The 60,948-nt window shown below is 44.2% G+C and overlaps 1 protein-coding gene, 1 long non-coding RNA gene, 1 other non-coding gene and 1 pseudogene across 5 annotated transcripts; 3 read left to right on the top strand and 1 right to left on the bottom strand.

Annotated features, from left to right (window-relative positions):
- Window positions 1–7,455: 7,455 nt before the first annotated feature.
- Window positions 7,456–48,633, bottom strand: IFFO2 (intermediate filament family orphan 2). Of its 3 annotated transcripts, none has more exons than XM_028741576.2 (9): window positions 47,891–48,633; window positions 23,585–23,645; window positions 22,404–22,499; window positions 19,969–20,109; window positions 18,476–18,618; window positions 14,755–14,875; window positions 12,319–12,411; window positions 11,486–11,616; window positions 7,456–10,982 (listed from the first exon to the last, which is right to left on the bottom strand). In XM_028741576.2, exons 1-9 carry the CDS (start codon window positions 48,631–48,633, stop codon window positions 10,877–10,879), a joined length of 1,635 nt encoding a protein of 544 aa, XP_028597409.2. In that variant the 3' UTR covers window positions 7,456–10,876. The 3 variants fall into 3 exon arrangements, with proteins under 3 accessions (XP_028597409.2, XP_028597408.2, XP_077787216.1); XM_028741575.2 differs by having other exon boundaries at window positions 7,456–10,985; XM_077931090.1 differs by lacking the exon at window positions 19,969–20,109 and having other exon boundaries at window positions 7,456–10,985.
- Window positions 27,911–28,638, top strand: LOC114601858 (ras-related protein Rab-34 pseudogene; annotated as a pseudogene).
- Window positions 48,533–60,055, top strand: LOC114602862 (uncharacterized). The gene is made up of 2 exons (XR_003708005.2): window positions 48,533–48,670; window positions 58,754–60,055. It is a non-coding gene; the product is annotated as an uncharacterized LOC114602862 (long non-coding RNA).
- TRNAA-UGC (transfer RNA alanine (anticodon UGC)) lies at window positions 55,510–55,578 on the top strand. Its single transcript has one exon. It is a non-coding gene; the product is annotated as a tRNA-Ala (tRNA).
- Window positions 60,056–60,948: the final 893 nt, after the last annotated feature.

Below are 60,948 nucleotides of genomic sequence, written 5' to 3' on the forward strand. Positions count from 1 at the left end.
CTGGTGGGTGTTATTCCTGCAGGCAGGCAACAAAACTCAGCTTTTTCCTTTATAGCAACAGTCACCTGCAGCCAATTAATCCCAGAAACTTCTTAAAGGTATACACACATGTTTCTGTGCCGAATGTCCTCTAACACCTCTGCCCTCAGAAGCTATGGGGGGGTGGCCAGCCCAGGAGAGGGCATTCTCAGTGGCACCTTCTGAACTGTGGAACTCCCACCCCACAGAGGTCCATCAGATTCTTTCATTATGCAGCTTTTGTTGTATTCTAAAGAGACACTTCTTTGCCCTGGCCTTTTGACGATGTGAGATGTGTTTTCAGAATGCAGCCCGTTGTTGGCTAAAAGATTAAAAAAAGTACTAGTGGAAGAGATACATCAAGCAGGCTTTCTCCCGGGCAGACACCTGTCTGATAATACGAGAAATATAATTAACATTTTAGAAAAATTACAAGTGAATATTAATACCAAGGCAGTTTTGATATTTGTGGACGCGGAGAAAGCTTTTGACAATATTTCCTGGAGTTTTATGAAGAAGAACCTACAGGGGATGGGGGTTGGTCAAGATTTTGGAAATGGTTTAAGTGCAATATATTCTGAACAAAAGGCCAAACTAATTGTTAATAATGTGGTGACGGAGGAATTTAAGATAGAGAAAGGGACACGACAAGGTTGCCCAATTTCCCCATTGCTTTTTATATCGGTCCTGGAGGTCCTTTTAAATATGATTAGAAGGGACCAATTGGTTAAGGGTATACAAGTCGGAGCCAAACAGTACAAATTGAAAGCATTTGCAGATGACTTAGTATTGACATTACAGGAGCCAGAATCTAGTACTAAAAGAGTATTGGAACTGATTCAAGAATTTGGTCAGGTCGCAGGATTTAAGCTGAATAAGTTAAAAACCAAGGTTTTAGAGAAAAATTTAACAGTGATTGAGAGAGAGAGAAGTTTCAGAAGGAGACAGGTTTAACATTGGTTAAGAAAGTGAACTACCTGGGCAGCTAATATGACAGCTAAGAATGTGAATTTATTTAAAGATAACTATGAAAAATGCTGGACGGAAGTGAAAAAAGATTTAGAAATATGGTCAAATTTGAAGCTTCCATTGCTAGGCCGTATCGCTGTGATAAAGATGAATGTATTGCCAAGAATGTTGTTTTTGTTTCAAACACTGCAAATTCTGGATAAAATGGATTGTTTCAAGAAGTGGCAGAGAGATATTTCTAGATTTGTCTGGCAGAGCATGAAGCCCAGAATGAAATTTAAAATATTAACGGATGCAAAAGAAAGAGGTGGATTTGCCCTGCCAGACCTTAAACTTTATTATGAATCAGCCGCATTTTGCTGGCTGAGAGAATGGCTGCTTCTTGAAAACACAGACATTTTGGATCTAGAAGGTTTCAATAATGTATTTGGGTGGCATGCATATTTGTGGTATGATAAGGTCAAAGCACATAAAGCATTTAAAAACCATATTGTCAGGAAAGCATTGTTTAATGTCTGGATAAGATATAAGGACCTACTTGAAAATAAAACCCTAAGGTGGTTGTCACCGATGGAAGCGAAGGCTCAGAAAAAGCTCAATATGGAGGCCATATGGTCGAAATATTGGGAAATTCTGGAACAAGAGGGAGATAAATTGAAGTTGCAGAGCTTTGAGAAACTAAAAAACAAAGTGCGAGATTGGCTTCATTATTATCAAATAATGGAGGCATACAATTCGGATAAGAAATTTGGCTTCCAGGTGGAAAAATCAAAATTGGAAACAGAACTGTTAGATCCCAAAACTAAGACTTTGTCAAAGATGTATAACTTGCTGTTGAAATGGAATACTCAGGATGAAACGGTGAAATCTGCTATGATTAAATGGGCACAAGATGTTGGACATAACATTATGATGGCTGACTGGGAACAGTTATGGACCACAGGTATGAAGTTCACGTCATGTAATGCCTTAAGAGAGAATATTATGAAAATGATATACAGGTGGTACATGACACCAGTCAAGCTTGCAAAAATCTATCATTTGCCCAATAATAAATGTTGGAAATGTAAAGAAACTGAAGGTACATTCTTTCACCTTTGGTGGACGTGCCCAAGGATTAAGGCTTTCTGGGAGATGATCTATAATCAAATGAAAAAGGTATTTAAATATACCTTCCTGAAGAAACCAGAAATTGGTGCCAAAGAAGGATAGAACTTTCTTTATGTATGCTACAACAGCAGCAAGAATACTTATTGCAAAGTATTGGAAGACACAAGATCTACCCACACTGGAAGAATGGCAGATGAAGGTGATGGACTATATGGAACTGGCGGAAATGACTGGCAGAATCCGAGACCAGGGAGAAGAGTCGGTGGAAGAAGATTGGAAGAAATTTAAAGACTATCTACAGAAATATTGTAAAATTAATGAATGTTAGAATGATGCTGGAATGAAGTTAAGTGGTTTTAGCAGCAATGTTATAAAGGAGTATGTAAAAATGGATTGTTAACAGGTGAGAATCTAAAGTTATATTAAGATATTGGATTAAGATAAAAACAAAGAGGGTAAGGATTTGCTGAAATAACTAACTGAATCGGAATACAAAAAAGGGAGGTGTGAGGAGGTCAGGGAAACAAGCAAATGAAAGACAAGACATGAAAAGATTGATTTGTTTTTAATTGTTTTTATTTTTTCTGTATTTTGTATTTTCTCTTTTCTTTTCTCTTTTTCTTATTTTTGTAACCTTTTTTGAAACGTTAATAAATATCATTATAAAAAAAAATCAGTATGCAGCCCGTTGTTTTAACCATTGTTAATGCTGAATTTTAAGGTTGCGCTAGCCCACCCTGGGGACCTGTTGGCGAAGGGCAGGCAATAAATTAAATAATATTTTCAAGAAATGCGTGGGGCTTTTTTTTTGTTAAAAAAGTAATTGTTTTAAATGAGGTAGTAGAGGCTGAGCAACAAGGAAACGTGCTCTCGGCACACAGATCTATCCACAGACCATTGTCAGCATTACCTTGAAGTGAGCTATTATTAGCATTCTAAGGCTATAAGTAGAAAACAGGGGTAACAGAACACCGCATGATCAATGGGCCTGCTGGAAGTACCAGGAGAAAGTTATATGCAAGTTTCACCTATAGAAAAGAAAAAAGCCTGTTGCCACAGTGAGGGACTGAGTACAAGAGGCTTGGCGTGGGTGGCACTGTGGCCTCTTGGGATTGCTGATCGGAAGGTCACAGTTCAAATCTGTGCAACAGGGTGAGCTCCCATTCCTCAGTCCCAGCTTCTGCCAATCTAGCAGTTTGAAAGCACACTAGTGCAAGTAGATAAATAGGTACCGCTGCAGCGGGAAGGTAAATGGCGTTTCGATGTGCTCTGGCTTCCATCATGGTGTTTCGTGACCCGGAAAGCTCTCTGTGGACAAACGCCAGCTCCCTCGGCCTGAAAGTGAGATGAGCGCCACAATCCCTTAGTTTCCTTTGAGTGGACTTAACCATCCAGGGGTCCTTTACCTTTTTACCTTACCAAAGGCTTGAGGGAGAATTGTCCAGTTTTGCAGGATCCTGCGCTCATAAGGGGCAGGTCTTCACAGGCTTCACCTAAGTTGGAAAGAGTTGGTCACTACCAACCTGGTGCCCTCCAGGTGCTTTGAACTGTAATTCCCATCAGCACTGGCTGAGGCTGATGGGAGATTTAGTCCAAAACACTTACAAGGCACCAGGTTGTGCGACACAGAGGATTAACTACAGCCTTGTTCTGTAGCAGAAACATGGGCTTGCTACTACTTGCAGCGTGGAACACTCCATTCCAGGTTCTTGCTAGCCTTACACTCTTCCAGGACGCTCCATTCCATCCCCCAACTTTCTGCCCCCTACTCCCCAGACAGGCACTCAGTTCTGTTATCACTGAGCATGCTGGACTAAATTAAGGGTGGGGAACCTCAGGTCCAGGAGCTGAATAAGATCCAAGCCTCAAGCCAAACCATCCCCCAACTCCAACCCTTCTCTATAGCCACTTCGAGAGCTTTTGGACGCAGGTGGCACTGTGGGTTAAACCAGAGCCTAGGACCTGCTGATCAGAAGGTCGGCGGTTCGAATCCCTGTGACGGGGTGAGCTCCTGTTGCTCAGTCCCTGCTCCTGCCAACCTAGCAGTTCAAAAGCACGTCAAAGTGCAAGTAGATAAATAGGTACCGCTCCGGCAGGAAGGTAAACGATGTTTCCGTGCGCTGCTCTGGTTTGCCAGAAGCAGTTTGGTCATGCTGGCCATTTGACCCAGAAGCTGTACGCCGGCTCCCTCGGCCAATAAAGCAAGATGAGTGCCACAACCCGAGAGTCGGCCACGACTGGACCAAATGGTTAGGGGTCCCTTTACCTTTACCTGAGAGCTTTTGCCTGGAAAAAGGAGGGTGTGTGTATGAGAGGGACACGCAAACCTGATTTCTGCCTGGATGAAATGTAACAAAAGGGGGCAGTCACATCCACTGCCCCACCCATTCTGCTACTGGCCCAGCCCACCATTGCCGTGCTGCCCAGCCCCGCAGAAAAAGATAGACACACACGAAACTTGCAATAACCAGGAAGTTTGGCGTTTATTGTAAGGGTTTTTTTTCCTTTTAAACAAAGAATTACCAGAACCCGTTTTCCCCACCAACAAGCTTCAGGTACATCCCTGATTCACAGAGAAGCCCGTTTGGTATGTGAAAGAAAGGGAAGGGAAGGGAGGGGAAGGGAAGGGGAGGGGAGGGGAGGGGAGGGGAGGGGAGGGGAGGGGAGGAGAGAGATTATTCAAAACCAAAACATTTGCTATAAAGAACTTGAGAACTGAAGGATGAACCATGTTTCAGAGCTCCTCTCCTAGAAGCAGGACCAGCAGCACAGGGCAGTTCAAGCAGAGATGGACGGGATTCGTGGGTGTGCTTCCTTTTCCAAAAGAGGAAAAGTCCCCACAGTGCTTTGGGACATCAGATTGGATGTGTAAGGTGGGAGCTTTACTCATGAATGCATGGCAGCAATCCATTTGGAGCATGGAAGTGCCAGGATTGCTCACACAATTTCTGGGTGCCCTATCCAAAATGAAAGTTTCTGAACCATCAATAAAACACAGGCTCATGTGAGGCTGTGCTACAGATGAGGAACAGGGAAATCCCACTTTGATGGGGGGTGGGAGGCATGTGCTTCTGGAGTAAGCTTAAGAAATGGTTAACCCTTGGACCTTTCTCCCAATTAGAGCACAAATACATTACACCTGGTTATCCCCACTCCCTTAAAATGCTAATATACAGAATATAAAGCACAATATGTACAACAACACAGTAAACAGTTTCTTTCCCCATCCCACACTCGTTAAGTAGTCAGGTTTTTTGCGGTTGGAAAGGAAATACTTCAGCAACTTCAGTCATAAAGAGAAAGGCGGCAGCGGCGGGGTTAATCCAGATTCGTCCTTTTTGGCCCCAAAATTGAGCCACCTTAAAAAAATAAAAAACCACAGGATACCAGCATTTGGAGGACGTTATAAATTTCTTATAGCTTATACATTCCTTATAGCGGAAGTCATCAAACAATCTATGCCCACATTACTACTCACAAACTTCTCTGCTGCATTATTTTTTTTTAGGCAACAGTGCAAATTCAGAATTTGCACGGGGACAGAGGGGCGGGCCTTGTGGTCCCTTTGCTGGAGGAACATCAGCCATCAGTTGCAAACAAAAAACCAACAAGCAAACAGACAACACCCAAGCCCTTGTACCTAAGTTTCTGCAAGACAGCCAGCCGAGCAGCTATTTTGCACCATGCAATTCCTATGACACCACCTGCCAAGATCAACAGGGCCTCCATTTTAGAACTTACCTTGCCTAATAAAGTGCAGTTTGTGGATTTCTAAAAGCAGCTCTGCAAGATACATTCACAAAAAAGTTACCAGCTCACAGAAGTTTTTAGTAGTCCGCCTGCCTTCTCACAACACATCCCCTATGTGGGGCCTAAGGTGGAAAAAAAATAAGGCCTCTGCTTTGGTATAGCTTTTTATCTGCAACTAATTATACACACGACAGGTTACCTACAAGCCTGTTGGAGCTATGAAGGGTGTGAAATGCTAATAAGCTCTTTGAAAATAGCAAAAACACCAACCCAAACTTTTGTGTCTCCGCTTCTTCAGAACAGGAGAGGCTATATAAAAAAGGATGGCTGAAATCTCCAAACCAGACACAAATGCTGAGAATCGCCATTTTCAAAGCAGGCTGCTTAAAAAGTGGTCTTGCTTTGGCTCTCCTGCCAAGATGGATCAAGGCCCTTCCTTTTCTACATCTCTCACAAAGAGTCAGAGTCAGCAAAGGATGGAGGCACAGAGCTTGGCAGACAGAAGCTTTCAAGTTCACCTCTATGAATTATCTGGAAAACTGGTCTGAAAACCTACCAGGAGGGAAAAGTTGAGTTTGTGCTATTGACCATCTGGAGCAGCAAGTTTTATAGAGGCAGGCAAACAGTCTGCAGCAGCATGACTGTGTTTTGAAACCTGGGCCAACTCAAAAATGAAGTGGTGAGAGGATAAGGCGGCCACCCACCCACCGCACAGGTTCCCATCATTCAGATTCTAATTTGCTACAACCATCCTTCCCCCTCTGATACATTTTGAGTATGTGAGCTAGCCAGGAATGGTGTTGAGGACAGGAATCCTTTGGGTTGGAGCCAAATCAGTTTTACTCAGAGTAGACCCACTGAAATAATCAGTTCATGTCCATTATCTTCATGCAGAACTAGCATTAGATAAACCCTCTTGAGATTTGAGCGTTACTTCGTGTTATACAGAAAACTGATTTTGACCCATTTCTTTGTGTATGTGTGTGTTTGTGTACACACATACACACAAATAATTCAGATTGAATAATAATAATAATAATAATAATAATAATAATAATAATAATAATAATGCCACATCCTTACCTCCATTTCAGTTCCCACATGGGGAAATCTAGAAGGGTTTGTTTCTTGAATAATGCATGTGGAGCGACTGACAGGACAGGAGGTTTGCTCTCTGTTTTCCCTCTAGTGAGAGGCAAAAACCTTGGAGAGTCCTGACTGAAGGATGGTGAGCATGTTTTTCAGCTATTGCAGTTTGTTACACGGCTTCCCCCAAATGCTGCCAAACAACGGTTATGATGTCTGAACTTAACACCTTTAAAAATACAGCATCCCCTTTGAAGAGTACACATTTAAGCTAAGTGAATTTCATTAGGGGGTGGTTTTCCTTTTTGTCCTTGGCATTCATCTTCAAAGCAGCTTTGCGTACTTGTTCACTGCCGGAGCCAAGATGTAGTAATAAAACACTGGGAATAATTCAACATTATTGTTCTTTGGACAATTTTTTCTAAAACAACAACAACAACAACAACATGCATCCATAAAGCAGGCACAAGGCCCGTCTATTGAATTCGCCTATTCTTTCTTTCTTTTTTTTAAACAAACCCAGTTTGCTTAGGAATCTTGACAGATCTTCATCCTCTCACTAACAAGTAAAGGAAATTAGCCAGCTTAAAAAATCCCTTAAAAACCCACAAGAAAATAAGATTCCCACCCCCACTCCCACCAAATTGTAATTCATTTTTTTAAAAAGTGTCAATATGACACTGCCTCAAGAATAGAAAATAAAGTATTTACAGCTTTACAGAAGGGGGGGGGGGACGAAGTCATCACAATTCACGTCCAGCATTTTCACATTTTTTTTCCTGACAAGCTTTAAATCTGGTTGCTACGGACGGACAGGACTAAATGCAAATCTAGAGGTGCCACTGTCTACTAAAGCCAGCAGCATTGACTGAAAGAAATGCAATACGAAGGAAACTGTACTGTTAAGGGACTGATCCATTCACGAACTCACCCTGATGCTCCCTCAGATATAATAAAACCTCATATTCAAAATGTGAAGAGAAATTTTTAAATTCAGGTTGCATATGATAAAAAAGATACCAACCACCACCTTAACCCCTACTATTCTGTTCTACCATTATTCTTACACAGGTAATCCCCACCTACCTCTAACACATACAAATAATAATAATTGCTTACTTGAGTACCCACCTAGTCATTACAAAATGAACCATTTTGTTGATGCCCTCTGTGTTGACCAGTGAAACCTCATCCCCCTACCCACTTATACAACCATACAAGAACCAGTTCCCCCTGCCCATGCCTACCCACTACACTCTACCTTGAGCATGCCAGCCATTAAAAGCAAACACATTGACACATGCTCTTAAAGTTTAAAACACACCCCTCCCCCCAAAGAAGATTAGCAGCAATGAAGTTGGATGGCCTTAAGTAAAAACCGCTCAAATTCTCAATTTCAGAAATAGTAAATCCTATAATTTCTGGGCAACTGAAGTTTAGCAGGTACACATACAACCTGCACTCAGGAGCTGCCAGATTGGGTAGACGGGTCTCCCAGTGTCTGGAGAAACTGCAGAGCGAAAGAGCCAACATTCAATGCTGGCTTCGGGACCCTGAGATGCTATTTATGAAAGTGCCAATGCCCAACCCTTTGGAAAGGACAGGGCTGCTGGTCTCCCCTCCACCCCCCCAAAAAGCTGCAAAACTCACAGTCAGAAAAGGGTACAGCTTTGGATAGAAATGGGGTGAAAAGAATAAGGGCTTAGGAATGAGATTCCTTTTCCAAAGCAGAGAGAGAAAGCGATGAAGCGCTTGACCAAAAGTTGCAAAAACAAGCTTTTTAAGGGTCGCTAAGCAATGGGGCATAAAGCTACTAACCAGAAGCAGCAAACTTGAGTTTCAAGCAGCAAATCAGGACGAACACAAAGTGTCCCTTTTTATATTGCATCTCCCATTTCCCCCCCCTTTTTTGCATGGATGGGAATATAGTAAAGCTCCCCTTCTGAAGGCAAACACTTCCCCACCCAGGAGTGTCTCCTTCACAGGACAGACGTGTTCATCTGCCTAGGCACCAGCCATCACCTTCAGCAACCCAAAGCAGCAGCCAATGGGACAAGAAAGCACTCTGGAGACAGTGGGGGAAGGAGCCCATCAGCCACACAACAGCTTTTGCTAGGGGTTGATCTGTAGGCATAAGGGGACAGGTTTCTTCTTCTCGGCATTTCGTGTCATTAAGAAGCGTTTTGCAGGAGAGATAAATATCTAACACCCACCCCCACACACCAGCTTTGCCAGAAGGGTGATTGTGCCTCCAAATCTGGGCAGCATAAAATGATACCATATTGGCAAAGAGCTACTCTTTTGTTCTGGATAACAGCAAGTGATCTGGACCAAGAAGATGCTGGTTCATGGCACCAACCCCAGTTGACTATCTGGCAAATAAATGTCAGAGGCTTGTGTTTAAGCCACCAAAGGATGGAGTGGGGGGCCAGTCTCACTTGCTTTTCAGAAAAGCAAAGCACGTGACAGTTATACCTTAGTGTCAGGCAATACAATACTGTACTCTCGATTTTAAAAAAATAATAATAATCCACATCTTGTAATACTTATTTTCAGTGTACCTGAAATACAGTGGTACCTCGGGTTACATACGCTTCAGGTTACATACGCTTCAGGTTACAGACTCTGCTAACCCAGAAATAGTACCTCGGGTTAAGAACTTTGCTTCAGGACGAGAACAGAAATCGTGCTGCAGTGGCAGCAGGAGGCCCCATTAGCTAAAGTGGTGCTTCAGGTTAAGAACAGTTTCAGATTAAGAACGGACCTCCAGAACGAATTAAGTACTTAACCCGAGGTACCACTGTACAGGTGGGGGACCTGACATGCTTCAAGACATCTAAAGCTGTGTTCCTTGCTGAGGGGTCTTGGGAAAGGTAATGCCACTCACCCTATAGTTTAGTTAACACTGATTCTGAGGATGGTGTGGAAAGCTATCACTCTCCAAGCTTCCAAGAGCAGCACAAAAATGCAGTCCTTCCTCAACAGTAACTTTTTGAGAGGAAATCATTTGATGGCTAAAGTACAAATGAAGGGGGGAGGGTGAAGAAAAGAGGAAGGGAAGGGAGAAAGTTTGGAACCAAAGGATCACTGGGAGCAGATGCAGCAGTAGGAAGCTCCCTTGGCCAAAACAAGCTCCACAAACAAGTAAAGGTGTGCAAAGTGAATGCTCAGCTTCCTTCCCAACAGGAGACAGAGAAGCCCAGCAGTGACCTATAACATTCCATACAAATAAGGCGAACGCTTTGCTTGCTTGTTTTTGCATAGTAATTAAAAAACAGTGTTATTCCCACCCCATCAGACTTTTGCTATTCTTGCCTTGCCACCAAGCTTCTAATAGAGTTCTGGACCTCAGCAGAAAAGGTGTTGTGCAGGTCTCTGAAAGGATTCTCTCAAGCCACAATTCACATCCCTTCTAACTGCATGAGCCAAGAGCAGGTGTCATTAAAGGGCTAAGATTGGGAGGGGAGGACACTTTCAATCCTGTTCACGCAAGACACTTGTCCTCATTGCTGCCCAATGGTGTGATATTTGCTACTTAGTTGCCACGGGGCCTGCTCTGCCAATTTGCCCAGCACTTCAGTCCAGTGCTAAACTTCCATAGCAATTCATTCTTCTGCTACCAGAAGCTTATTTAGAATCATCATTTTTATATAAAAAGCACTATGATATTCCAGTGGAGCTCAAAGTGGCTCAGCTTGGGGCAAAGGCACAATCAAAATACCATATACACATACTTTTTCTTACAGAACTCTACATCTGTCATTTGTAGAACAGTATAAATGTTTTTTACAGCACCAAATCCTTGGATGGGGTGGGAAAAAATACTAGATCAAGTCCTTGGCACCCCCAAGGCTAGGGGCTTTGAAGTCTCTGATCTCTCTGCATTTGTGAAATCTCTTCTTCTTTTTCTTCTCTCCTTGCGCCAGAACGTTCTGGTTATTTATCAGCTGACCATGGGCTCAACGTCTGCTTCTCTGTCAAACTCATCCTGAATTTCATCCGTGTTTCCTGAGTCGCTGCTGGCTACCGAACTGGGAGACGGGGAATTTCTGCTGACAAAGAAAAGGGGAGAGAGAGGAAGAGTGTGGTTAGGTCCATCCTCTTAAATAAGACGTCTTTCCATGTTAAACAGCGGCAAAAGCATGTTCAAGTTGCATGGATGTAAAGTAGGGAAGTACTGGCTCCCCAGAATGCAAAGGGCAATATGTTTGCTGCATTTCAGGCATCAACAGTTTTATAGCGACTTGTAAAACCTTTCGCAGACATTGCAAAAAGTGAGATGACAATTGGAGAAGACAGCACCCTAGTGCTCTGGACCACTGGGTGCCATAAAGTATTTGCCGCTCTTAAACAGTATTGCTGTTAAACTGGATTTTCAAGGTAAACAGTTACATCTTGGGGCCTGCTGTGTTTGGTACTTCCAGCGAAACCAGACACCTCAGAACAGCTAGTCTTCAGATTATTGAGTCCCTCCCAATACCTCTGAACTAAAGCTCTCCATCACCATCCCACTTGGGCAAATAAAAGTTCTCAGGTGTGGATTCTGTGTTACCTTTCAGCAGAGCCTTTAATGAGCCGCCGGCAAGTCTCCATTTGCACATCCAGGCCCCGTTTCATGCTGCACATTTCCATGTACTCGTGGAGGTGGCGATTCATGTCACTCTTGGCCGTGGCAAGCTCAAGCTGCACAGAAGGAGAGGGCAAAGTCAAGCAAAGCATGAGAACCACCTTGTGCCCTCCCTGCCCTCCTGCACATTTTGATGGAATGTCTATTACCACCTGCTGGCCTAAAGGCTGCTAACAGAAGGGAGCATCGCTATTTATATTTATAAGCTACCTCCTCATTTTTCTTGACAAAGGTCTGAGCTTATGATATACATAAATTCCAAAAGATTCAAGGCAAAGAAGTATCCCTTCACCAATAACATACACAAGCCCTCTCAAGTTGCACCCAACTCTTCCCTGATTTGCCTATCTGAAGTTTGCACACGAAAGCTCATACCAATAACAAACTTAGTTGGTCTCTAAGGTGCTACTGGAAGGAATTTTTTTATTTTGTTTTGACTACGGCAGACCAACACGGCTACCTAACTGTAACCAGAACCTTTATTTCCTATTACCTTCTGTCATTCTGCCCACCCCAGAAAACTTTGCCCACCTTGTTTCTCTTCTCATGTCCAATTCAACCACATATAGCCCTCATTAGCAAAAAGAGATGGAGAAGGTAACTGCCTTGAAAATTACCCCTCAGCAATAAGGCAAAAGCCTGACCATTTTGATCCATGACCAGCCTGTGGCTGCTCATCAGATTTAATCATTTGCTGCCCTTAATTAAACACAACCAGGCCACGCAGACAAACAATTCTTAGGCTCCTCGTTCCTTACCTCAATCTGTCCTATCGTTTCTTGGTATTCTTTGTCCCTCGTTTTGAAGAAAGATTCTGTTTCATGGATCAAGTTGCCCAAGTTCTCCTCTTGCTATAAAATAAAGAAAATCAGGAAAAGGTGAGCAAGGAATTCTGTCACCCAGAACCAGCCAAAGAGCCAGGCAATACTGTGGATCCTATCCAGCTCAGTATTGTCTACAATGACTTGCAGTGGCTCTCCAAGATTTCAGGCCAGGATCTCTCCCAGGCCCTACCTGGAGATGCTCCAGATTGAACCTAGGACCTTCTCCATGCATTTAGTGTATTATGGTAACATTCAAGATCATCTGTTCTAAGATAATGTCCACTTGACAGAATTCAGCCTAGCAGAGCTTTACAGACAGAAGCCTGCAGTGCAGAAAAATGGTTCAGTTCTGGCTCCGTCTGGGGAGCTAGAGGCCTGGAGAGAGGGAGTTGCAGCACTCTGTGCTCAGCTCCCTGAGTCAATTAGCCTTTCATTCCCGATCTCGATCTACAAGGCAAATCTACCCTTTCGTTGTGTAATTTTCAGTTAGAAGGGATTTAAGCCTCTTAAAACCTTTAGAGCTGCAGCATGCTAGGCCTGAACTCTGTAATACTCCACTGATAGCTATACTTCTAACGCACAGGCACATGGTTATATGCAAATAATCTGTCACTTAATTCCAGCCCATCACTAAAACTGCTTTATCGCCCTGGCAGTTGCAGCTCACTAGAAAGGCGCCTTCACAAACGTATGCCACATTTTGCAACTGTAGCACTTTGGTGTAATCTCTCACCGTTTTGCAGTGCACACCACCACAGTTCACAAAATGGAAAGGAACAACTTAACATGAGCTCCTGGCAGTCAGTATAAAGTGGATTGCTGAGGAGATGTGGCTGCTGCAGTGGCTTTCAAGCCAAGGAGACAAAGCTTCCTACCTCCCACCATCACCACCCTCTATCATGTTACTGAGAAAGGGAGGAATGGAGGTACACTGAGAATTTGACCATGAAAGGTCAGAGCTCTCCCAGTGTCAAGGCACTCAAGGCTCAAATGCATCATCAGAAAGGTTTCCGAGCAGTACGTCTCCCAGTACGTTTCCGAGCACAATTCAAAGTCTTGGTGCTGACCTTTAAAGCCCTAAACAGCCTCGGTCCAGTATATCTGAAGGAGCGTCTCCACCCCCATCGTTCTACCCGGACACTGAGGTCCAGCACCGAGGGCCTTCTGGCGGTTCCCTCACTGCAAGAAGCTAAGTTACAGGGAACCAGGCAGAGGGCCTTCTCGGTATTGGCGCCATCCCTGTGGAATGCCCTCCCACCAGATGTCAAAGAGAACAACTACTACCAGACTTTTAGAAGACATCTGAAGGCAGCCCTGCTTAGGGAAGCTTTTAATGTTTGATATATTACAGTATTTTAATATTTTTTTGGAAGCCGCCCAGAGTGGCTGGGGAAGCCCAGCCAGATGGGCGGGGTATAAATAAATAAATTATTATTTATTATTATTATTATTATTATTATTACACACCCATTAGACACAGAAACTTTTCCCTACAGACTTTATTGGGCAACAGGGACAGGATTCTGTTGCTCTACCCAAACAGTTCAGCAAGCACCAATGTAATAAGCAGCTCAAGGCTCTTCTGAACCAGGCATCCTAAAAAGAGAATTTGCAAACCAGTTGACTGGATGCCCTTGGAGAAAGATGTCTAGGCCACTCCATCATTTCCAAACTGTGTGTTGTGACAAGTTAGTGTGTCTGTTGCAATGTGTAGGTGTGTCGGCGAATGCTCCCCACGCTCCTGGGGAGGTCTCCCCGACCTGGTCTTTGAGGCTGGCGGTGGGGGAAAGCAGCGCTTCCCCCCACCAGCCCCAAAGAGCAGGTCAAAAGGAACCTGAAGCCTCCGGAGCCCAGAGGGAACTCCCGCCGCGCTCCAGAGGCTCCGGGTTGCCAAGGTAGCCGCCTGAAGCCTCCAGAGCACAGCGGGAACTCCTACTGCGCTCCGGAGGCTTTGGGTGAATGCACCTTGAACACACCTTGTTTTAGAGGGGAAGAACAAGAACCCCCCCCCCCTGTTTTCTCCCTCCTATGCGTCCTATAGAGCGAAAAATATGGTAATACAGTACATGTGTGTTGAGACGGTGGGGAGAGAAAATATAAAAATGTAGCCAACACTATGACAAAGCTTTAAACTCCATGTTGGTTTTTTCCTGCACAACCAAAGGAGCCTCAACAACACAAGCCATTTTTATTCTCCAGCAGAGAGGATGTGCCAAATTCTAACACAATGGAGGCTTTTGAAAATTTGGATTTATGTTGTTGATAATAAAAAAATCGTTACTTTTTAAAACCCTTCCAGAAATCAGTCACAACTTTACTTCTGAAGAAGCTAGAGAGCCATCCCACGAAGAGCCCAGATCCAAAACTCACCTCTCCCTGGAGCTCAATTGATGGGTTACAGTTGGTGAAGTCTTCCCAGAGGAGCAAAGTATCCTCATTCTCCTCCCACGTCAAACTGTCACAGTCATCATCAAAATCGAAGGTTTCACGCCTGACAGGGAAATATATATACATATATTTTCATTAAAAATCCTTGTAATCCTTCTTCAAAACAAGCTTAGGAGATGGTAGTAGCGCTAGAACACACACATAAAGGCATAGGATCTTGATGTGGCTATCTCGCCCTCTGCTGAAAAGAGGCTCCACATCTGCCTTTTATTCTGCTGCAGGATAGACAGACTTGAAATTCCAAGCTAATCTTAGTGTGACAGTTCAGCTGTTCCCCTCCAGGTGGTGCTGCACATCAAAACAACAGTCCAGAGCTTTACACAAAGGTTCTAGTGTCCGAATTAAAAATATTTCTGCCCATCACTAACAAAAGATACAAAATGCCCAAGACGTTCACATGTAATTAAAAAGTCATGCTTTAAAGCAGTGAAAAGATGGGCAGTTTCACTAGCCACCTATAATCATTGCTCTGTGCTGCTTTAGTTTCATATGCCGTACAACAGGAGCCGGCAAAAATTTTTAGCCGCAGGCCGGTCCACTGTCCCTCAGACCTTGTGGAGGACTGGAGAAGTGGCACTGGGGGGGGGGCAAGTAGTCCTCCTCCACCTCCACCCACAGCCGCTGCGCTTACCTTCCCTGGCCGCTGCTGCTTCTCGTGGGTAGGCAGAGTGAGCTCGTCTGCTCCGCTCTCTGGCCCACAGCAGCACCAGGGCAGTGGTAGCGGAGGGAAGATGAGTGGCGCAAAAGGGCTGGTGCTGGAGAGGGGCTGCTTCAAATGGCGCTCAGCCAGCTCAGCCCAGCCCCCTTCCTCGTCTAGGCAGGGCAAGAAGAAGCCAGGAGGAGGGAGGGAGGAGGCGCCACCGCAGTGTGTGTTAGGGAGAGGGGGGTAAATGGAATGGCGCGGGGGGGGGGGAATGGCGCAGCCCGAACAAACGGAATCCCCACACCGATCCATGGACAGTCCGTGGGCCGGATCCTGAAGGCAATTGGGCCTGATCCGGCCCACGAACCTTAGTTTGCCAACACCTGACGTACAACAAGCATTACTAGAAACTGGGGGCCCCTGATGGTTTCATCACTAATCCTGCCCCCTCCCCAGATTCTCTGACCCAATTTTGAAATCTCCAGGGGACAGAGCTGCATGTGGGAGGTGCACAGCGAATGAGGAGTCCCAGAAGCTCATTTAGCTCTGATGTCTAAATTGGAAGCAGTTTTATATACAGTCTGACTGTTGATCCACTTAGATCAGTATTGTCTGAATAGATGGGTGGCAGGAGTTCTACACTGTACCAAGCAAGACTCTTTTCCCAGTTCTACCTGGGGATGCCAAGAAGTGAATGTAGTGACTTCTGCAGGTAAAGCAGGTGCTTTGCAAGAACCTTTGGACTACAGACCTGTAAGCAGTTAAATGCCGTACAAATGAAGTAACGCAACAGCTCTGATAAAGCAAACATTACTAAGGCAGTTCCAGGGAACACATCACATCAAAACTGATGCCTTTTATGGGACCAATTTGGGCTAGCCAAAGGAACACAATCAGGCTTGAGAAGTTACATCTAGTCAAGGTCACAAGGCAGTGATGCCTGAATTTTCAGCTAAAAACTAACAGGATGAAACTTTGAAAAGATTTTACACTAGCTTCTTTTAAAGAATTGCCTGAGAGGGGACTGCTTGATCCCATCCTCCAGGAATCTTGCGGCTACTCTGCTGAGCTCCACAATGGCAGACATTTTTGTCTCCTGAGTTCATTTCCTTCCCAGCAGAGCATATATAAAGCAGGAAGTCGAGGTCAACACTTCATCTTATGACGAATGAATTCAAAACTTGGCAGTGGACAGGAAGAGGCAGCGTGGGAGCACATGCCAGCTTCTAAAATCGGCCAAGCCTCCCAGTTTAAAACTACTGCTTTCCTTCAGCTGCATTTATTTTGCAACCATGGCTATTTGTATAATCTGAATAATTTGAACCCTCTTACGAAAAGACACAGCACTAACGCAGTTGTTGTTCCTTAGGGGTTTTAGAAGGGATTTCTTTTCATTTCCAACAATGCAATGGACTGGCCTATTAAGTGTATAGTCAGAACTGTCAACCCTGTCCACAGTGTTTAAACCCAAAACATTACTTGCAGAGTGTCCCAAAGAATCAGCCCTCAGTAAGCCACATTCAAAATAAACTGCAGGATTCCTGGGTGGGCTTGCAGACACTGGGGTTGTACTGCATCACTGCCGTAGTCCAAGCATGTAGCATTTTAAGAGTAGAGGTATGCAGCAAAAGGTGATGTTGGCACATGCCATTCAAAATAAGAGCTGGAACAAATCCCATGTCCCAAAAACATGCCACAGGGGTGGGGCTCCTACGTAAGGCGCATGGCATGAATGAGAGCTGCTAACTGCAGATCCTTCTGAGGGAGAGTGCATATGCACAATGGCCTGGAAATTCCGCTTCTTGAAAGAGGCAAAGTGTTTAAAAGCATTGGCTCTATAAAAACAGTCATAAAGACCAGCATTATGATTACTAAGCAAGAGTTTCACTTGGGGACATAATTTCTGAGTGACGAAGACTCTTATCTTTTATTGGCATTTAAGAAGAGGACTGCTGGGTGAAGTCATGATGGATTCCAGTAACGGTATGTATAAGCTAGCCAATTTTCAGCAAGCTTCCCTCCCACTGGATAAGAAGGGTTGCTTAGACAGCAGGGCATGCAGTGCAATGTAGGCTGTCCCAAAGTGTGTGTCGTGATGCCCCTGCATTAGGGTTGCACTTACAGCAAAAGGCTGCAGGCCCTCTTGTCAGCAAGTCTTGCTCAGGGGATCTACATGCAGAATTTCAGATACCTGTATTTTCAGGTATCTGAAATTCTGCATATATATCCCCACCCTTTTCATTTTCTTTTTGAAAACCAAGTTGTTTCTGGCCATGATGACTGCAAAGCATACAACTGGAAGTGTGTAGGCAATTACCACCGAGATCTCAAGAGGTGGCAGGGAGTGAAAAGCTAATATTTCCAGCGGACAGGCTTGAGCGCCCTGTGGTATCCCTGTGATATGAAGACTCTATATTAGCTGTATTTAGAACAGAGCTAGGGAACCTGATGCCCTCCAGATGTGGTTGAACTACCACTCCATCTTTCTATGACTGGGGCTGATGAGAGCTGGAGTCCAACATCTGGAAAGCACTTGGTTCCCCATCTGTGCTTTAAATAGACATATTCATGGAGGATAGGTCTAGCAATAGTTATTAGCTAGGACAGCTATCTGGAACCTCCAGGTTCTGGAAGCAGTGGCCCTCTAGTTACCAGTTCCTGGGGGACAAATTGGCCAAGGATTCCTGGCTTTGAGTATTGCTTATGGATTTTCCCAGAGGCACCTGGCTAGCCAACAAGAGAAGCAGGATGCTGGAATAGATGGGCACTTGGTCTGCTCTAGCAAGGTTACTCTTATGTTCTTCCAGCAGAAACAGAATTATGCAAAACAAGCAGATCTATGTGAGTTCTCTGATTTGCATGATTAAAAGCTGCAAAATCCTACTTGCCTCAGTGAAGAACAGAAACTACCTCGAAGCCATATTTTGGTGTCACCTCCCCCTTTCCAAGAGCCACAGCCAAAAGGATGCCAAGACATTCCCCAGCCTCTGAAATACTCACAGCTGATTAAACATCCTCTTCATTTCATCCGTGATGTTCAGAGAACAACTGACTTCATCGTCCGAAAATCGGGCATTGTCTGGATCCTGCTCAGAGAGGTCATCATCCGACACGAGTTTCCGCTCTTTCTTCTTGGAAGCCACCTGAATTGGAGAGAAGGGCAGTGACTAGAAGGTTCAGGTGAGCTGCTGCGCCAAGAAGGGGCAGAGATAAAGGAGAGGTATGAGGTGGGGGGAAAGATTGTGAGCCATCAGCCACCCCCATCCCACTTCCAATGGTTTGAGTGAGCAAGTGACAGCTGACACAGATTCATTAAATCACAAGTGTTACAGGTGGCAGAACACACAGCACAGGGAAGCAAATTGAGACAGCACGCGGCAAAAAAGCAAGCTGCTAGCGCTTCAGATGGGCCATGCCTCAGTGGCACAGCCATTTGGGCTACAGTCGGCCATGCGAAGGCTAGGAGGATGACGCACAAGCGGTTGGAGATGCTCAAGGTGACAAGCTGGAGAGCAACAGGCACCCCTTGGCGGTCCCCTGCCTGGCCTCAGCTAACAGTGACAAGGGGGGGACTCAGCTGTGCCATACAGCCAGGAAGAAGAACCCCGAGTCCTGCACCATTTTCCACCTAGAAGCAGAGCTAGTCAGGCACCAGTTTTGACAGGAAAACAGAATGAAATTGGAGGAAGGAGTTCGGAAACACAAAGAAATTTCATTTCAAATATCCATCCACCATAAACAAAAGTGGATCACAGCTAACAAACAGTGTTATAATCGGTAAGCATATACGAGTGAACTGATTCATTATTACGACTCTGGGATGGTTTTATGAATTTTGTTTTATTGGTTTAAGGTTGTAGGGGACAGTGTGCTCCTTGGGATTTAATAATGGATAGCAGAATAATCAGGGGCAGAAATACTAAGAGGAGGGGCAGGGTGCCCTGTGGTGATGGCCTATCTCCTACTCCCTGGACTGCACCAAAACCTACTTGTGGATGGAGATTTTCACAGCTGCCTACACACTTGCAATGTTCTCCTTCATGACAGCTAACTGTTTGTTTTCTCCTAGAGTTCTCCCAGGGTCAGAAAAAAAATCTGATTTTTATTTTATAAGGAACATAAAAACCAAGTGGGACATCGTAATGCATTTTTGTGGTGTCTCAAGAGGACCAGCAGACACACAAGCTTGCTCTTAAAATTTATCTGAAGACTTCTAAAGAGATTGAGGTCTTAATGTTGCTGTGTGAGACCCAAGGCCTGGTGACACCTGTGCAGACCTTTGTTGATGCAAGAACACAACTCCCTGCTTCAGTTAAGATTATTCCCAACATGGGAACAGAGCACATGAAACTGGGATGTTCTCTGCAGAGGCTTGTCAGCTGGCCCCGTGATTTATAGTGGGAATCCTGAACAGCAACTCCAAATCCAAAACACAGCTCCATCTCTCTCTAGCACAGCCATGTTCTCCACAGGACAGGACGGAGCCTAATCACCTGGAATATCTTGGAAACGTCTTCAGAGTTGCGCTGCTGCGCTACATCACACAGTTTGGCTGTGATATCGATTCGACGGCAGATGTCCATGTCCACCTTCATGGCTTTTTCTTGGATCTTTGTGTCCAGGTCTGTCATAGGCTGCAGGAAGGACAGCAGTGGATTATCTTCCATTAATACAGTTCAGAAGATAAGAAGGAGATGACCTACAGTATCTCCATCAACGCAGATCATGCCAGCCTCCATATTAAATGCTGCCTGTTTTCCAGGCATGCTAAACATCCAAGGGACAGGAGCATTTGGGGTAGGTAGTCAAGTCACTGCAAGTTGAACACTGATTTCTAACAAAGGCAAATGTTCAAAGAAGGTTACGGTTTTAAACGAACTGTCAACCCAAAGCCTAACATTTGCAATGCTATTTATTTTATGGAATGTACATGGAAAAACCTATTCCAGAAGTCCCCCACATGATGTGTGGGGTGCAGGTTTTGTTTTATGTAGAAAGGTAGATAGTACTTCATGTCAGAAAATTCACCTAGCTACTTCACACTAAAAATAGTTTCTCTTACAGGACAATGATATTATTGAATTCCAACATCTTTCAAGAACTTACAAGATGAAACCTGTCACATGATATATGCCTCCAGAAAGTAATGAGCGTTTAAAAAAATCTACAACCTAAAATATTTAATTCTAGGAGAAAAGGGACCTTCCAAATTTTCTAATCTTGTTCAGATTTTCACTTCCTAGGTTTGTTTGTGTATATATATTGTTTTGCTGCTCATTATTTGCAGTTCTGAGCTCCTTTAGGAGGAAGAGATGCACAGAAATGTAAGAAATTCAGTGGCTATAAATGGAGGAGCATTTCCCAAATATTCTGTAACTGTGCTGTTTGCACTACATAACCCTTAAAAATCCACACACACAAGTTTTTCTAGAGAAAAGCATCTACTTTCTTAAAAAAAATAAAAAATCCAAATCTGACCAAAGCCAAATATTTATTCCACATACAATACTGATAAGGACAATGTTTTACACCTCATACCCTTCCATTATGGAAACGTCTCTTAAGCAATCATTTCTTATCCAAAAAACCTTGCACTACTCTCCATGAAATTCTGCAGCTTCTGCTATCTACACAAGATGCACATTTTTCTGTATTCCCTCACCCTTAGTTAGACTGCGCTCTGACTGGGCTGCTGCTCTCTGCACACACTAACAGTATTTATTTTAAACTATTAAGTTTTAACAGTCCATAACTGTGCCACCTATAAATTACAAAGATAAAATTATGCCCTGCATGTTTACATCATGAAAGTTACAAGGTATGTAAACTCAACTGAGATCCTGCCAACCTTTTTACAGTTCTGCTGCCCTAGAGCCACAATGACATATCCACACTTGGCCGAAAGAATGGATTTCCCTCATAAAAAGGAGAGTGCAAAAACTTGTGTCCATTGACATTTTCTTTGGAGTCTGACTTTCAGAACCACAATATGCACCAACAGGTTCTCTCTCTCTCTCCCCGCCCTGCCCACGGTTTTTATAAGGAGCCAGGGCAACATGATTCTGATATGTCCCAGAGCAATGTTTGAAGTTCCCAACTGAAAACAATACTACAGAAGGAGGTGGAGAGAGAGAGAAAAGAGGAGGGCTCAGGTAGCTCTGCTGTTGAGCCCGGAGATAAATGTGAGCAAGGCCTTAAAGTGAAGTGTGTGGAAAATCAGGAGTGGCTTTTCTTCATGTGAACTAGAATCTTTGAGCACTCAAGTTCCCTACATCAGCTAAATAGCTGTCACATAAACGAGGTTTGTCATGCTTTCTACCTGTTCTGATTGTCAGGCCACACTATTGACAATTCAAGTTTCCAAAGCAGGAAGCTGCTCCCTGAAACGACTCCCTAAAATGGCATTCACAGTTCTAAATATGCACAGTTTACTCAATATGCTCAAATGGCAGGCTTGAAACTAAGTGACCCTTCAAAGTAGATCTGAACTGGAGTTTCTGAAATCATTTTGGTTAGATGGAACTGAAAGGAGTATTTTTAGCATTTTTCTAACTGATGGCATCTGCATGGTGCTTCTTCAAACCTGCACATAATGGGAAAGCCTAAACCCTTTAAAGAACATTCTTTCCAGAGGTTGCAGCACTGGAGGGGTGGGGGGAAGTACCCAGCACTGCTAGCTGGTGTGAAGCCATCGGGGAACACTCAGGGTTGTGTGATAAGCAGCAAGTTAAATGCATCTACACAGACCAGACAGGAAGCAGGGAGAGGACAAGGGAATTGGTCTGATGCATTAGATCATACAAGGCAGCCATAATACTAACTGCAAGCAGCACTTACTGAAATCATAACTTTTTCATTAATGAAGCTATGAAGATGACTCCCCGCCCCCCTTTAAACCTGGTGCAACTCAGCCTGCCAGGGTACTTACATCACTCATCAGACCCTTGAAGACAACAAGTTCAGCTTTCAGTCTCTCAATCTTCTCATTTAGCTCTTCTTGGAGGGCTTCGGCTTCTTGTGCCTCCTAGAGGACAAATGGTACAAAGAATTGTGGTGCGGAAGGAAGGGCACAAGCTTCAGACACAAAGCTCAAAGAAATAATCAAATACAGATCCGGCAGCTAATTTCAGTTTGCTCCTATCTTGTGGAACAGTCTCACTATCTCCCAGGTAAGCCATGGAGTGGGAAACGACATGTGGTCCTCTGGGTGCTATCCCAGATGCCTCAAATACTGTAATAAACATTACCTCTGGATGTTGGAAGGTCAACAATGTGAATTAGATTCACATAAGTAGCTGTGACCATCTTAGCTGCTAATGAAAAGCTATGCCATTATGCAACCCACACCTCTGGACTGCCAGCTTTATTGATTTATCAGATTTCCAATGCATCCTTCACCATAACACCCTAGAGTGAGTTACAACAATTGAAAATACAATCAGAAATAGAAATCAAATTATTACAATTATAAAACTGTTCAAAATGCAACAAGACAATATAAATTCAGTGAAAGAGGTGGGTCTCACAAAACAAAATGTCTTAACGATCAAATACTTGGATTATGATATGCATCTTCAGCATATGACAAAAGCTGTACAATTAAGATGCTTAGATGCACCTCTGTGGGGAAGGAGTTCTACAATTTAGGGGCCACCACAGAGAAAGCCCTATTTCAGGCTACCACTGAGGATGGTGGAATTATCAAGAACCCCTGTCACACCCCACTGTTATTAACACCTGAGAAGGCTAGTAGAGATGAAGACAGTTTTTCAGATATTTGGGGCCTACATCCCATAATGAAGCTGTTCTTCTATTGCTGAAGTGCCACTGGATACCAGGAATTGAAGTCCTCTTTATAAAAAAAATAAAATCAGAGTTCTTTATTATCCTGTAGTACAATTTACAGAAGAGCAGCTGTGAACTAGTATCCCATTTAGGGTCTGATTTTTTTACAAAAGAAGTGATACACATACCTGGTCATTAATCCCAGGCAGTCCCTAACCCCAGGCCACAGGCAGCTCATGAAGCCAGCTGGGTGCCAATAAAAATAAGAACTGGCCCCTATCCACCTTTGAAGAAACATACATTTAGGTGCTCTCTGAAACCTACCTCTTGGAGAGTCTCTACCATTGATTCCAGATTCATTCGCTTTGCCAGTTCCTCCTCCCATCTGAAAAAAGAAGAGTTGTGAATTAGAGATAAGAGAGAAGTATGTGACAATGGCACTCTATAAAAGCACAGCCCAAGTTGGAGGGAGCCTTACAAGCTCTGAACCCAATTTCAAATTGGAAGATCTGACAAGCAGTTGTCCTGGCCTTGTATGGGATCCAGTTTTCCTTGCTGGTCACAGATTGTTACATACTGCCTAAAGCCAGCCTTCTCCAACTTGAGCCCTTTAGATGTTTTTGTCCACAACTTCCATAAACCCTTCCATAAGCCCTAGTCAGCATGGCCATAAGATGCTGGGACTGATGGGAGTTGTGATCCAAACATCTGGAGGGCACAAAGTTGGAGAAGGCTGGCCTAGGTTAGGGCGAATGCATGCCCTACCCCAGAATTAAAATACAGTACTAAACCTCACTTATTGGAAAAACTTGCCAGGAATACTTTGGTTCAGTAAAAACATGTTAACCTCCAAATGATCATATCTCATAATAAAGGACACTCTTTTAACAACTACAACTTCATAGGTGAAGCCAAAGCCTGCCTCCTCCTTCAAGCACAGTGGCAGCCCAAGGCACTAGGAGTTACTGCTGACTCCATCAGATAAAACATTCTGCAGAAAGCTTCCCTTAAGTAAGCCTCAGGAATGCATCAGGTCACGTTTGCAGAGACCTTTCGCTCCACAAATCCCTCAGCAGAAGTGCTGGAGAACTTGAAAGCTTGGTTACGAAACTATGATTGACGACTGCCATTAGACGTCTGGAAAAAAGCATCAACGCAAGGATGATTAAAATACTCCCAACAGTCTAAAGCACAGTATGAAATTACACTTGTTTACTTATCCAATTGGCTAACATTAACAAGGTTACATTGGTGAAAGAACAGAAAACCCACAACACTTCATCAAAACTACAAAAGTTTGAGAACTGTTCCTGTGTCATTTGCTGACAGATTCATACAATGATTTGCCAGCATTCCCATTTCCAAAACAATCTGGTGATGTTTGTGTTTACCATTCAACCACATCCCACTGAACTCTTTCCAAAAGCAGCTTCTGTGCAGAACCAACATTTTACAAGTCGTAACACACACACCCTTAAGGGCTGCATTTAGAACACAGCCACATGCCAAGGGGATCATTTCAGAAGGGGACAACAAAGGCAGCTGTTAGGCTGTCATTTTCCGCACTAATCCTTGACAAACTGCACCTGAATGTGTCGTTTTCCTGAAGCGGGAGGACCACAAGCATTATGTGCAACCCACAATGGCCAGCTTTACTTTTGTGTCTGCAGGGCAGATCTACTGGCATGAGGTGAAGTCTCCCTAATAAGCAACTGCACACTTGAGCAGAAAGGTATTTCTAACCTTGCTCTTCAACACCAGCCATTTAAAATATTGGTGCTGGGGTTTGTTTTTAACACATGTGTTTTTAGACTTCAACTCTAGTGACCCTGCTTGCACACAAGTTACTGGTTACCAGGGTATTTATATACAAGAAGCAATGATGCTTTTCTAAATCTGCATCCATCTTCTGACCTGCAGGAAATATACTTGGAGGTAAAAAAAAAAAGTTGCCATTCTAGACAACAGATTTAGAGATAAATAGCTGAGTTATTTTTCCAAATCATTTACACAAGGAATATTGATGAGATCATTACAATTTTACATGCCAGGTAGGATGTTGTACCTCCAGTACTTAAACTGATAGTATCAGTTGCTGCTCTCAAAGGCTTATCTTCCTTGATTTCAACTTCTTGAACTACAAGGCAGAGCAACAGACAAACTGGTATTTAAAAAATAAAATAAAAAGCAAAAGCAAAATGTTAGGTGGGTCCTTCCCCAGTACATGAGTCATTCTAAACAAGTGTCATAAAGTTATGACAAATCACTGTCCTCTCATAGTCTGCAGGGTGTTTGCTAACCACAATCACACAAGTGGAGCTGTGAAAAGTTTCATTATCTTTGTTTAAACCTAGTTAATTTGCTTCATGCGGTGGAAGGACCCAATCCCAGTTTAACTGACTTAACAACATGCTTTCCTGGTGACACAGAGGAACCTCAGGCCCGGGGGCTGGATGCAACCCTCCAGGCCTCTGTCTGGTCCCAAGGCCCCACACGCTCCCAAGCTGCACCCATTGCCAGATTGTCCTTGTACCCTTCTTGAATGTTTTTGCCTGGCTGGAGTATGTCCTTAAACTCTGATGCTGCCTCTGGCTTGCTTGAATGGAGGATAGAGAGGGAAATGTAAGGGTGAAGAAATACGTTGCCTTTGCCAACCCCTCTCATGTGGCCCCCAAAAAGGTTTTCCAGGAGAGAATGGGCTGAAAAAGGTTCTGCACCCCTGGCATACAGTGATGGAGTCATATGCATGCTATGTGAATGTACACATATAAAGAACAATCCAACCCCACCCCACCCCCTGCTTTCAGTTGCAAGGCTAGCTGAGCCAGATAGGCAATTTTTATCTGCCAATGACTCTCTCTGAAGAAGAGCTAGCTGCTACATTTCACTAATGGCACGTAAGGTTTCCCCAATGGAAGTCATAACCAAAATCCCATTTTGTTCTTGGCTTTGACTGTTTCTCCCATGACACTGATTAATTTCATACCAGCCCTGTGTGAACACATTTAAAAACCAAAGTGTCTCGTCTCCCTGGTGTAAACCAACTCCTGCAGTCTTGACACAAATTAAAGCAACCCACCAGCCTTGCTCCTTTCAGATTAATATGTTAAAATAGGCAAGGCTAGAGTCATGACATACAGATCCTATTCACAAACAAATATTGTTAAAAAGGATTCTGAAACAATCCACCACTGTTGCTGCTAGAACAATCACAAGCAATATAGAGGTAGTGATGGAGGAAATGCTTGCAGCTGACTGCTATGTTCTTTAGCCATTCCTATAAGGCCTCATTCATTGCCAAGAGAGCTTTAAGACGCTGGTGCAGCATGTTTCAGCCGTCCTTAAGATATGCTCAAGCTCTGAAGCAACCTGAGAGGCCAGCATATAAGTGGGGCTGCTGTGAAGTAGCCTAAGGAGATGCTGACGTCACCTTCCCCCTTCCAACAAAGCAGAGGAAAACGCCTGACTGCTTCATTAGCATCCCTCTGGCAGTAAGAACATAGGAGCCTGTCCTTCTATTGGTAGGCCCACTTCCAGCCGGTGAGACTGCAAGGTGTCTGGGAAGGCAGCCCAAAGGACAGCAGTTCTCACACTTATGCTGCAGACAGCTGCTCTTCCTAGGTTCAAAATTTTCTTGGCTCAGACCTCAGTTCCCACAATGTCCAGCTGCAATCAAGGCAGGAGATTCAGCGCTGGAGCAAATTTTGCCAGCCAGAATTTACAGAGTGCAAAAATGCCATTAGCAGCCACGTCACAGGCTACTGGGATTATTTTTAAATAAGGTATCAATTCCAAAACATTTAAACGCCGAGCATGATCTAAGCTCCTTCCTCCCTCTAAGGGCAGCTGTGTGTTTTGACTACTCTCAACATTCACATGGCTCATTGTTATAGTTACTGGGAAATGATGGACCAGTCAAGCTGAAGCTAGGAATCCAGCCCTCTGTTTCCATAGGCAATAGGGCATTCCTCACTTATTCCATCACTGCAGCCCCAGACCTCAAACTACCTCCAATGTCATATGCTTCTTTGACAGGCTGGGAGGAGGGAAATACTTTCTAGAGGTAGCATAAAAACAGTTACAGTATTACACAGCAAGGCAAACCACACCAAACTGATGAAAGCAGTGTTGACTATAGAGAAGAGTCAAGAGTTTAACTACGTACTTCAGCCTTAGAAATATTATTCATGAATTGAACTGACTTCTAAAGAAATATGAACAGTGGCAGAAGGAATTTTAAAAGGTGGTCATTATGTAAATGTTTATCTTGATCGGGAGTTTCCATAAATACTCACTTCCTTTTGCATTAGTTTGAACCACTTGGTTTAACTCTTGCATTACAGTGGGGGATACCAATGCCTACAATGATTCTGGGTCCACGCCTTCCTTTCCTGTTGGGCCCCAGGAAATTTCAATTGCCCTCTACCCTCTGAAAAAAGGCACCCCTCCCTCCTCCTCTTGCCCCCATCCAGGAGAGGTGTTGAGGTCTGCTGGGATATCTGCTCCCTCCCTGTCTGATGGAGGATTTGAAAAACAAGCTTTGATATTTTGGGAGTAGCTCTGACAGAGCAGCTGCTTTGCATTCAGAAGGTACAAAGTTCAGTCCAGGTGGGACTACTGGAGAGCTCTGCAGTCAAACCTCATGTCCCAATGAGGAACATCCTTGCCCCCATCAGAAGAAACCACATCATTGCTGAACTGCCATGGTGCTTCACCAAAGGGGCTGACCTCTTTCCACTCCAAAGTGGTTGGGATGTGCTAGGCCCAGTGGACAGGGACCGTGGGGTTTAGTTTCCAAGATCATTGTGGTTGGCGACCTCTGTGGGGAAGAACCGCTTGATCAGTCTGCAGAGACACTATTGACAATAGCTACAAAGTCACCTTTGGGGTGGACTTAGAGATGGAGCATTTTGAGGTGCCTGCAGCTGTGGGACACAGCTGGCCAGGAGTGCTTCAAATGCATCGCCTCTACCTACTACCACGGGGCTCAACCTATAATCATCGTCTTCGACCTGAATGACATGGCCTCCCTGGGCCATACAAGGCAGTCATTGCTTGATGCCCTGAAGGAGAACAACCCTTCCAACATCATTCTCAGGAAGGATCTTAGCTCTCCAGTGAAGTACAGCTTCATCAAGAGGGATACCCTCAAGGTGACAAAAGAAATGGAGGCTGAATACTGGACTGTCTCCTCACTCACAGATGAGAATGCGTGGGAGTTCTTTTTCCTGGTGGCAGAATTGACCTTCAAGGGCAGTGTAGTGTGAGAGCTGGAGAGGAGCAGCACGCTCAGGATTGGTGATGCCAAGTGGATCCACAGTGACGAGTGAGACCTGTACCCGACTGATAAGTGGTGGAAAGTGAAATGCTGCCAGTGATGCAAACTGTACAGATGAGGAAGAAGTTGCATTGGCCTGAACATTTGCACTGAACTTATTTCTATACTAAAGGAAAGTGTTGTTTTTTTAGTGTGGGTGTTTTTTTAAAGAATAGAACAAATAACTCCAGGTTGTCTCATATAGGACCATCACAAGCTGCTTTGTACTAAGTCAAACCATTGATCCATCTAGTCCAGTACTGTCTACACTGACTGGCAGCAGAGGCTGCCCAGGATTTCAGGTAGAGGATCTTCCCAGCCTCAGTTGGACATGCTGCTGGGGACTGAGCTTGAGATCTTCTTCATGCAAAGAGCAGGTGAGCAATGTGTGATTCCTGCATCACAGGGGGCTAGACTGGAAGACCCTTGGGGGTCTCTTCCAACAATAAAATTATTTGATTCTATGAGGGGGGAAGTGTTAAAGAAGATCTCCTCCCCCCCAAATCCTACATACCTAGGCAGTATGTGGGGAAAGCATGACCTTCCCAGAGAGTGATCCCATTTTGCTGCCAAACCAAACAGACACCAAACCAACAAGCTTGATAGGATGAGGATTATGTCACAGTCACAGACTGAAAATCACCCCTCCCAGGGAGACAAAGCATTAAACAATTATTGGGTACAATTTTAAAATGCCTCTTAACTGCACATGGAGAGCTAAAGAACATTGTGAAGAAAGGAGGGCAGGCCATGTTTGCTCCTAATATGAACCAATAGAGAGGTTGGTTCTCAAGCTTCCATGGAAATAATTGTGATTATCAGGTGCATGCTTTAATCAACATACTAGTGGCAGAATTCCACAGTTCCAATGTCAAGTGATAATTTCAAGGGATGATCGAACATACATGCACACCTAGGTGTTGAAAGGAATTCTTCATTTGGTGAGAGCCAAGGATGAGAGAGTGTAATAATTGATGTCAGCTTTTCATCTGGGCATGAGGGTTACACCTAGTTTGCTCATCTCTTCGATGAGAAGCATCTAAGATATTCTGTCATGAGCCCCGCCAGCATTAGACAAAAGGATGAAGAACAAAGAACACTGAGTGCCAGGCCCAGGTAATTGCACCTTGGGTGGTACCCCCTTGCCCCACAGTCACGGGCTGGAGACACGTTTTTCCACTTGCTGCCCCATGGCAACGCTGCTTGTCTTAAATCGCTTCAGATCTCTTGATGGCCATGTTTTCCCAAGGTGCACCTGACTGGCAGGGTGTGCCGTACTGTTTGCTAATGCTGGCAAGAGATTTTATGTTCCTCATGCTCAAACACAACCAGTTTACTTTGAAATTACTCATGTGTGGGTCTGTAGCAACATGCATACTAATCTCTTTCTCCCTATATCCATCTAAAGAGTCATTTCCCAATCACCAGGGCTGGCATTAATGGTTTTTTAGTTGCTGGTTACATCACTGTGGCAACTGCCAAGGATGTCTGATTGGAAATCGTCATTCGAGGGGAGCTACATCTCTCATCCACGTCAATGCCATTAAAAAAAAAGTTAAAAGGCAACATTTGATGTACTAGTTCCACGAATTAATACGATGCAAAAATGACGCTTATAACTAAGATAAAACAGAATTGTGGAAAATTAGTACCCTCCATCTAGGTAATTTTTGAAGTTTATACCAGCTTGCCTTGGTGCAGAATTCAACTAATAAAGATGCAGCGTTTTGAGTTAGCTTCTCTGTACTGTATGCCATTAGGTGCTCCTTTAAACCATTAACAGCAGAGACAAGTATACCACAGACAAGAGCTTTTCAGATCATTGATGATAGTCAGCACTTGGTAGGCGATGCTGAGGAGGGAGCAAGAAGATGACAAATAGCTGTAAGTAACCAGAATAACTGCATGCATTTTAGCAAGTCTGTGTTTATATTTCTAGTAAGATGCTTACTGAAACACAAAATTGAATGGATACTGAACAGCTCTGTGAAAAATGTTTTAATTTAATGGGAATATCCAATTCCATTAAAAGCTGGCTAAAGCTGCTCAGGGGTTGCAACTTAGAGCATTATTTCCTCAAACTATGGATGAAGTTCAGTATACTAATTTTAACAAAAACAACATTCTATACTGTCAACACTGGCAGGCAGCTGCTCTCCAGGGTTCCCTGTCCTTCCCAACTCTACTTGGAGAATGATGCTGCCAGGGACAGACCCTCAGACTTTCTGCACAGAATGAACTAATCTACCTGGTGAACTACACCGTATCTTCTCTTAGTTTTCGATATGATGCTACCAAGTTTCTATATGCAGGAGACTTGAGCAAACAGTCCCATCAAGTTGGCTTCTGTACCTGTTCTCATTAATTATGCCCCAAAATGGAAATACTATTTCTCCTGATGGTGGAAAATGTTAGCAAGAGATTTCATAGGTCTGGTATGCACATGTCAGAACAATGATAATGCCTGGTGAGCTAGTACCTTGTAAGCACTGAACAATTATGCATGGTGATTAAATTCACCTGAAGGGGGGGAAGCAACAACTTGTTGTTGGAGCCACAATAAACACTCTGCACTGTAACAAAGAGCAAAGTTGTATTTGTTCCAAGCTTTGTAATAGCAAAACTCCTCCATGCTTAGGTTTACGAAGAGCTGAGAGGAATGTGTTGGGTTGTGGTTTTGACCGCATTCTTCAAAGTTCTGTCCTTAATTTCAGCAGGGCAACACCTCCTCAAGCAGCTCTTGTGCAGAACTTGCAAATAAATACATTTCAATCTATTGTGGTAAGATCTGTATGCATGCTATGCTCCCGCTACCATTGCAAAGATTTTATTTACTTAAAGCAAAGGAACTTCACTGAAATAAGAGCTGGGATATCTCTGTCCTAGCCTGCTCCACGTGCTCAACAGCTCAGAGTCCTTCTAACCAAGCATCCTGATCACAAGCTATTTGCAACACATTGTAAACTGCAGAATTTTAAAATTAGTGTTCTGAATATTAATCAATGCCACAATTTTTCAGCCTTACCTGAATAGCAGGGATTGAGAACTAGTGACACTCTAAATATTTTTGGACCACAGATTCCATAATCACTGAACACTGACCATGTTGGCTGGGGTTGATGGGAGTCCACTGTCATCTAGAGCAGTGTTTCCCAACCTTGGGCCTCCAGCTGTTTTTGGACTACAACTCCCATCATCCCTAGCTAGCAAGACCAGTGGTCAGGGATGATGGGAATTGTAGTTCAAAAACAGCTGGAGGCCCAAGGTTGGGAAACACTGATCTAGAGAACCACAGGGTCCTCATCCCTGCCATACAGCTCTGATGGCATGGCATCCATATAATTTAGGTCAGGGGTCAGCAAACTTTTTCAGCAGGGGGCTGGTCCACTGTCCCTCAGATTTTGTGGGGGGCCAGACTATATTTTTTTTTGGGGGGGGATGAATTCCTATGCCCCACAAATAACCCAGAGATACATTTTAAATAATAGCACACATTCTACTCATGTAAAAACACCAGGCAGGCCCCACAAATAACCCAGAGATGCATTTTAAATAAAAGGCCACATTCTACTCATGTAAAAACACGCTGATTCCCGGACTGTCCGCGGGCCGTATTTAGAAGGCAATTGGGCCGGATCCGGCCCCCAGGCCTTAGTTTGCCTACCCATGATTTAGGTGATATATGGAGATTCCCATGACAATTTAGTCAACTGTCAGGGATGATGGGAGCTGTGGTTTAGCAACATCTGGGGAGCTAAGGTTGCAGAACATTTCTCTAGGCATCATGAACTATTTATAGCACTCTCCAGACATAAAACTGTACTAAAGAGAGCCACCTCAAAGGATGGATCAGAAACAACCTTATTTTTAAAGCCATCCTAAAAAATAGGGGAACCCTTCAAAAGAGCAACTCCTTAAAATTACACTGAAACATGCCTTGGTAAATAGGACACATGTTAGGATAGTTAGTAGCTTGAAAAAGGAAAAGTGAATGTAGCAAGTTTTCTACAATACGTTTTCTTTCAAGTTGCCAAGGCTGAACAAATGCTTCTGAATCACCTTCCTGACGTTTTCTGAAGGGCAGACTGTAGCAGTTTATAACTGGGATGAAAGCCACAAAGGCCTTTGTATTACTGATCTCCAGATTCAGCAGAAAGAAACCAATTCAGAGAGGAAAATAAAAGACAACAGGGAAACCAGCTCCACAGCAGCTTGGGGAATTATTCAAAACCACATCCTGCAGTACATAGCTGCTGTATTGTAGCAGCTATTCCTAGTCAGTAAAAATATGAGGGGTTTACCTAGAATCATTATAGGGAATAATAGTAAAAAGCCATAAACTGCTCTGCTCACATTTAAGAAGAAATTCATCATATCACACAGATTTCAGCTAGACTTACAGATACATTGTATTTTTTATTTCATTCTTGTTTGTTTTAACTATCACACATTGAAACGTCTTATTGTATATTAAGAGTTCCTCAGGGTCAGGCAATAATGTCCATCTGCTTAAGACACCAGTCACAAGAATGATTCACTTACAACTCAAATATGCTTACAGGGGAGTAAACAAGTTTCTAGAGAAGACTATTCTTGTGCATATATCACATTCCTCCCCACTGAACAGTGTGGTGCCCATGTCAGCCAGTGTGCCAGCTCTACTGCAAGAGCCTCCTTCTACAGAGTCAGTCTACCCTACATGGATACGTCAAAAGGAATGCCATTCTCTATCTGACCAAAACTAGTTCAAAAGTTGCAGTAAGCTCTCCTTTCTGCAGACTAATTTATGTGGTAAATTTTTATTCCAAAAATATCCCTTAGCAAACTGAATGTTAACTGCTTTCATATGATCTAAGTCCTACTGGAAAAACAATTAGCAGCAAGGCTTATGAAACATCTGTGGTAAAAAAAAAGAGAAAGTCATTCTTTGCTTTTTGTAGTAACTGCAGTTATTATAACTGGAGGTAAAAACAGAATTCTTTTGGCTCACTTTTGAAAGAGGTAATTATTTTGGCAATCTGAAGAGCAGAGGATTAGCTTGCTGAAAAGAGCTCCAGGGTGCAAGATAATTAAATACAGAACTCATGTTTTGGAGAGCATTTTCTTGCCTAAGCAATATCTATATCGCCACATTGTAAACTACCTGTCAGACTAGCTGCATTACATTAATACTCAAATGTCTACTGAATTTTAAGCAACATTTTACTATGGTGAAAGAAATATGATGAAATTTTTACACACACACACACACACACGATGATCATGAAGGCTAAGAAACAACGCAGATGTATGCATGGTGAAGGGACATTTAAAAACTTTTTGATCAACTCACTAAATGCAACTTGGATATTTGTTTGAACAAAAAGCAACGTATACCGCATTACCCTTGTAAACATTACAGGCTTTTTAAAAAAAAAAATTACAGGATATCTTTGCACTAAAACTGTTAATTTTCAGTTTAGAAAAAAAATAATGTCTACTTCCTTTAAATAAAAGTGGCTAGCAACACAAAGAGCTTACAATCACCTAAACATTAATGCTGGTGCATTTTGGTTTTTGAACAGCCACAAGCAGAATACTACCCATTTGAGAGACGAATATTGTACATTTTAAGAACTTCAGATTTAGGCCTTTATACTTGGTGGTGTTTTAGAAGATCCAGTGAGAGTGAAGCTGTACAACTATTACTGGTGTTTCTTTCATCTTCATTCTAGCAACCAATCTGATACTGATATACACTGCAATAAGATAACCATACGGCTGTTGTATTTCAAGTAAACATATTGTTACTCTCCACCACAGAATTTTGCAAGCAAAATTTCAGATAAGAATCAGGACTAGAGTATCACTCTAATTGACACAGGCATGTTTAATGAAACCTTTATCTACTCTTTCTCTAAACTTTCCTACACTGGATTTCCCTCCAAGCAGGGTGACTGGATGTGCATGGTCTTCAGCACTCTCTTTAAGTTATTACTGATAGATTTGTCCTAACATAAAAGGAGTTCTTTCATATTCCTGCCCCAATATATTGGACAAGGATTAGAAGGATTTGAACATATGAACCACCAATGGGGAGGCAGTTGAAGTGGGACCCACACTAATGCTAAGACTCCTCCTCTCCCATACATATAGCACAATCCTATATATGTTTGTTCAGTGGAGCTAACTCTCAGGTAAGTAGGTGCAGTATTACAGCCTTATTCTCTGTATCAGTTCCACTGTTGGTGGCTTTATGTAAGCCAGTGCAGTAGCTATTTAGTAATCTCTGCAAGTGCATGGAGTTGCAAGAGTTATAGCATTGGAAGTATTACAGCCCCAACAATGTTCACTTTAATAAAAAGAACTGGTTGCATGGAACACACTGGCAGATGCTATAACTTCATCATTCACTCCTCAATAGAGCAATGTGCAATTACTAGAGTGCTTGACTGGGTGGGTCATGTGCTTGCATCCTCTTTAAATCACATGCAAGACAAAGTCAACAGGAAGTAAAGCAACCAAGAGAAGTTATAAATCTATCCAGCCTCCTAAAGCATCTATGCAATACGAAGTTGAGAGCAGATGGAAAGCACACTGGAAATAAAGCCAGTTGATACACCTGAAACCAGCAATGTGCATGAGAGAACTGCAGTAGCAAGTGGCAATTCAGATTTTCAAACAGCCAATTCCACAAATTTATTTCTACACTGATAAAGGTTTTTATTTTTATTTTTTAGAAAAAGTCTAACCAGCCCCACATGCTGCAGGTAAACAAAAACCCTTCACAAAATATTATAAAAAGAGCATTTGTGGTGCACAACAGTTATTCCAGCCTATCATTTGCAGCATCTATATAACAATATACCCACTCCAATGTCTCCCTCTAAGCCTACATCTAAATTCATCTACGTGTGCAGTCCTAGTAGCTAATAATTTTTCTGCCCCTCATGACAATTATTGAACACATATAAATTATTATTTGTTCACACAGTTTTAGACATTAAATAAACTTACAGCACAGCCCTATACATTGATGTTCATTTCCAACGAACCATAGACTTCCAATATGGAGGCAAGAGGAATATTATATCAACATTATATCTCTGAGCTTTGCTCCTGAACTGTGGTAGCTGATTCTGAGCGACTTTTCAAAGGAAAAAATACTAAGAAACATTCAAGATAAGATTACATTTCTATCACTAGTGTGGGTTAATATTGTATTCCAAGTAATTATGGCTGGATAAAGCAGACTATGTGAATCCTGGCAGGATTACAGCAGCCAGTGAATGAATATTTGCCACATGAGTGCAGATTACCCTTTGCCAGACATGCCCATACTTAAAATGCACCATCTATGATTCAGTTTCACACAATAACGCAACCAGAGTGCAGATCTGTGTTATTAACAAGCAAAGCACATCATTAATGGAGACAGAATACCATTCTCTCTGCTGCTCTAACGTTCTTGTTTGCAAAGGAGATTTAGGGACGGGGCTGATGTAATAGGCTGTAGATGAAACAACTCTACATCCATGGCATAGAATTATTCTCCTCCTCTGAGATTAAAATGGAAGTCTTCTCACATACTTTAAAATGAAGAAAAACAGTCAAGTGAGGGACTATGGAGGATAAAGCTTGCCAGTTACTGGATTTTGCTGAGCATTTTGTGGTCAGGATCCAAAGAAATGTGCTTAAGGTGTCACAAGGCTGCAAGAGACTGAAAAATCTACCCACTCACCCATCAAAACATGTGGAATTGGGACTTCACATCTTTATTTCATTTCAGCAGTTCCAATACCGGAGACAAGCTGCTATAAGGTTTGAGTGGCTGGTCACTCGGTCCTTGGAACCTGCACAGCAAAACCGGTTGTATGTGCTATTCTCTCCAGAGCATGCACATATTCCTCTTCTGGATCACCATCACTTTTAGACAGAAGAAACGATATATATTTACACCCCCACACCTCAATTAATATTTACAGTGCAATCACACATCTGCTTACTCAGAAGCAAATCCTACTGTGTTGAATAGGACTTACTTCCAGGTAATCCTGTATAAGATTGCAGCCTTTGCTATCTAAATAATTTTGTGCTCAATGAGGATCAAGGAAATAAAGATATGAATCATAATAAAGAAATACTCCTATATAATTTCTTCCAGGTTGGTGGTACAGCTCGTAGATCTTCTGACAGGGGGGAAAAGCCTCTAGAAGCCAGCATCCATCTGCCATTAACAGAACCTAAGAAATAGTTGGTACATTACTATGCTGCAGATCTACCTGCACACACATATATTAAACACTGAAAGAGAGGTTGAAAAACAGCAATGGAAACTAGGCTAGTGGAAACAGCACTCAGTAGGACTTTAGTAAGGCAACTAAAGACAAAAGAAAGCTGAAACCTGTTATAGCCAGAGTTTTATTTAAGCACTGAAGCATAACATTGAGCTCTACTGGTTGTGTGGCCAATGAGTCAAACCTTTCAAGAGCATTAAAATATTCTTGGATTTTATTTACTGGCTGGGCAGCTACCCACACTAGAAAAATGTTTGATGGAGCACTCTACACTAGATCCTATGGAAAAATACAAAAATATTGATCATTTTTCAAAAAGTCTTGCATTCAGATTTTAAGAAATGGCAATAACCATCTTCATTCCTTTTCACAGATCTGTAGCTTTGCCATATATTAAACACAATCCAAATTACAAATCTTCACATTCTCAACTTTTAAAAGCACAGCCCTAAGGTTAGTCAACAGCCCTGGGGAAAAATAAAAGCTGCACAGGAGTCAAAAGGCAAAATCCTGGCAGTGTCCCCACAAAGCCTGAACTGCAGTTTTTTAAAAAAGCAGCTGCTGAGCTTTACATCAGCCTCATTCTTACTTTAGCTACAGACAGTCCAGCACTTGGACTGCTTTCTACAGCCATTTAAGCCTATGATTACACATAATGAAGAGCTAGAAATATCTTGTGTCTAGGTTTCTATTTTCACCCAAGTCGTCCCTGCTCATGTCTTCAGATACTATTTGAGTTGGATTTAAGAGGCTGGTGCTGCAGAGCTACTTAAAAGAAAAGGAAATATAAAGTAGAACTTCCTAGAAGATTAGTGGTGAAACACTCAAATGGCAAGATACACCAGACACTTCAAGAATGTAAAGACTCCATGAAAGCTTAAACTACTAACTAGTATGTAGTATGAGGATTTTGTATGGGGGTGGGGGGAACCAAGCTATTTAGCTAAATTCTGCAGCAGCTCAACCAGATGCCCTAATCTGCAACAAAACATATCTCTCCTGCATCAGCCACAGCAGGCACTGCGACCCTCCAACACAGTCTTCCTCAACCTCGGCCCTCCAGATGTTTTTGAGACTACAATTCCCATCATCCCTGACCACTGGTCCTGCTAGCTAGGGATCATGGGAGTTGTAGGCCAAAAACATCTGGACGGCCGAGGTTGAGGAAGCCTGCTCCAACAGTTCCGACTCCACTCCATTGTCTCCCAAAACAGACGGATGCCAACAACAAAGTCAGAGAAGACTCACTGAAATCAGTGGGAATGTCCATTATTTCCCATGAATCTACTCAGAGTATGGTGAATTCTGGATACAACCCCAAATCTTATCTACATGGTTAAGTGGCACAGTTTTTTTCATAACCCTTAGAGAGTCTTGCTTAGCCTTCTCCAAACTAATTCCATCCAGATGTTTTGAACTACAACCCCCATCAACTCTAACCACTGGCCATGCTGGTTGGAACTGATGTGAGCTGTAGTTCAAAACACCAGGAGAGCAACAGGCTGAGGAAAGCTGGCCTTGGTGATCACCTCAACACACTTTCACATAATTAACAGCAATACTTTTGTGACTTCTGATTACAACCCTAGCAGAGATAAGCACAAGAATATTAGATAAGGAGAAATTAGACTGACTCAGTGAAAACAGCCAAAGAATTATCAGAAGCAGTTTTACGGCATGCGATTTATTGCCCATTTATTCTCAATTCTATTGATTCAGCATCAGTATTTAAGCCTTAGCCTATGGCTCACAAGGCAGCAGCTCACCTAGCATCGACTGTGATGGAAATACCACAACCAAATGAGAAGAGCACGTATCAAGCTGCCTATCCAGCTACCTCATTTTAAAGGCCCGTATTCACTGCATTTGCTCCCCCTTCCCCTCTCTAAATCAGGTGCTATGGGTAACAGCCAACAATATTCCCACTGAAATTAAGTCCACTGATTTCAATGGGTCTACTTTGATTACTTGCACTGGATATCACCTTAATAATTCAAAGTTTCTTGAAAGATAGAATCGTGTGTATACCAGCAAAATGGCTGGCACACATGTGTGCGGAGAGTCCCAGTGAAAAAAAACAAAATGCATCCAAGATTGTGGTATTTATAGCTCTACTGTTAGGAAACTTGCACTTAAAACGTTAGAATTGGCTCTGCCCTGCATTTAAAAACTGACACCAATCAGTTGGCAATACCAACTTTCTGCATCAAAGCTATTCATTAGTACAAACTCCTAATGAAAAAGCAAACAAAAAAAGAACTCTTGGAAACTATAGTGTTTAGACATTTTCTCATTAAGAAAAACCCACACCAAAAAACATCAGAAATGCAATGAAGCCATAGCAAGGTAGCACAAGGAACATGGTCAGAAGAGAATTATAATTTCACTGGAATTCCTTCCCATATCAAAAATCATTTGTTTTTGATTGGCCTTTGCTAGTATAACATTTGCATCTTGTTACAGTGATATTTTAACTTAAAAGTTGATTTAGACATTCCTCACAGATTGCTTTTAATAAAAATGTGCTTAAGTTCCTTAGATTTGGAAAACAAAAGTTTGTTAGTTTTGTCACGCTTTCCCTTTGGCAATGATAACCTTTCCCCTCCCCAGCTGCAGAAAATTTGGAATAATCCCTATCCTCAACTGGACTTTATTAATCTGCCAAATCAAAGTGCAACCTGAGGAAAAGCAATTATTTCCAGCTCAACCAATATTAACAAGTTAGTTTTCTCTCCACAGTCACAAGAGGACCCAACTGCCTGATAAACACTCAATGTCTGGACCAATTAAAGACAATTTTGGAACCATAATATACAAATCCATTCAAGTGCTGGAACTAAAGTTCCAGACAGACTGATCAATAGGCTTTCTGCAAAGAAAAGACCTCTTCAGAAATGAGAATACTGAAGACTCTATGAGGGATTTTCACTAACTAGGCAGTCTTTAGCTGGCCACACAGAGTTATTAATTCAAACCACACACCAAGATCTTATTGCAATATTTATCAACATATACTGCACCACCAGAGATAAAAATCTAAGCATCTTTAAACAGACACACCCTAAACATTTCAGACCAAATGCTACAATAGAAACAAGAAGTCTGAGCGAAGACTGACTTTTGTAATGCAAAAAATAAATATCAGATTTTAGAGCAAGTGTCATAAGCATCAAAAAGAAAGAAAACAAGTCGTGAGATGATAGTAATATGAGGGGAGTGTGGGGTGTGTTTTTTTACTATTATACCTCACAGAGCATCAAAGGTAAAGGTACCCCTGCCCGTACGGGCCAGTCTTGCCAGACTCTAGGGTTGTGCGCCCATCTCACTCAAGAGGCCGGGGACCAGCGCTGTCCGGAGACACTTCCGGGTCACGTGGCCAGCGTGACATCGCTGCTCTGGCGAGCCAGAGCCGCACACGGAAACGCCGTTTACCTTCCCGCTTGTAAGCGGTCCCTATTTATCTACTTGCACCCGGGGGTGCTTTCGAACTGCTAGGTTGGCAGGCGCTGGGACCGAACAACGGGAGCGCACCCCGCCGCAGGGATTCGAACCGCCGACCTTTCGATCGGCAAGCCCTAGGCGCTGAGGCTTTTACCCACAGCGCCACTCTGCGCCACAGAGCATTACTCTGACCCAAAAACATGAAGGTTTAAGCTAACTACCTGGTCCAAGAAATGTCTTATTTGCCTTTTGTTCAAAGCACATAGTATTCCTAACACCATACAGTCAGTTCAATCTTTATGATATGAAACCGATGAAAAACAGATCAGCTAATGGTTCTTCTACAAGTTAGTAGATACCACAGCAAAAAATCTAATGTGGACCAAGAGCTGTAATCCTAAGCAAGTTTCAACTGGCTTACTTATGAGTAAACATGCATACACCAGCTGACAACCAAGTGTGATTACAGGACTGGTTCTCTGATCAGTTGCACATGTGTATGGATTGGGATACCAGTTTTCCTTCAAACCACTTGCAAAGACTGTAATGTCTTTATTTCTCCTTTTTCAGTTGAGAACTGCAGTCACATAGATTCTTAATCCACCATTAGCCTCATTTACAAATTTCATGTATCAGTGTGCCACTCATTCTCATTTGTCAACTTCTGCTTAGAAAACCAACAACTATGAACCTGAACTCATCCATTCTCTATGAGATTTCAGTGGTTTTTCACTTAAAACAACTGAAGTCTTAGATTAGAGTGGCATGTCAGACTTCCCATGGAAATAAATTATTGTAATATCCATGTATTTGTTCTGGGCCTTGAGTTACAATGAGTTTATTGCTCTCCTATCCCCTAATATCATGCCAGCCATGTTTCCTTATGCCCAATCGCACACAAGCAGCCAGCAATGCAAAGTGATTCCACAAAAATTGTATCCTGTGGACACCCACATACACACTGAAGAAGGGAGGGAAGAGAAGGAATTATTTCTCTAGCGCATTTTTAAAAATTCAGTGACTGATGATCATTCTTACCCACTGCTGAGAGGCAGTATGGAGTAGCCTAGGGCAACCCAGTCAGTCGGGCAGGGTGATACTACTACTACGACTACTAAAATAGTGTTGGCCCATATTCAGCCTCCACTCAGGCATGAAACTCATCACCTCTTAGCCTAGCCTAGCCCACAGGGTTGCTGTGAACAAAAGAGGGCGCACACACTGCCCTAAGTGCCATGGAGAAAGAACACAATAAAAATGTAATTAAAATGTTTTAAGAGAAGTGATCAGTAACAAACCTCTGTGAATTTGCTACAGAGGTGCCCCGCAAGACGAACGCCTCGCAAGACGGAAAACCCGCAAGACGAAAGCCCATAGGGAAATCTCCGGGACAGCGGGGAAGCGCAGCGCGTCTTCGCCACTGTCCTCGGACCTCCTCCGAAGGCTGGCGGCGAGGCGGAGAGACCTCCTCCCGCCGCCAGCCTTCGTTTCTCCGCTATCCCGGATGGCTTTTGAAGGCAGGCGGGGGGGAGCAAAGACTTTCGCCCCCCCGCCGGCCTTCAGAAGAGGTCCAAAGACTTTTAAAATCGCCCCGGGACAGCGGAGGACTTCTCCGCTGTCCCGGGGTTTTTTTAAATGCTGGCGGGCGGCAGCGGAGGCTTCACCAGCAATTGTATCTACAGTTGAATCCTCCAATTGACGACAGAGGAAATTCAGGACTTTTCACTTTTGGGGTTGTATCCAATAAGTTCTACTCAGAGAAGATCCACTGAAACTAATGGACCTTAGTAGGACATTTCTATCACTTCAATGGGCTTACTCAGAGTAGGACCAGCTTCAGAAACAGTCCTATGTTAGATTATTTGTTCTGCTGTAAAAAGAAAGCCAATATATGCTGTACCGCCTTACGACATTTCCATGGGCTCTTACCCACAACAGCACCATCAGGATCACTTATGTGTTGCAATACCTTTTAGAACATCCACAGTAAGCTACCAAAACCATGAATAAATAACATACATTTACAATGCCATCTGCTTCGCATAATAACAGTAAAGGGTTTAAATACCCAAACAAGACTTGGGTAAGCAACTTCAAAATAAAGAGTCAGAGCATAAAGAGCAAGGACACAGTTTCTTTAAAAGTAGCAAAAACTATGAGCTTTATTTTAAAAAATAGTGCTGGAGACTAGGCCCTTAAAATAACGAAAAACAGAAAAGATTATTATGTTCTTTTTAATTATTTTGTTATCTATAAATAAAAGCCTTAATAATGACAAAAATGTTTTTATTGCTGTTTACAAACCCTAAGGTCAACATCTTCAAATATTCATTCTTCTCTAAACTCAGCATTAATGTATCTCAAAAGTATTTGATAGAGTTAAGACTTCCAGCCAACTTTTAAAGGTAATGTATGCTACAATTACTCCACATTATAGAGTAAACTTCATATGAAATATACAGAACAGGGACCAAGAGGAAGCCTGTTTGCTGACTGTACCTAGAAACAATACAGTGTGGAAGTGGGAGCCAAGACTGACCATAACATTTCCTTCTCAATTTTTAAAGTCATGATTACATTATATCTACAGAATATTTCAAAAGTATTATGAGGAAAATCACAAGTTCCAGTCCAACATGAAATATGACGATAAGGACAGGCAGAATAGCCCGGCCCTAAAAAAGAGTGGGTGTCTACCAATTAAAAAGAGAACGCTTACGCCCAGTTTATAAAGGCAACAGAAGGTCTAGCTTAAGGAAGGTTGCATCCTGCAGCTTTCTCAAGGCAGTTACCTATTCAAATAGCCATCTTCCTACATTCCTATTTACACCTACACAACACACATACCATATAACAGGGAAGAAAGTCAGCATACTAAAGAGGCAACTCAATATGCTCAAATCTACTTTGAGTTTATAGGAAATGAGACTGTACAGGTGCTTTTTTCTTTTTTTTAAGGCAAGCATTATATTCAAACAGCTTTGTTTGGATGCAATCCCTTCCTCTGCAGTGTTCTCAGTCTAAATACTGCACCACTGAGCTCATTCACAGGAGCCAAAAAGCAGGCTCATCAAGGAGAAATCCCCAACCAGCTTTTGCTACCAAATTGTAAACACAGAGCAAAAAAACAGATGTCTCTATAATGTCCTTGCCAGAGGTATCTTCCTAATCCGGCAGGAACCCACCCACAACCCTGACTACCAGAGTTCAAAGAAATACTCGATTTGCTCGATTTCATCTTTTCCCTTGAGTAGATTAGGCAGAGAGTCTTTTGTATATATTTCCTTTTCTACAACCCAAACCCTAATTCTATGGTGTGTCATCTTACAAATAATTTTAACCCCTTCTTTCTTTGACATGAGGACACAGGTACGCATTATCCAATTTTTATTGAGGTGACATTGCAGCCACTTAGCTCAACAGGCAGGGCATCACCTTTACCCTCTATCCCATAACCTAAAGCACTCATTTCATCTCCTGCTGCAGTTCTCTCTCTCTCTCCACCCTCCCACCTTTTCCTACAGTGACAGTCAGAAAACCAGTACTGCACAGAGAGATTCCCTAACCATTCATGCTGCCATCTTGTACCGAACATAGGCCTTTTCCAGTGCCCTAATTGAAACATCATGCAAAGTACCCACCTTATGAAAATTACTCCTCTGTCAAGGGTCATAAACTCAATTCCCACTCTGCACTAGAGCATGCAGCATCACAGTGTTTAAATTTGACAACTGCATCCTGCTCTGCACAGAACCACCATATGCTCCCCATGAAGCCACTTCACAATCCCCTTCACTCCTCTTCATCCTCCATCAGTCTCAGACTTTGTACTGTCTATTTCTTCCACAACTAGGGAGCCCACTGAACTAATCAGCCAACTGTTTTGCCTTATTCATGTGAAATACAGCACCTCATCCCATCCCTCATCTCACTTATCATCATGAAGTCTACCCCAGGGCCCATCTGTCACCACTCTCTTGTCCTAAAGGAAGAAGGTAAAAATTGTATTTAAACAACCACTTCCTTTTTTATCTCAAACTCACACCCTCCCTCTCCAGTTCCCCCAAGAACTCACTTCCTGCTCTATTGGCATGTGCGTGGGTGGAATGGGAAATGCTGTTCCCGCCCATGTTCATCATCTCCCCCTTTAGATCCCCTTCCCCCACCTGATGTGCTGCCCCCACTTCCTACTGGGTTGGGAAGGAGTAGAGATTTACATACCAAAATCCGGCTGCCATCTGTCATCTCAGAGGCCCTCATTCTATGTCGCATCAAACCCCCTCCCCTCCAGCCCATTATCAACTCTCCCCATACCCCTCAACTCTACCAAGATAAGCTAAGAAACACAAAGCCCTGACAAGGATAAGTCTTTAAGCACTGCATTATAAATATGACTTTCTGCCAGAAGGGCCAGGATTCCCCCCTTCACTGTTATCTATGGTAAACAGTGAATCTTTGCCTAACTCTTTGAGCTCTGGAGAGTAAGAACTGATGTACTATTTACTACTTTATCCTGCTCTCTCTTACTCCTGCCCCCATCCCAAATTTTGTAATTGCCCGATAGTGGCATATCTTCCCCTCCCCCTTATTTATCCTCTTCCCCAATTGCAGATTTCCTCATCTCTCTCCCCAGAAATCCTTATTTATTAATCTGAATATCCAATTCCTACTCTGCAAACATACTTCTGAATATCAGGTACTGGGATAGACAATGGGTTGAAGTTATCCAGAAGCATCTGGTGGCTCAGTCTTAAGACAGAAATAGACTAAGTGAACTTCTGGCAATCTTTGTGACTGTACCTTTATTTCAATGTCCTTTTCTTTCTTTACCACCCCCTCTCTTTCTGCTCCATTCCAAGCTGGCCTCCCTACTCTATTTGTGTACTCCTTTCCAGCATATTTCAGTCCTCTCCCTCCCCCCATGCATTCCTAACAGTCTCTATTCCCTCCCCCCCCTTTTTTCATTCATCCCCATGTCCCTACTCTCCACCCCCCACTTCTCCTCTCCTACACTACAATCTTTCATCCGACTTATTTCTCACTTCCCCAATTCCTACTACCCTTCCAGTATCTTCACTTCCTCTGTCATCCTCCATCCATTTTCTCCTCCCCTTCTTACTCAGTGTTTCCCTTTCTTCACTTCCTCTTCTCCACATCCCTCTACTCCCATTGTTATTCAGCCCTTCAGTTTTCATTCCATTCCCCAGCTGTATATTTCTATCCCTCTTCCTTCCATCCATCTCTCTTCTTTCATTTCTCCTCCACTGAATTTCACCTTGAGCCCTTCTCCCCCTGCAAAAAAGCTTCCAAATGTCTGGGACAGATGGAGGCAGGGGCAAAAGGAAGGTTAATATTCTTACATCATCATTCTCACCACCACCACCTAAACCCAATCAATGCTAATTTGCTAAACAGTCTCAGGCCTATCAGAGGAAAGGCAGAGTAGGAAGCTAAGTAAAGAAAGAAATCTACTATCCAAACCCCCTCCAAAGACTCCTGAGAGCTAGATCCATTGGTCAGGGGGGCAAGAGGCCCTCTCTACTACTTTCACTATAAATGTACCAAAGGAAAGGTTAACTATATCAAAGTCCCAATCCTATGCACTTACCCAAGAATAAGCCCATAACACACAGCAGGACTTAGCTCTGAGTAAACGTGCACAGAATTGTGCTTCTAATAATACAGATGAAATTAACCTTCCGGACGAACTACAATTGTTTAGGAAGGCCAAAGGAGCTATTTCTTCCTAAACTCCATCCATCCAGCTGACATTTTACTAGAACTGCAAGCAAACATCCCTTTAAAAAGAACCTTTGAGAGTTAAAACCCCATTTATTTTATGTGGCCTTCTCTTTAACAAGAGAGAGAGCTATTTTAAGATGGATAGGTTTTCTATGAGTACAGGAACTTTATGATACTGCTTTAAGTAGCCTATATTTTTAAATGATTGTTAATGTTGCTGCTTTATGTTTTTGAAGTTCTGTTGAGTTTTCATACTACAGAAAATACCATAAGTGGAGCTTATGAGTGATGTGGAACCCATGTGGTCCTCAACGGATTCCAACTTCCATCAGTCCCAGCCAACATGGCCAGAGTTTAGGGATGACTATGGGAGCTGAAATTCCACCACATCTGGAAGGGCATAGATTTTCCATCTCTGATCTACAGGAAATGTACCCATGCAATCATTTCCAATCATACAAAAAGTAAATGAGTGAGCCAATAGACATAAAAGGGAAATGCATTTTTTTTCTAATACAAAGTATAACTAAATCATAAAATGGAAATGTAAAAGGATGGATATTAGCCAACCTTCTGCCCTCCAGATGTTGCTGGACTCCACCTCCCAGCAGCCAGCATGCCTAATAGTCAGGGATCCTGATAGCTGTGGTCTAGCTACAAATTACCCATCTCTCTGTCAGAAATACAGTAAAATATTGTATGCAGCACTGGTCATACCCATAGCAGAATCATTGAAATTAATGGACATGATTAACTAGCATCCATAAAGAAAAAACCAACAGCTGCTTCAGATGTCTTGTGAAGACTTGCCAGAGCTTTCCAATGAAACTAGCCTCTGTTTTAGGTGTCTAGTTTTGTTTCTGATTAAATGATGAAAAGTAGTGGGGGTTTTAAAGACTGTTATGCCTCTTAAATTATTCTAGGCAATTTCTAAATTCTTCTAAATAACCAAAGCTTAGATCCATTAATCTTGGTGGGTCTACTCTTAAGACTTAGCTGGAATATAGCCCAAATATCTCCACTAACACCACACTCTCTCCCATATGTGCCCAGTTTCCTCAGGTGCCACAAGTGCTCCCCATAAGAAAGACTGCTTAGGACACTCTCCCCCACCCCAAATCAAGAGTCCTATTCCAACCAACTTCCCACAATCCTCATATCCCAACCATCCCCCATAATCCACGTGTCATCCCCCCTCTCACACACCACACTTACAGATTCAGGTGGATAGCCGTGTTGATTTGTCATAGTCATAATAATTAACAAGATGAAAGATGAAAAAATATTTTTTAATAATTCCAGTGGCACCTTAAGGATCAACTAAATATAAGTTTTCAAGGTATGAGCTTTGGTGTGTAAATTCTGAAGAAGTGTGTATTACACACAAAAGCTCATACCTTGAAAGCTTCTATATACCGGTAGTTGATCTTTAAGGTGCCACTGGAATTATTAAAAAATATTTTTTTCATCTTTCATCTTGTTATTTATTATAATACTTACTGGTCATCCCCCACACCCCAACCACATACATGTCCCACTGATTGAATAATCCACTCCCACACAAGCACAGACCATTCCCACACACATCATTCCCATACATACAGACACAATTAACGTGTTATCCCCCCCCCACAAACCATTAACATGTCCCACTCATCCCATAATCCACGCGTCATTTCCATACACGCAAACAGACCATTCACGTGCCGCAGCTACCCCATGATTCACGTGTCAACCCCATACACACAAGCATTGCCAATTCGCGAGTCGGGGTCCTCTCCGGCCCCGCCCCCCCCAATATCCACGTGTCACTCCCCCCCCCCCAGCCCATTCCCGTGGCGGCCTTCCACCCACCTCCTCTTGTAGTCGTCCCTCTCCCGCTTGACTTTGGCCAGGACGTTGTAGAGGGCGCGGATCTCGGGCGTGATGGTGTCGATCTGGACGCCGACGCCGTCCGGGTGCACCCAGGAGACGCCGGGCCCTTGCAGGGTCTCCAGGCCGCCTCCGCCCGTCCGCCTCACCTGCGTGTAGCTCCAGATGGTGCCGGGCAGGCGGCTGTAGTGCTGCTGCTGCTGCTGCGAGGAGGAGGAGGAGGAGGAGGGGTGCGACGGCGGGTGCGAGTGCGAGTGAGGCAGCTGCGAGGCGGGAGCCGATGCCGGCGGCAACGAGGAGAATGAAGCCGACGACGGAGGAGGCGGGTGAGGAGGAGGAGGAGGCCCGGCCGCCGCGGACGGCACGTACGGGGGCATGGAGGGCGGCACGGGGTCCGTCTGCACGGCTTGGTGCCTCGGGAAGCGCTTGTAGTGGAGGCGCCGCTCGCGCTCGCTCAGCTGCTGCGCCTGCAGCTGCTTCTCCAGCAGCCGGTTCCGCCGCTCCAGCTCGTGGACCTTGGCCAGGAAGCAGCGGAAGCGCACGTTGAGCCCCTTCAGGAGGTGGATGTTGGAGCCCAGGTCGTTCCGCAGCGCCGCCGTCACCGGCGGGGCCCCGCCGACGCCGTCGTCCATCTCGCCTCCGACCCCCGGCGAGGAGGCCGGCCCCGCCGACGCCGGGAAAGCCCGCGCCGCCATCTCGCCGAACAGCATCGAGTTGAGCATCATTGTAAGCGGCGTCGCCCTCCCTTTATCCTTCACTGAGGTAAAAAAATGTTCCTTTTAAATATCTATATCTATTCTTCTTACCAGACCCTGATATTTTTAATAGGCAAATGAAAAAAAATAGAAGTTATTTCATTCTTATCGTTTGAATTATTCGGCCGTTGGGATCCGGCCGTTGGAGCGGTAACGGCCGCCGCCGCCGCCGCCGTGGAATTCAAACGCCCGAAGGTTCGAAACGGCCATCCTCGCAGCTTCCTCCTCGCGCCGAGGTGAAGATGGACTCGATGGCCGGGAGGGGGGAGGGGGAAAGACGAAGAGGAAGATGCGCCGGCGCCGCCGATGCTGCTGCCGCCTCTGCAGTGCTCGCCGGCTAACTAACCCAAAAGGCGGCCACTGAGCGGCTCGGGGTTGGCTGGTGGGGCGGGGACTGCGCGGAGAAGGACCGCCCACTCCGCAACGCCTCCTTTTCTCCTCTAGGCCCTTTCCTATAGCTTGAGCCCGCCCCTTCTGTCTCTTAGCCACGCCCTCCTCTCCGCTTCTCTTTTCTATACGCCTGCCTTGGCCACGCCTCTCATTCTTTTATGCAGCATCCCTCCCTCTCAGCATTGAGCCGTGCCTCAGACTCCGCCCACTCCCTTCCCTCCGCGTTGCGGTCCTCCGGCGTGCTCCTGCTGGCCACGCCCCCTCCTTGCGCGGCTTGAGCTCAGGCGTTGCTCCACGTGGGCCACGCCCACGTCGTCGCCGGCGTCGCCCGCTCTAACCACGCCCACGGATCTGCGTGTGTTGAACACGTGCTCCGTGCGGTGGGTTTCTACGTTGAGTTAAAAGGGGGTCAGGTTGGTCCGGGATTCACATCGTGGCTGCTCAGTGGTGCTGAGGTGCCTGAACTCTGAGTATGCTCGGGGACATTTTTTGTTTTAACTGCGCATGGCCCCTTGACTCATTCTTCCCTCCAGTTCAAGGTAAGCCAAAATCACATATAGTTAAAACCCATTGGGTTCAATGGCCAGCTGGATTGCCAAGGTCATTTTTCCTGGAACCTTGCCCTCTTTCCTCCCCCTTTTACACACACACACACACACACACACACATATATATATATATATATTTACCCTGCGCATAAAGCTGAATACACGCTAGTTAAATGTGCATAAGTTGCAGGCTTACTGTTCAGCTACACTCAGTATGGGGAGCCTGGGGTCTTCGACGTGGTACTGAAGTGCAACTTCCATCATCCCTAGCCATTGGTCATGTTGCGGCTGGTGGGTGTTGTAGTCCATCAGCATTCCCCACACTGATCTACACCAGCACCCTATATCAGGAGCTAGCGTGACCTTGAAGCTTGGTAAAGTTCTCTCTTTTAATGCAGCAGACTGCTAAGAGAGGTCATGCTGCGAAAGTGGCTTGCAGTCTTAGAATGCTTTGCAGTGTTGGAGGGGGCACTGGGGAGGAGAGGCGGAGCTCTCTTGGGTCACAAGCTGTACCCTGGAATCAGAATTTTTGAACTGGAAAAGAACTAAGAGCCTGCTGGATCAGGCCAGTGACCCATCTAGTCCAGCATCCTGATCTCACATTGGCCAACTACAGTCATACCTCTTGTTACATTAGGTTCAGGTTTCATTCTTTCAGGACACGTACTGCGGCGACCCGGAAGTAATGGAACGGGTTAATTCTGGGTTTTGCCGCTCACGCATGCGCAGGCGGTCAAAATGACGTCATGCGCAGAAGCGGCGAATCACGACCCGCGCAGACGCGGGTTGCGTTCTGCTCAGCTTGCGAATGGGGCTCCGGAACGGATCCCGTTTGCAACCAGAGGTACCACTGTAGATACCTTTGGGAAGCCTGCAAGCAGGGTATGAGCACAACAGCACTCTGCCCACCCGTGATTCCCAGCAACTGATATTCAAAGAAATGATGCCTCTTTGGGGCAGCTCCTGTGCTTTAGATGTTAACACTGATATGGGTTAGCTGAGTCAAATGCAGCCACCAGGTACGCATTGGGGCATGCTAGATGTTGTGAGAAGCCCCTGTTTTTGCATACCCAGGCAGGCAGCAAATCAAGGGTGCTGTTTTCCATTTTATCCCAAGCCCCTGCAAGTCACCAAACACGACCAGGTGACTGTGGGCAGGCTGCGCTTGAAGGCCTGGACTACAGTTAAAAAAAGTCTGCTTTCATCAGAGTGGAGATTCACCACCCAGCCTCCAGGCTGTTCGTCACCACATTCGTTGCCCCCCTCTCTCTCCCTCCAGCTGCACAGAAGGAGCATTGTGTTCAAATGGAGAGGCTGCCTTTCTTTGCTGGCTTCACCAAAGCCTCCCGCAGCCGCCACTGCTGACGTACTAGGGAGCTGGACAACTTGGGCATTGTGAAGTTCACACGGGACATTAAGAAGGGGGGCTCTGAAGAAGGCACTTGTTTTGCTTCTGCTTAGAAGCACATCAAAGCTTGTATGGTTCACTGCAGAGGCACTGGCAGAGTTTATCTGACCATTAACAGGCTTTAATTCTAATTAAAATCCACACGGTTCATTTTTCCTGCAGCAAACACACAAGTATGTTTCCTCACCAACGTTATTTGGTTGCAGCTCCTGTCATAATAGCCTCATTTGCCTCAATTTCTATGGAGTTAATAAATGCCAATACAATACAGTGGAAAACACCACTGCAATCCTTAATTCTTAGGGAAGAGGCCATCCCAGCAGCATGAACTTGTCAGTCAACCTTTTGCTTCTCATCTAGGCACTGTAACAGCCCCTGCGCCATCTGCAGCCATTGGTTGAGTGTCTCTGATGCCATGGGATGCTCAGAAATGCCCATTTGGTGAAGATGCAACCAGTGACAAGCAGCGTACAGAAGTAGGAAAAGTGGAAGATCAGTTTGAGCGAAAGAAAAGAAAAACGAAGCAGGATCTTGTTTCGGGAAGTTTTCTGTGCTATGGAAAGGCAAAAGAGCTTGGGGAAGTGGCAGGAGCTATTGGCCAGGAAGCCAAGAGAAATTGAAGCACAGGTGACTTTCATGCTAGGCCCCATTTCCACATTCCTTTAAGGGTTCGCCATCTCACACTAACGAAGTCTGTGATCTTCCATTTGAACTTGGGGCCTTATTTTGGTCATCTGGTTTGAAGAAGCAGAGCATGAATTGTCTGGGAGGCATTTGGGGTTTGGCTACTTTAAGGCGTAGCACTTTCTTTCAGGTGGAGAGGCAGTGTGTGCCTTGTGCGTTCTCGGCATACCTCAGGCAAGGAAGCTTCCATCATTGTTGTTCTGTCTGCTTGCTGAAATAATTGCACTGGGTGGGTGTGTTAATCCAGATGAGAGAAAGAGGTATTACATAGAGGCGTACGTTCTTCCTGTATGGAGAAATGAGGGTGCCCTGTTTGCTCCAGCAATGCTATGTTTTGTGATTTGACAGTAGGCTGGGTGCCAGGGTGGGGGCAGTATCCTTCTTGTGCACTGAACTGCTGGCAGTTAAATGCGAGGATTTAACATGTGACCTTCTATCCTAGAGTTGCCTTTAGAGAACTTCTGGAAAGAGTTAAAGAATTAAAAGTTATTGGGAAACCCAAATCACCCGCCCAGAGAACAGGCCACCAGTTGCATCTCTGCATGATGTCTCAATCCAGTCAGCCACTGTGGAAGGAGGTAGTTTTGACCACATATCTGTGTTGGATGCAAATGTTTTATCCATCAAACACCCAGACAGGCTAGAGTCATCTGCCCTCAAAGGAGGCTGCCTGCTACATCTCAGCATGAGGAAAGTTAATCACAGACAATGACAAGAGTAGCAAATGCATAGGCTGCCAAAATCCTGGAACTGCAAACAGGTTTGAAGGCTGAGGCCTGGCTTTTTTGTCTCCATCTCCCATCTATGAGTCCTTTTTATGTGAAAAAGTACAGAATCCAAATGGATCAAGATTGCCTCAGCCAAGCTCTCAGTTGGTAGGTTCAATTCAAAAGGATGACACAGAGTAGGAGGAGACAATAGAGACCTTTCATCTGGTTAGCATTTTAAGCCACTGCCTAATTGCATTATGGTCTCATTTCATCCCCTGACGAAGTGATTGAATTTCAATTAATAACTCTCGGAAACAATTCCTTCCACTGAAGTCCGAGTGACTTTGGAGAAACTAAAAGCTTTGTCTTGCAAAAGGATCCATCCGGTCGTAGATCAGATGTGCTGTTGTTGAGCTTATAGAGGTTAGAAGGGACTTTTTCAGTCTTTTACTTCTATGGAGTTGCTGCCTCATGGACTGCCCCCATAATTACTCAGGATGTCCCTAAAGCAATTCCATTATACTTTCGTGGCTGAGAACTGCTGATTCTCACCAATCACAGATAGTAATAATGATGTCCCCCATTGTTATCTTTTCCTTCCTGGTTTTCAAGGACTAAGTAACCCTCAAGTTCAGGCAGTAAACTCTCAATTAGAAGAAACAAAACAGGCTGATTCCATTCACTGTGCCCACAAAGACTTGGTAAAATACCAAGAGACTGACTTCCAAACTCCAACTGTAGGAGGTATGATCTTTAACATATAATTGATGGGTGTTAATTGTTGCTGGGGTGGCCAGTGCAATAAGTACGTTTCAGAAATACATTTGGTAAGTGTACCAAGGTCTGGTAATTAGCAGTGAAAGGTAAGAGTGGAATCTCTGCATTGAGAGGCAGGACACTTCCAGTGACCTAATACTATGTGTGAGTTTTCCTGGGGTACTGGAGAGTGCTGTGCTCAAGGGATTTGTGTGGTTCTCCCACATCATGGCAATTATTGCATCTAACTGTACTGTAAAATTTGACGTAAGCTGCAGAGATGTAGCCTGACGACAGTCACGGGTGAGGTCCATTGTGCGAGAAGCTAGTTCCAGCTGAATGCCACCTCACAAATGACATTTACTGAGCCCATTAGAGGGAGGAGAGGTCTGTCATGCCTGCACACTGGAACATCCATGCATCCAACAACATTTCTGTTGCACTCAAATTATTTGTGTTGGATTTTAATTGTCGTGAAATCAGTTCAGATTGCATAGGAATATCAATAATACGGGAACGCTCTCCCACGAGAAGCAGAGTCAGGGCGTGGGAAATCAGGTTCCAGAACAAGAGGATAATGGATTCATTTCAGCCATTAATTCCAGGCTACACCTCTTGTGTCTAATTTGTCAAAAGCAAACGGTTCAGGGGTTCCTAACGATCCGGGCCCAGCAGCTCCTGTGACCTTACTTGGAGAAAAAAATGTGTGGCAAAGCAGAAAGGAATGCAATGCCCAGACAGGAGCGGTCCAGCATGGGCAATGGACAAGAGCTTGCATGTTCTGAGGAAGAGCACCAATATGACTTCATCAGTTGTGGTGACTCAGAGCCCACAGCCTCAAAAGCGGTGACTTTATAACATCAACTCTAAAAGGCGGCGCCTCTTGTGTTCTTCTCAGAGCCTTTTTTCAAACTGTCAAGGTGGGAAGAAGGAAAGGTGGATGAGTCACACAGGTGATCCAGCCTCACCATATAGGGGATAGGGCTTTGGTATTTCCTGGAAGCATCGCCCATAATTCTGGACCAAGAACAAGAGAATTTGCTGGTGGGACTGTACCTGGCTCTTTTGCAGAGGCAGAGATAACAAAAGAGCAAATGACATCACTGGTAGCTTGACTCACGGATAATCTGGCTACCAACACAACAAACAATATGTGAGCAAGCTGTACAGGATTTGACCAGACTTGCAAAGATAAGATTTAAGACTCTAGAGAAAGCAAATGCTGAGAGAGATAACCAGGAATGCAATGCTGAGAGCTGGTTTATGGGCTAATGGTTTTTAAAATCTTTTCAGCAACTAAAAAAGTCCACCTGATTAACTGGCCTCAGATCGCTTGCATGAAGAACAGTTAAAGCTACTACAGATGGCAAAACGTAGTCTTGGAAAGGCTTCTACTTCTCTCATAAGCATATGGGCGTAGCCAGGATTTTTGTTGGGGGGGGGGGGAGACCTTTTGTTGGGGGGGGCAGAACCTTAGTTTGCTATGGATTTTTATTGATGGGGGGCAGCTGCCCCCCCTGCCCCCTTGGCTATGCCCATGCATAGGCAGTAGAGCAGGATGCCCCTGTGGATGCAGTTAAGATTCCACATGAGCTCCAGCTGGTCAGGGATGATGGGAGTTGTAGTCCAGTAACATCTGGAGGGCCAAAGATGTGTTTTATTTCTATAGTGTGCTTTAATTGTTCAAAACGGTTATTACCTACTATGGAAGGTTGGATATTGAAATTAATGAATTTGGCTGAGATGGCACAGCTGACATGTTTAGTTAGAGAAAAATCATTGTTGACATTTATTATTGATTGGAAACCCCTTATGGAAAGGAAAATGAGCTTGTGATATCTGGGTTTGAAGACTGAAAAGGGTTGGCTTATGGAAAGTAGAAGAGTTGAATGCTATTATGGAGCAAGCAGTTTGCATAAGTCTATAAAGTTGATGGTGAAAAAGAAGTATTTTCTTTTTCCTTATTTTCTTTCTTTTGGTTTTAATGTTTAAAATGCTTGGTATTTGATGTTAACATTTCTATATTGCTTTTTCTTTGTTTTTTTCAAGCTTTAATAAAGACAGCTCCCCCCCCCACAAAGGAAACGGAAACAATACCCAACCCCCGCCAGTTTAAAAGGCCATAGATTGTTTCATTAGCCAAAAGGGGAAGATGAATGTTTTTTGCCTCATTCATTTATTAGACTGGTGCCTAAATGATGGGAATTGGAGTCCAACAGCAGAGATGAGTCCAACAGCTCCTAGAGGGCACCAGTATTTTACCCCTAGTGTAGACAATACTGAGCTAGATGAAGCAAGGTATGATATGGTCAAAGGCACCTCCCTATATGCCTATGTCTTTAAGGGGAGAGCCATAGCTCAGTGGTAGAGCATCTGCCTTGCATTCAGAAGGTCCCAGGTTCAATCCCTGGCAGCACCTCCAGGTACCTGGGAGAGATCTCCTGCCTGAATCACCACTGCCACTCAACACAGACAATACTGAGCTAGGTGGGCCAATGCATCTAATATCAAGCAGTTTCCAGTGTTCATTTTAGGTTGGTGGCTGTGGTTGTATGGCAGAGTTGGATGGACGAAGGGGCTGACTGTGCAAGTGATACCCGATCTGCCAGCCAGAGCTAGCAACTTGACCCAAGGCTGTCCAGAAAGCTTCTGGGTCACCTTGGTTCTCTTACATTTCAACTAGGTCTTTATTACATTTGTTTCCTATCCTGTTCTTGGAACCCAAGATGATGTATGTGTGGTTCACAGACAGGCGCCCATCCAAGCACTTACCAGACTCCAGACCTCCAGAGTTTTAGCCAGGCAGTGTATAGGGATCTTCAAGGTTCCTGGTGCCTAAGTGGTGGGTCACGACCCACTACCAAGTTTCAACCTGATCTAAGCTGGGACACAACAACAGCAGTACCATACAAATAAATGTTAAAAGAACTAGACAACTCTTCTAGATCCTTAGAAGACTGTGCTCTAATTAGGAATGGGCAAGACATGCTTGGATGCTTCCTCTGAAATTCATAAACCAACAACTAGATGGGTGGTGGCAGAAGGTGTTATCCCTTACACCACAGCTATACAGATATGTCAGAACAGGTACAGACTGAGACAAGGACAGCAGCCATTTCCTCACTAACTTTACTGGACAGGTTGATGGACAGCTTGATGTCTAAGGCAAACCTCGCCCGCTCATCATCATCTGAAAACATTGCTCTATGTCAGGCCAGAGGGAGACACTGTGATCCAGAATAACCCAAAGCAAACGTGTTTTTTTAAAAAGGTGCTGCATCAGCAAAAGTTGAGTCAGCTAAATTCTGGGGTGTCTCCTTCATAACAGCATTTCCTAAGATCTCAAGTGTGCTTTTTAGGGCGATGGCCAAGGGTGGAGTAAGAAATGCCATCCCACACCCAGCACCCCATTTCTTCCCATTCCCATTCCACAGGAAGAGTCATGATTAAGATAGGAATCTTCTTCATTGCACCACTGCAGTCTTCCTCAGAAGACTGTGACCTCCAGATGTTTTGGACCAAAAATTCAGTTGTGCTGGCTGGGGGCTGATGGGAGTTGTGGATCTAAAACATCTGGAGAAGGGAAGGCTGTCCTCATTGGGCCTGACAGCCCTACAGCTCAAACCTATCTGAAGAAATCTGAAGTACTGTCACACCACACCCCATCCTGTTGAGTAGACAGAGGGAGAAGCCTGGGAGGAGGAGGTGTCAGAAACTGAAGAGGCAACAGAGTTTAGTGAGCAGGTAGAGTCCGTGGCACAGAGAAGTCTGGAAGCAGAAGAAGAGGCGGAAGCAGGAGAGGAGGGAGGCCAAGGGGCAGAGATGAGCCCAACTGGTGAAGAAGGCAGGGCATTCCCTCCTGCCCTGCTGCAACAAGCTCCCCTCCCCGCTGGTCTCCCAGAACCAGGAGAGGTATGAAGAGGGAGGAGGAGAGGCAGGAGCATTGGTGGAGTCTCAGATTGCTTGGGAATGACCCAGGAGAGGAGGTGATTTAGGCAGCTGTGGGAAGCCTTCACAACTGCATCATAGGGTCAAGACCTACAGAGAAGAGTTGCTGTGTCCATTAGACCTGGCGCTCCTGAGCTGATTCTGTTTCTTCTAATAAAGAGTAACCTTCACTTACTCTGTGTGATTTACTCCTGACACAAGCTATGATGGCTATGCTTTGCCTCCATGGTCAGAGGCAAGAATGCTTCTGAATACCAGTTGCTGGAAGCCACAGGAGGAGAGAGGACTCTTGTGCTTGAATCTTGCTTGCTGGTTTTCCTTTGGGGCATCTGGTTGGCCCCTGTAAGAAGAGGATGCTGGACTAGATGGGCCATTGACCTGATGCTGCAGGCTGTTCTTAAGTTTGGGGCAGGTGTGGAAACCTGAATTTGGTGTGAGCTGTTGTAGCCTAGCAGCCGAGAAGCTGAGCCGCAAACCAGCCAATACCCAGTTCAAACCACCCCTTATCAAGTGGACATCAGGGAAACCATGCTGTCAGTGTCTCAGCAATGGAGTGGTAATATTTCCCTATGTTAAAGGCTCACTGTAAGGATTAAAACAATATATGTTAAGCTGCAAGAATGCAGGTGCCCCATATAGAAATAGCAATCCTAATTCTCCAGGTCCTTGGCCTCCTTTAGCCAGAGCAGTCAGGCTTGCACATCGGAGAGAGGTATGTTCATGCTTGGAGAAACCTCAAGGTATGCAGACATACAAAATAAACTTTTTGAGGCAGCGGGGAGCCAAGTGGCACCCCTCTTCCCAGAAGAGTCCAATGAAGATTGATGGTTGGAGGGGAGAGAATCGTGAGGGTGAGACGGCAACAGCTCTTCAGGATTTCAGGCAAGAGTCTTTCCCTTTTGGGACAGAGAGCAGGCATTCTGCATGGGAGCTACAGCCCTTCCCTTGCGTCCATCTAGCTCAGTATTGTGTATGCCAACTCACAGCAGCACACCAAGGTTAAAGACAGGGTTGTCTCCCAGCCCTACGTGGAGACGATGCTTGGGACCAAACCTAGGACTTTCTGTGTGCAAGACAGGTGCTCTACTACTGAGCTATGGTCCATGCCCTAAAAATAAAGCAAGATCCTAGTCCTCATGATTCTCAGTAAATGGATGATTTAACGAAAAGCATGGGAAGCTGCCTTATACGGAGCTAGGCCATAGGGTCAATCTAGCTCAGCACTGTCCACACGGACCACCTGCGGATTTCCGGGATTATAGGCAGGGTGATGCCACTGAGGATTGAACTTGGGAACATCTGCATGCAAAGCAGGGGCTGTAGCTGTGCTCCCTTCTGTGGCTCCCCTCTGAAGCCCCTGTGCTTCTGTCTCTGTTTTGTTGCAAAGCAAGTTTGGAAAAGGCAGTGGGCAATGGGTGGGGAGGGCAATTTCTAGCTGCCCAACTGTGCTGTCTGGTTAACCAAAACACAAGCACAAATGCCCACTGAACAAGTTGGTGCAATTTCCCCACATGTGCCTGTGGTTCATCCTATTAAACAGGAGCACCCTATTAGGCCTCCTTCAGCATGTTTTTGTCAGAGGCATGTTGCAACCTCACCTGCCCCAATAAGGCTGAGATCTTAATTACTTTTTTTTTTTTTTGCAGGCATCAAAAGACATCTTTGGAAGCAGCCCCATCCCTTTGATATGCCCAGATGCAAATAAAGGGAAGAAAAAGAACTGGGGAAAACAGCTGACACAAGTCCAGAGATTTTGCTGTAGTAATCCAGAAAAAGACACTGCCCCACCCTAGGCTTGGGGTGGATTAACTAACAGTTGTGGGGTTGAACCCAATCCTGGAAGGCCACAGAGGAAAACAAATTCTCCTGGAACATTAAAATGCCTAGGTAAGCACAGCCAGGTTTATATATGGTTTGTCCATTTGAGACCACCACCCACGTTATTTTGTCCGGCTCCCAGTTGTTTCAACAGGTCTTGTACTAGAATATTTGGATGGCCCTCTTCAGGGATTATTTAGCTGTGGTTCCATCATTGCACAGCATTGGACTAGATCATCCTTAATGTCCCTTCCAACTCTACAATTCTATGATTCTATTTTCCAATAAACCGTGCCCCTAAATTTTCCCAATTTAAAGTACTAATTCAGTTCTGCCAACTATTCCAACTAGAGCCTGAGACCCGTCTGATCTTGAAGCTGATCTTCCAAAAGTTTTGCATCTGTTCTGACTCAGTTTTATTTTGCGGTTTCCAAAGCTGAGTTGTCAAGTTCAGGCAAACTGCACAGGAGCTGAGCTACCTAGATAAAAGCAGGGGGTGGGGTGAGGGCCATAGCTCAGTGCACATGCTTGGCACATCCAGGCAGCATCTCCAAGTAGAACTGGAAGAGACCCCTGCCTGAGACCCTGGAGAGCTGCTGCCAGTCAAAGCAGACAGTACTGAACTAGATGGACTAACGTTCCAGTATAAGGCAGCTTCCTATGTTCCAGACACTGCCAAGACACTGAAGAATTGTATCAAACCAGAGCACCAACATAGCTCACCTCTAAGGACTCACAAACAGACCTCCCAAGTAAGCTGTCGAGTCAAGTTATCATCTGTTATACTGCCCAGGAGCTGAGCTGGCTCAATCAAAGCTTGGTGGAGCAGCAACTCATTTGCAAAGGTCACCGAGGGAACTGTGCTGGATCTCACCAGCTACACGGCTCCTGACTACAATCCTATCTGCCTACACACCTTAGATGTGAGCAGTGCGGCTTCTCTGGTGTCTATTCAGCTCCTCATTATCTCTTTTGCTAGCAAAGCTCGGCAGATCAACAAGCACAGATCAGAACATCCCACCAGACTAGAAAGGCAACAACATGAACCATCGAGAATACTTCACGGATTTGGAACTGCAGTCTGAATCGGAGAACAAGATTTGTGAAAAATAAAACACCATCTAGTGTTACTGAGTCCTCACTGAGATTTTGAAAGCCAAGGGTGGAACCTCGGAGTGAAATTGGCACATTGTGCTGTTGTGGAGCTCCCATTCACTCTCAACAGCGCTTGTTGTGTGCCCCTAAAAAATCTCCATGTTCGGGGGTTTCAAAAACTGGTTTCTGCCAGAAATCTCCACTGTCTCCTTTGTGTTTAGGAACATTAGAAGAGACAGCTGAATCAGGCCAATGGCCCATCTAGCCCCGCATCCTGTTCTCACTGCGACCAACCAGATACCTGTGGGAAACCACAGCGCTCTCCCCTTCTAATCGTGGAGGCAGAGCAGAGCCATCATGCTTAGCAGCCATCAAAAGGCCTCTCCTCCATGAATTTGTCCATTACTCTCTTAAAGCCATCCAAGTTGGTGACCCATCGGCAGGTCAGCTGTCTGCTTCATGAAGTCATCCTTTCTTTTCTCTGTCCCAACATGCAACTTTGTTGGCTGTCCATGAATTCTAGTGTTATGAGAGAGGGAGGAGAACTTTTGAGAACAGCCTCTGCCAAACTGGTTCTTGCCTTGCCAGATGTTGGACTATGACATCCATCAGCCCCAATGTCATGGACTGGTGGGAGTTGTGGTCTGAAACATCTGGAGGGCACTGGGTTTGCAAAGCCTGTGTCACAAGGAAGAGGATATTGATTTGTAGCAAGCTTTACTTAACTACTTCAGGTAGGAATCTGGGCCTGGAGGGGAGAAGCAGACTTAAATTCCTTAAGAAGCTAATGGAGGGCAAAATGGGCTCTTACATAACCATTCTTTCATCTCCCACACCCCTTGGGATAGTGGGAGAACATTTAAAGCCACATGGAAATCCTCAGATAAAATCATTCAGCAACCCTCCACCACACCCACCCCTTGGGGCT

The sequence above is a fragment of the Podarcis muralis genome, chromosome 7, assembly GCF_964188315.1.
Source record: "Podarcis muralis chromosome 7, rPodMur119.hap1.1, whole genome shotgun sequence".
NCBI lineage: Eukaryota > Metazoa > Chordata > Lepidosauria > Squamata > Lacertidae > Podarcis > Podarcis muralis.

Coding starts and splice junctions, on each gene's coding strand:
- IFFO2 (XM_028741575.2), bottom strand. CDS start 48,633: ATGATGCTCAACTCGATGCTGTTCGGCGAGATGGCGGCGCGGGCTTTC. Junction 23,646..47,890: donor AGGGACGACTACAAGAGGAG/GTGGGTGGAAGG, acceptor TTCTTTTTTCAG/ATGGGAGGAGGAACTGGCAA. Junction 11,617..12,318: donor AAACGATAGGACAGATTGAG/GTAAGGAACGAG, acceptor CCTTCTGTGCAG/CTTGAGCTTGCCACGGCCAA.